This window comes from Myripristis murdjan, chromosome 3, assembly GCF_902150065.1.
Source record: "Myripristis murdjan chromosome 3, fMyrMur1.1, whole genome shotgun sequence".
Lineage (NCBI taxonomy): Eukaryota > Metazoa > Chordata > Actinopteri > Holocentriformes > Holocentridae > Myripristis > Myripristis murdjan.
Window position 1 is genome coordinate 40,179,100 of NC_043982.1, and position 72,089 is coordinate 40,251,188.

Sequence of the window (72,089 nt, forward strand, 5' to 3'; positions counted from 1 at the left end):
GCTACTACACCCCTCAGGGTGGAGCATGACTTGCCTGACTCAAGGAGCTCTTGCAGGTATCTGAGTACCTCTGGAGCTGAGCATGACATTGCGTTAAGCTGGTTGGCATTGCACCATGACACAAACAGCTCCCACCGATAGGAGTATGCCGCCCTTGTCGACGGGGCTTGAGCATTCTGCAGGGTGTGAACCACCGAACCTGATAGCCCCATGCCTAATAAGCTGGCCCTCTCAGTGGCCAGGCCCAGAGATTCAGCCCCTGTGGAAAGGGGTGGAACAGGGTCCCCTGTGCCTGGCTCAGCAAGTCCCGGCGAACTGGGAGCTTCCATGGTGTCCCGTGCAACAGCGGTGTCACCCATGAGAACCATGTCATGTGTGGCCAATCCGGTGCCACCAGAATCACCTGAACTTCCTCCTGACCGATCCTCTGCAGCAGGTTGGGCAGGAGGCTGAACGGGGGAAAAGCATAGAGCAGCCCCTGAGGCCACTGGTGTGCCATGGCATCGCAGCCCAGGGGAGGCGAATCTCTCTCGATGGAGTAATACAGTGGGCAATGAGCGTTCTCGCTCGAGGCAAACAGGTCGGCCACCGCTCTTCCAAAGCGGCGCCAGATCTCCTCCACCACTGCTGGATGGAGCCTCCAGTTCCCTGGATGTGGTCCCCTCCTGGAAAGGAGGTCCGCCGCCACATTCACCACACCGGGCACATGCATTGCCCTGAGTGACAGGAACTGCTTGTATGCCCACGTCCACAGTTTGTGTGCTATCCCACTCAGGCGCAGAGAGCCCATGCCTCCCTGCCTGTTTATGTACGCAGCTGCCGTGGTGCTGTCGGTTCTTACCAGCACGTGGCAGTCCTGCACTACTGGGAGGAAATGCACCAGGGCCAGGTGGATTGCCCTCAGCTCCAAGGCGTTGATATGGCGGCCCTGCCACGGGGCTCCCCAACGTCCACTGGTCCCTCTGCCTTCGTGGATGGCACCCCAGCCTTCGAGGGATGCATCCACAGAGATCACCTGGCGGCGCAGTACAGGGCCCAGCCTGCTGCCTCTCGCCAAGTTCTCTGGGACCTTCCACCACTTGAGAGCTGTGCACAACCTCCCGGTAACAAGCACCGACGCCCACCGATGCCTCTGAGGGCAGAGCCCCAAGCCGTACAGGTACCTCTGTACTGGCCGCATGTACAGGAGAGCTAGTGGCACTACCTGTACGGCAGCGGCCATGAGACCTAACAGGCGAAGACACAGCTTCCATGTGACCCTGGCCCCCAGGTGAAACTGCTCCAGACATTCCCTGAGGGAATCCTGTCTGGCCCGAGTCAATGTCACCAACCCAGTCCTGGTATCCAGCCACATACCGAGGAACTGGGTGGCCTGAGATGGCTGCAGACTGCACTTTTTCTCGTTGATGCACAGACCCAGATACTGGATGTGCACCAACAACATCTGGACATGGCGACGACACTGCTCCTCTGTCTGAGCGCATATCAGCCAATCGTCCAGGTAATTCATTACCCTGAGACCCTGCTGCCGCAGAGGCCCTAAGATTGCATCCATGCACCTGGTAAAGGTGCGGGGAGCCAGCGATATCCCAAAGGGGAGGACACAGAATTCGAAGATCTTGCCGTCGAAGGCAAACCGGAGGAATCTTCTGTGGCCCTCCCAAATTGGAATTTGGAAATATGCATCCTTGAGGTCGACCGTTGCGAACCAGTCTCCCACAAGGACCGCTTGCTTCACCCGTGGGATGGACAGCATCCTGCACTTCAGGGGCCGAAGAAACTTGTTCAGGCCCCTGAGGTCCAAAATGGGCCGGAGTGTCCCATCGCGTTTTGGGACCAGGAAGTAACGCGAATAGAACCCCGCCCGCCTGTCTTCGTGCCCCACTTCTCTGATGGCCCTCTTGGCCAGGAGACTGGACACCTCTGAGCGCAAAATCTCTCTGCGTAGGTGATCTGCAACGATGGTAAAAGCAGGTACCGAAGTCACAGGAGGAGCACTCGAAAACTGAAGACGATACCCCTGAGTCATTGTTGAAACGACCCAGGGGTCTGCCCCCAGGGACTCCCATACTGCATGAGGCCCCTGAGGGCTTGGCCCGACAGGGGGAAAAATGGCGTCAGGACTGGGACTTGGGGCCCTGGGGTGCTTTACCCCCGCGCCCTCTTTGTCCTCTCCTGCTGCGCTGCCCTGCATCCAGCCGGACCCTCAGATCTGGCTTCGCCTGACTGGTTTGATGCTGCTGTTGGTGCCCCTGCTGTGACCGACGCACCTCCTGCCAGCCCGTGGTCTGCCTCAGGGCATTTGACATTTCACGAGCCGCGCGACGAGCCTCCTGCGCCTGCTGGATCATTATCGTCGCATCTGGCCCAAACATAGCTGTCGGCTCCACAGGCAGCCTGAGCAGACATGCCCTGTCGTCAGGCTGTAATTGGGACTGTGACAGCCACAGATGACGCCGCGCTTGCCAGAGACCTGACAAGGCCTTGCCGGCTGCCTCCCCTTGCTCTCTCATAAGTTTGGGGAGAAGTGAGGAGACCTGCTGCAGGTCCTCTATGAGCTGCCCCCCACACTCCTCTGAAAGTTGCTGGACTAAGTGTCGCTGATACAGGGACAATATGGCCGCCGTGTTGGCCAGTTTCGTCTGGACTGCCATAGCCCCATGCATCTTCACCAGCAAGCCATCCATCATATTGCAGTTCTTGCTCCGGCTCTTCCCTTTCCCCAGAACTGACTTAGAGGGAGCCACCAGAGCTGCCAATGCTGCGTCCACCGAGGGTGGCGGCCCACAACCGATCCTCTCTGGAGTGTGAACTGCAGTCATGGCCCGACAGAGCCCGGACCAGTGACCCAATGCCCGTGGGGCTCTAAATTGCCTCCTGACCACCTCCTCAAAGTCTGAGAGGAGGGGCACCGAGAAGCGTGTTGAGGGTTGGGACCCCCTTTTTTCGTCATCAAACCGTGACGGGCCAAGCCCCTGTATAGGCGGCATGTCAACACCCAGAGCTGCTGCTGCCCTACTAATAAGACCTTGCAGGAGGGGTGACCGCTTCTCATCGAGCTCCCCCTCCTCTTGCTGATCCGCAGCAAACATATCCTCCTCTTCGGAAGGAAACAAGGAAACCTCTTCGTCATCCCCCTCCACGTCTATCAACGGGGATGCCGGGCGTTCCTCATGTGAGGGCCCTGGGGGCGAATGCACCACTTCGGCTGGGTCAGACCTGGACACAGACCGCACACCCCCCACTGTGCGCACAGTAAGCGGGCCTGGAGGAGAAGCCATGCCAGCCTGCCCAGTTTCTACAGCTGTAGGCTTGAACCGCTTGGTAGCATGTAGGCCTACAGTAGGGGTCTCCCTTATTGTGCCCTGTTTATAAAACAACCGGCAACGTGCTTCCCTTTGCCTTGCTGACATGCAAAAGCAGCTCATACATGCAGCAGGATCCTCCCGTGCTGCCCATGCATGCTCCCCTCCCAAGCAATAAATACATAAATCATGGGGATCATCTATGGGGATCTTCCCCCCACAGCCCAGGCACAATGGACTCTCCCGGCTCGTCATTGCGGTGACGTCACCGTCACGTGACCCGGAAAGTTTGTGTTTGCGTTTTGTTTTGCTAACTTTGTTAGCTTTATTTTAGTTTCCCTGTGAGTTTTATTTTCCCACAAGAATCGATCTGGAATTGGGATGGGGAGAAATGGACGCTGTTGTGCCACTGCCGACACAACACAATACACGGGGAAGCTTTTTTTTTTTTTTTTTAAATGGCAAGAAAGCTGCCCAAGAAGAGAGTGCTGGCCGTGCCCGCGACTTGTCGCTTCTCCGGCCAGCTGCACCTGTACGGCACAATCCTCCCAACAGACAACTTCCCCACACTAAAGGGAAAAGGGAGATATGAGAGAGGACGCTGGCTGCACCCGCGACTTCGTCGCTTCGTCAGACCAACTGTACGCTCGGTACCCCCAACTCAACTCCTTTCCCCAAGAAATGCAAGGGAGCAAGAAGGCGACTTTTCACCCTGAGAGGAGTCTAACACAGACCGGCTCTCTACCCGAAGGTATGTGGATCGCACAAAGCCACCGTTCGTCTCCCTCTCTCAAAACTTTTGTCTCTCACGTCTTCTGATCTGCAGTGAAAATCAGAGAATCAGCTGATCCCTGCGCAGCTGGGTCTATTTATAGGGCGCAGGGGAAGCCACGGTAGGCGTGGTGTGTCTTAAAGAGGTTTTCACGTCAGCTGCTAGAATGTCAGTAAATCCCATAACATATATTCTATATGTGATGGAGAGATATTCTCATACGATAGAGAACATGTCTTATTTTAAGTGTAATGAGATATTTTGACTAGAAATAAGACATTTTTGACTTGAAATAAGACAAATTATCTTGGTAAGATTTTACGTTTTTGCAGTGCAAGGACACAGCAGCGTTGGTGCTCTTTAATTTACAAAACTATATTGGGTAAATGTAAACCCTGCTCTCTACCAGACACCCAGAATTTCCTCAGAACTTGGTGGAATGTCTTTCTCCAATTTTTGTGCCCTGCTCATGGAATAACCTTCAAAACACACTACAGCTTCGTAATTTTGTTCAAAAAAGAGTTTGAAAAAAATGTGTCACCCAAGACTACAATTGCTATTCCTGAGCTGGATTTTATCCTTTGTTTCTGTTGTCCCGCGTCTGTTTTTAACGTGCTCTATTTTTAATTGTCCCTGGTCTGTTTTTGTCATGCTCTATTTTATTATTTTTGGAACCAGTGCTTTCTTGGCCATCGAAAAGAGATTTTTATCTCAAGGGACCATCTGGTTAGAAAAAAACAAAACAAAACAAAAAAGACCCTCGAGAACACTCAAAAAGGAGACAGAGAGAATCAATATCCACAACTTTTGATAAAACGGATCCTGCAAACTTGTGACTCAGATGGTGAGCACGTCACGTTGCACATGCATGAAAACCAGAGAACACAAGACTGATATTATTATTATTATTATTATTATTATATAATGACTGCTGCCTAATTCCCAAACACCAGGCACAAGAAAGACCAGAGTCAATCAATACTGACATGGTCATTTTGGTGAAAAACTGACCATCTATAAGAAATAAAATGTTTAACTAATATTCGTCGTGGCTGTTCTTCATGAGGTCATGGATTTAAGTCTGGTTAGTCCCTGTGTACTGAGGAGATGAGCTGATGGAGGCGGGCGCGGTGATAATACCTAAACCCATTAGCTCGTCAGCTGTGTCGATGCTCAGTGAAGGGACAGTTATATCATCTGACCGAGCGCTGCCAGCGAACAATATGTACAACGTATAGATGCAAGGCAATGAAGTAATGGAATTAGCTCAGCCGCTTCTTTACGTAACCAGTGGTACCAGACGCGGTTGCTATTGATGAAAAAAGCAAAAATGCACTTCTCATTAATGAAAGCAAGCACATCAGCATATTATTGAATTCAGGTGTACTTTTGCAAATTATGACACCAGACATTATGACCAGTCCAGCGCAGTCACATGGGTTGATCCTGAAGGTGGCTTTCCCACAGTGGCATGATGGATGTGACATTAGATCAAAGTAATAAAGACGACATGTGTTTTTTTCATCATATCCTTTCATCAACTCTACACGTGTTGGAGTTAAAGCTGTTTTAACATAAACTCACTACAGGGCCTTTCATAGCTTTTGCTGTAAACTCTGGTAAATAATCATTGAGAAGAAAAGTTCTTTTCCTTTTTTGGAGTTATGACCGTGATTCCCAAAAAAAAGATTTCCTCTGGACGCCCCGGTGGTTTGCCTGGTAGAGCGCGTCTCACTCGTTAAGGCTGAGTCCCAATCGCAGGGTCCCGGGTTCGAATCCGACCTCAGGTCCCCTCTCTTTCTCCCCTGCCTTTCCTGTCTCTCTCTACTGTGACGGTCAAATAAAGCAGAAATGCCAAAAAATGCTTTCCTGTGGAGCCAGAATCTCCTAATGAAATGAAACATAATACAATATAATTATGTAATCCATACTTCTGATTAATGAGGAAAATGCCTTATAAGTCATGCCTCAGTAGGCTGCTAGATTTGAAAAAAAAAAAAAAAAAAAATTCAATTTCAACATGCTTTCACCAGGCAGCAGGCTAAAAAGTCTGCAGAAATCAGTAATTTTTCGTTTATTAAATCAGGCGCAAGGAGCTACTGTAAAAATTAGAATAAACCTGTTCTTTATTTTTGCGCTTTCTGGCTGACACAGCTTAAAATCTGTAAGCTGTTTGTACTCTGATGTCCTCCTTCAGCTGCACTCACAAAATCACTCTGCGCACCGCTGATAAATCAGAATTGTCTCTTTTCACACACACCATGCCATTAGCGCCACTGCAAACCTTTGCCAAATCGAGGCGTAGGGCTGCAGTCAGCCATACAGCAAGCCACACGATGCCATAGATAATATAAAGTAAGCATCTTTAATTGCTTATGAGATGATAGTGAATTGCAAAAAAGACTGAGAATGGAGAGAGACAATAAGGTGATTAAAATATAATCTTTATTACAATGTCAAGCATAACAAACACCTCTTCATATAAATATATTGACTCTGTAACATGCATGAATAATATAATAGATAGGTAGATAGGTAGATAAGTACATAGATAGATAGATAGATAGATAGATAGATATAGGTAGATAGATAGATATTTACAATTGTGTATTTCCAATTTATTTGGCCAAAATGCGAGGCAATCTACCTTTCCACTCTTCTATGATATTTAAAGGTGTATTTATTGTCAGCTGATCCCTTCATCCCCTCACTTAAACCCAAGTACCGGTACAGTGTGTCACACTTTTACACAAGGTCTGGGCTACAGAGGAGACCAAGGCCACAACAGAGACAGAGCGACATCTCATTCAGATGTATGTACAGAGAATACAGACTCCAGAGACACTAAATCTTCCAGCTGATGGCGTGTGGATGTCCAGGACGGGAGAGGAGCGGTGCTTGGGGGCTGCCGTCCAAGAGCTTCTTCCTCCACCGTCGAGGAGAGGAGAACACCAATCCCTCTGGCTCCTTCTGTCCTCTTCAAATGGTACCGACCGAAGCTCATCTCAATGCCCAGAAAGAGGGTGAGAACTCAAAAGCAGAGCAAAAAAGCTGCTGGATCGCAGCCGCCAAGAATAAAGAAATGCGCCAGCGCTGGTAGAAGGTTTAGATGATGCCAAACTGGGCCAGTTCATTCAGCTCCATGTCGCCGTACGCCTCCCAGGGGCAGACCACCGCCGAGTCTGCAGGAGAGACGCCATCGTTAGGACATCAGGATCTGCAGCTTTGTGATATTTTTAAACCAATCAGAGCTGCGGCTTGAACTGACACTTACCGCCAAGGCCCTCCATCCCTGGAACATCGTTGTCGAATCTGAGAAAAAGAACAGAGAGAGATATTGAAGAACGCCGCTTCCATTACTGCACCTTACAATCTGAATGTGACGCATGAATTCACGATGCAGCATTTTCTCACCCCTTCTGTCCAGCTTTAGGAGCCTTGCTCTTGAACTGCCTGGACTCCTTCTGCTTGAACTTGGGAGGAGCGGCCTTGGCGCCATCGGTTGCTGCTGCTGCGTTCATCTCTGCAAAAATGAAAAAAAAAAACAAAAAAAAAACATGAAGCCATCAGAAATTCAGAAAGTTATGGTGACCCTGATCGACCTATTTCAGGCTATGATCTCAATCCTTAACTAATCCCCTTTGACTAATTGTCTTATGTCTCAGCCTCTGCCCCCATCCTCTAATAACAAGGTGCTAATGCCTGATTTTTTAAGATGTCATTTTCACTTATGTAACCAGCTCAAGGATCCAACAGTGGGACACTCATTAAACACTTGATTTAAAGCATTCTCTCACTTTTTCGGGGGCCATAGCAAATATTCAGCTGGACAATGATAACCCAGAGGGTAAAACATGGAAAAAATATACGAATTTAATATCTAGACTAATGCCTCAGCAGGAAGCATCACATGTCGTGTTAAAATTGCAGAGCAGGTGCTGTGAAAAAAAAACAAAAAAAAAAACAAATTGGTGAAATAAATGATGATCATCGCTGCTGTGACTTGTCTTCCACCAGACTTTCATTACCATCTTTCCTCCCTTCGCTGCTTTTGACGTGCTCACCTCCTGCACCGAGCGCTGACGTCTTGTCTGATGTTGTGTTGACGTGCAGAGGCTGAAAACCTCCAAATGTGCACCAAATACAAAATACAAAGTAGCTCACAGGGGCCACTTTTTAACAACTACACTTCTGGCTTTTTGCATTACAGGTTTTGACTTTTCTCCTAAAGAGCACTTTGGGATTGCTTTGACATGAAATCTGTTGATGCTCGATATCTCAAAAAAACAGATAGGCCCTTATAATCCCACACTCGTGATACTGATCATGTCTAATTTCACAGAAGCAAACTAGTCCAACATGTGGGATTATAGCCTTTTTTTTTTCTTCCTCAATTTCCTTGTAAAATGTCCCAACGCTTTCACAGACATTTCTCTCATAAACTGTATGAAGAATTAAGAAAAATCCCACATGAAACAGTAAAAGTGCAAGTCTCACCTGCGCTGTAGATTGGTTGGTGTTTGGCTCTGCGGAGAAGAAGCTCTCTGGGAGGGACAAGTGAAGAAGGAGGCGCAAAACAAAGAGATGGCTCTCTTTCTTTTTGCAGTCTCTCTCTCTGCTCGGCGCTCCTCCTCGACCTCTCCCTTTTATACCTGCTCGTTATAATCCCTCGTTATAATCTGCCCTGGCCATGCACAAAGCAGTTAAGGGAGTTCACATGAGATATTCTGGAGGATTATCTGACGACCCTGGGAACAGCACGTACGTACCTGACGGTGCAACATGTACAGTAAGAAAGATGTTAAGCCCTTGTTTTCCCTGAGGGTGTCAGGCCTCAGATGTACCGAACAACTTTAGCCGAGTGTGTGTCTGAGCGATTTGGCTGACCTCGTTGAAAAAAATTACACACGTTATGTGAATGTTGTCAGCAGCATCAGACATACAGCAGAAGAATAACTGGATACAGTCATTTTTGTAATATTCAGTTAAATTACATGAGATTACATGAGATTACATTGGATCTGAATTTGTGGGAAAGGAGGAAATTGACTTCCACAGCCATATCATCACATCATACACAGAGAAGGGCTGCAATTATCATTATTTTCACTGTCTTTTCCTTCATTGTCAGTTTTTTTTTTTTTTTTGCTTAATTATATAGTTTATTAAGTGTCAGATAAAGGCTATCACTATAGATACCACAGGCCGGAGTGATTTCTTCAGATTGCTTCTTTAGTCTGACTGGCAACCAAAGAAAAAGCTAAAGTATTGATGTTATGATGATTTAATTATAAATGAGAAAAGGAAACAAACAGCTCTGTGAAGATGTAAGTGCAGCTGTAATGAGAAAATAAAATGAGTTGATTATTGAAATATGAGCGGTTAATGTTCTGTTAAATGACAAATGGATTAATCGACTGATTGTTTCAGCATTTATATGGATACATACAAGACCGCTGTTAGATTAGAGTAGATTAGATTAGATTACATCAGATTAGATTAGATTATATCAAAGCTTGATTTGCGCTCAAGAGCCAGTCAGATACTGTAGTACATGTTAAAGTGTAGCTAACCCGAACCCGAACCAGCACACAACGACAGATGGACTGCAGACATCACAAAAAATATATGTTTTACCAGGCTGGAGAGAAACAAAACCAACGTAAGAAGGTAAACAAACACATGGATAAACAAACAAACAAACAAACTTTTTTAATTTTTGAGTTGTTTTTTTTTCTTTTCTATAAAATATGCTTAATGGCTCTGCTAAAGTAACTTGTCAAGCAAACAAACAAACAAGCAAGCAAAGACACAAACAAACAAACAAGCAACCAAGCAAAGAGACAAACAAACAAACAAGGAAGCAAATGAACAAACAAACAAACAAGCAAAGTGACAAACAAACAAACAAGGAAGCAAATTACAACTGAGAGTTTTTTCAAAAAATTTACAATTGGGAGTTTTTTTCTCTCCTTTTTTATGCTTTTAATGGCTCTGCTAAAGTCAAAGAAACAATCAGAGAAACAAGCAAGCAAATGGACAAATAAATAAACAATCAAGCAAACAGACAAATTGCAGTTGAGATTTTTCCCTCCTTTGTATAAAATATGTTTTTAATGGCTCTGCTAAAGTCAACTTGCTAAGCAAACAAACAAACAAACAAACAATAAATAAATACAGTTGATTTTTTTCTCCCTTTTCTACAAAATATGCTCTGCTAAAGTCCAATAAACAGCCAAATCAAACTGAAATCCAGCTGTGTGTTTGATGTGTGTTGTGGTTTTGGGACGAGTTGAGGGTGTGAGGGTGCAGGCCCGGGGTGTTTGGTGAGTGAACGTGTGAGGAGTGAACGTGTGAGGAGTGAACGTGTGACCGGTGTCCAGGTTGGATTACACCTGAGGGTGTGAATAATAAATCTGCCGTGTCGCCTTCAGGCCGCCGACGCCGCGGCGCTCACACTCAGGTCACGCTGTCCCTCAGCACCGCCGGGCTCTGATTGGCTCTGGCAGGAGCTCAGACCAGCGGAGGCCACAGCACGGGGCCGCCCCACGGCCAGAGGCGCCCCCTGCTGTCCACAGCCGGTACAGCATGGAGGGCACAGAACACACAACTGAAACACACCCAGGTCCACATCTGCACTTCACAATGTGGTTTATTAATCTGTCCAGTGTTCATATGAAACTTAACATCCACTTTAATAATAATCATAATCATACTCATAATCATAATAATAATGAACTTTATTTATGTAGCACCTTTCATACAGGAGGTGTAGCTCAAAGTGCTGTACAATAAAGTAAAAAAAAAAAACAAGAGTGTAAAACAGACAATTAAAAGTCCAAATACTGCAGAATAAAACCAAGCAATCAACTGAAAAACAAAGAGCAGAGGCAGTAAAACAAATGTCAATAAGATTAATAAAAGATGGAGATAAAACAATAGAAAGAGTAAGATATGAAGAAACAAAGGAAGACATAAAAACACTAAAATATGTAAAAGAACAGAATAAATGAATAAAACAAAGGAGGCGTGACAGTCAGTTTAGAGCAGCGTCGAATAAATAAGTTTTCAGCTGTCATTTAAAAATGTTCACAGAGTCTGCAGCTCTTACAGCCTTGGGGAGGGATTTCTATAATTTTAGTGTGTAATTAAAAATAGGCTGAGCTGCTGATTTTCTTATTTATGTGATAGCTTGTATCTAAAAAAGCAGCGGCGGGGGGTCTGAAAGGCTTTGGAGGATTATTATTTATTAAACTTTGTGTTGCTTGGGGTCAGTGTGGACGCTTTATATCAGCCTGTCCGACGTAAACACTGAGGATCAGTCGACCATCAGCTTCATATCAGTTGAGTTTTACAGTTAATGTTTAAAAAAAACATATAATATCAATAGACCTATCAACTTTGCATCAGTTGAGGTTAACGCTAAATTACTAAACAATTAAAATGATAAAAAAAAAAAAGCAGTGTTTAATTGTCTTTGGGATGTTACACTAATTTGACTGAAAATTAATGTAAGCACAGTTTGCAGTGAACACCATAATAATGTTATTGAATATGGCTTACACAGAGACTGCATCATGTTTTTATCAGGGCTGTGAATCACAGGTTTCTGCACAGTGATATTTATTTATTTACATTTATTTATATATTTATAAATATTTCCTGTTGATTTCACCATAACAAATAATAACACTCTGCTGTATCTGTGTCCATCTTCTACACCACCTGTCTCTCTCTCTCTTTCCCTCCCTCTCTCTCTCTCCCTCTCTCTCTCTGTTTTCAGCTGAAGAATAAAACAAGAATAAAAGAATAAAAGCTTTAGCAGCTTCCCATCTGAACAAATTCTTACCACTTTTACTTAGAAAATATTTCAGTTTGCACCCATCACCCAGATGTTGGCCTTTCCCTTCATTTCTACATAATTTTATTTATTTAGCAATTTATTTGTATTATTTTTTATTATAATTCATGCATTTTTTCAGTTGTTTTATGTTTAGTGTGACCTGCAGGAGAAACCCACAAGCCCCAGTGCCTTCAGTCTCATTGGACAATAACAGTGATTCTGTTATTTGTAATTTATTATGACTGTATCAACATGCAGATAGTTGACAAACAATAACAACAACAACAACAACAGAAGCAGTAACACGGTGGGAGGAGCTCAGCGAGAGGGGATTAAGTGTTGTGTAGCGCTCAGTGGGGTTACAGCTTTAAATAGCCCACATGCAGTCCTGTAGGACATCCAGGAAAATAAACAATATTGTTATTTTAAGTTTACCTTAAATTGCAATAATCACTGAAGAAATGGTGGCTAATGTCCAACAATGATTAAAACAAGACTTCATTCTACATTATAGCCTACATGAAACCACAGTTTCAGTAATACTTTGTCATAATGTTCTTTAACAAATCATTTATTTAAGTTTTAATATGTGACATTTGATCATTCTTACACTAATCAGTTTTTTAAAATCAAGTTAAATATATCTGTAAATGTATGTAGTTTATTTACAAAAAGTACTGCTACTAATATATTATCATTATTAATATCAAATCAAACTATTGATACAGCACTTCTGATGCAAAATTACAATACAAGGTGCTTAACAATAAAATGAAAACACAACAATACAATGAAGATGGAACAATACAGTGAGAATAAATGGCCATATAAAGGAAATAGTATTAAGAGACAGAGAAAGCAGTTTTGCACAGTAGAAGAGGGTACAATAAAACAGGGTACAATTAACAGAACGCTACGTTAACATGATATATGTCTTCATATTTCTTCTCTCTTTCTTATTCATATTCTGTCCGTCTGGTCTCAGTCAGCATGGATGTTGCAGTGACTAATTAGCTGCTGAGAAGGCTAATGGGGGGTTGTCTGCTTTATGGTCATTTATTGTAAACACACACACACACACACACACACACACACGCTTGCATTACATGATGCTCTTCTTAGATGCTGCGTTTGAACTGGACAAAAATAACAGCGGTCAACAGAAAATAGGAGCACCCTGTTCACCCTCTCTCTCTGCTGCAAACACAACTGCCAACGAGCAGGTGCAGATGGTAACTAATTACTACCTCTATACTTCAGTGACACATACACACACACACACACACACACACACACACACACACACACAGACCGGTGACGCACACACCTCCCCCCTACAGCTACTATTGGTGACAGTGACAGGTGTGTAACCCAAATACATTCCTTGCTCCTACAACAGTTTTCTTAGATAAACCAGAAAAGAGAGCACTGAAGGAATCAAGCCTGCTAGTAATACATTTTTCATAAATAATTAATAAACATATTGAAATAAACACTGAACACTGCTTGGTTTACAAATGCTAAAGGGCAGTGAAACTCTACTTACTCTGCTGCACCTCGGCAGCTCATCTCCACACCTGCACCCAACATCTCTACCACTAGATGGCAGCAGGAACTTGATTTTCTGAGTGAGTCTCATACCGCTTTAAGTACTTACAAATGATAAAGAAGCTTTTAAAGAAAGAAAAATAAATCACTAGTGCATGTATTAGTTACATGTAAGTGACATCATGAGATAAATCATTCACACACATAACATGTATATAGCAGCAACAGATGACCATGGACTATCTCAGATTTATTTAATCTGAGTTTATAAATCTGAACACCTCTATTACTGTGACGAAAAGAAAACCTGAGCATTATAGGCACCAGAAAAGGAAACGTTATGGCACAACAGTTGGATTAGACTGTATTAGATTGTACAGGTGGACCTAATAAAGTGGCCACTGAGTGTATATACTGCACAAATGTATGGAAATTATAAAAGTAAAGTAGAGTAGTAGGCTAGAAATTTTCAAGAAAGAGGGAAAGAGCAGTTATTTTTCATTTATATTATATATTTGCTGAATTTCATGTAATTTATGTAATTCTACATTCTGTGCTATTTTGATGAGCCAACATGCAGTTTCTCATTGATTGGTTTGCTACAAATTGATTAATTTAAGTAAATAAATTAGAAAGTAGCCTAAAATATTCATATGTCGACTTGAGTCATAATGAAGTTTGCAAAAAATAATCCTGCCCCAGCGAGGTCTCATTTGAATGAATGTGGCCCACTGACAGCCTTGGCCTAAGCCGAGCCTGAAGCTTTATTGCTACTTATATCAAGTCTATGAGGCAGATTGTTTACCTTTACCTTTTTTGCAAGTCAAATTTACAGCTTTTTATGCTGCTCATTTGAACTTTTTTGGCTCATTTTCAACCATAACAATTTTTATTTTTGGTCTCATCTCATTTACAGGAGTGCCGCTCCCTCATAACTTTATATGAGCTGGTGGATAATGTATCAGCTAACCCAGCTGTAGTGAAGATTTAGTGCAGAAGCTGCTCCTCTACACTGAAAGGAGCCAGGTGATGTGGCTGGGGCCTGTAATCAGGAGGCCTGCCGGATGCCTCCCTGTGGAGCTGTTCTGGGCTCGTCCGACTGGGAGGAGGCCCCGGGGCAGACCCAGGACATACTGGTGTGTATATGTGTGTGTGTGGGAGGGGTGTATCCCAGCTGGCCTGGCAACACCTGGGATGGTGGATGAGGATAGGAAAAAGGATGTCTGGGCTTCTGTCCTCAATCTGCTACCCAGCAGAAAGCAGCAGAAAATGGCTGGATGGGTGTTGTAGAACAGAGTTATAAGCTGGGTTTCCATCCACCTATTTTTATTCGCATTTTCAGAAATTGCAAAAAAAAAAACAAAACAAAAAAAAACAACTTGGATGGAAACGCCAGAAATTTGAAAAACGGCCGAAAACTCGCAAAAAAGTTTTTACGCTTGGAGGGGGTGGATTTCGATAAAAGAAAATGCGACTTTTTGCTGTGGAAACAGGTTTTGCGAATAAACGATGACTGGACCGGATACCACGTCACACCTCTATGCTACAGTCTTATTTTTAGTTATTATTATTATTATTATTAGTCTCTTATTCCTTATGTAGGATGGGTCGGTACGAAGTTAGCGCTGCCAAAATAGTAACCAGACTTCTCTCAAGAGCCGACAAGTTCAGCAGGAATCTGTCCATGATCAGCTGCTGAGTGTCAGCTGAGTGTTTGGCTGTGTCCGAAATCACTCACTCACTCACTACTCCCTACTCCCTATACAGGGAATTCAATGTTGTTCAGTGTTGTTGTTGTTGCTGTTGTTGTTGTTGTTGTTGTTCAGTGGACACAGACGCTATCTTCTGGCGTCATCTCACGGCGCACTCTCCTCTCAATAATCGCAAAACAAAACTAATGGAAACAGGCATAAATTCGCATTTTCTTTTGCGCATTTTGACAAAATTCGCTCAAAAATTTCGATATATTTGGATGGAAACCCAGCTATAGACGGTCTGAATGTAAGACAGAGCTCGGCTGGAAAGCTCTGCCTGCTGCTGATCTACAATCAGTCATTATTAGCACAAAACTCTCCTTTATTGCCTGTGCTTTGGTGCTAATCCACACTGTAGTGATGGGAAGTGGAGAGGATGAGGTGGCTGAATGTCATTTGGGATGCATGTGGTTTGTTTATGCGAGGGGAAACACTGTATTCTCATGTTCCCTGCCTCTCCACATAGCTTTAAGCTGCACCCGTTTAACCGATTTAGCTGCACTGGGCTGTTCTCGCTTTGGGTGTTTAAACAGTGATGCAACAGGAATGCAAATGCTTGTTTCTGCTCTCAGTGAAAGGAGGTGAGATGGGAGTGAGAGATTTGTACGGCGGCATGCAGAATCGCCTCCCTGAGCTCTGAGCTGGGCCAGACACATTTTCACTGAAGTCTTTCTTGTTTGCATGTAGAATTAGAGACATGTCTGTACAGAGCAGCACAGGACACTCATGTCATGTGGCTGGACTGATGCCTCCTTCTTCTTAAGCAACTTAACCGTTCAACTACTGTATTGTCTTACTGAGCACCGTCCTTGTTGATCAATTGGATTCCCTGTGTCCTATATCCTCACATCTCTGCAGTCAGTTTCTATTCCCAACACAACAGTAGCGGCCATGGCATTAACTCTGCTCCTAATCATCCATAACAACATGGCTAATTAACTCAATATTGTAAATGACAGAGGGAACGATCAAGATCAAGACAAACCATGACAGTGCGATGCCGTGTGATGATGTGGCACGACTCACTCACACACATTCAAACGGCACTGCAGATAATTAGAAAGGCTCTGAATAACGTGACAGTACATTTCCTAAAGACAACGTGTGGGCTGAAAGTGACAGTGCACAGTGTCATTTTCCATCACGTGCACAGCCAAATAAGGATGAAAGTGTTTGTTGTATTGTTCTTGTTTTTTTTTTTTTTTTTTTTTTTTGTGCTCTGTCTTGTCTTTGCATCGGTGACCAGTTTCCCCAGTTGGAGCTTACAGCGAGAAAGTGTAGAGTATCGAAGAGTATCGAAAATTAAATACATACAAATATGACATGAAGCAGTTAAAGAGATCTGTGTCTGAAAGTATGTAGGCATGGTAAACTCGTTTCAATAAATTGTAAAAAAAGGAAAAAAAAATAATTAAGTAAATTTTAAAAAATTAAGTTTTGAGGTTGCTAGCTCTCAGCTGCTCCAGTAAAGACGTTTTTTGTTTGTTTGTTTGTTTGTTTGTTTGTTTTAATCATCAACCACAGTCTTTTTTGACCTTTGAAGGCTATTATTTTGGTTCTTATTCTCATTCTTATTCTTATCATTATTATTACTTATGGATGATGTTATTTGAATCAGATTTTTAGAAATCTCTATTCATTAGGGGCCGGGCAGCCCAAGCTGCCACATCGAAGGTGGTGTCGAAGATTGTGAGCTCAATCCTCAGCTTCTGCAACATTCCCATGTCTTAAAACTCACCAAACTTTGCACAAAGGTCCAATCCCATGCCAGATTTCCTCAGCTGCAAACACAAGCCAATAGTCCTGATGATGGCGCTACATCAAGCCTCTAAATTTCAAAACTTTGTAAATTTATAATAAATCAACCACATGTGCTACAGCTTTGCAACTTTCATCAAAATGTAGCCCCAATACCGAAGAAACCTTTGTACCTTTTACACTTAAACATCAGTTTTTCTCTTATGGAGCAAATCAATCATTGTTAAAAACAAATTACCCACATCTCCATGCTGTCTAGATGCAATATGTGTATTTTCAGATTTTTGTCTTGATGACTGTTTTTTTTTTTTTTTTTTTTTTTTACAGTGGTTTGAAATCTGCCTTTCCGTGCATAAGCGGCTGCTGTCATGTGACTGGCTTAGTCAATTTGTGAAGCCTCACATGAACTGACACTTGCCAGTTAGCTCAGTGAGCTAGAGCATTGTCCTTCATGCCAGAAATTGTGAGATTAAGCCTTAGCTGATGCAAAATGCACATTAGAAAGCCACCTTTCTTTTCATCTTCCTATTCTTCACTTATTGCTCAGAGTTGCCTAAAATTGCCCAGCCCTGACCATTGCTGCGCAGCAGCTATAACTGAACTTAGCATCAGCCCTGTGTGTCTTTAATCTCTGAACTGTATCAAGATGTGATGTCTCCCACTGACACTGATACTGTGAGTGAATGTGATGCCAAGAATATTAGAGAGAGAGAGTATTATATATTTATATATTTATATATATATATATATATATATATATATATAATACTCTCTCTCTCTCTCTATATATATATATATATGTGTGTGTGTGTGTGTGTGTGTGTATATATATATATATATATATAATACTCTAAAAATATATATACATATATATATATAAGTTTGATGTATTACAAAACAAAAAAACATAAAAGTTGGGTTTTTCATCCTTTAGCAAATAGTAATCCACTAAAGCAAAACGCACAGACAACATTTGAGACAAATCTCTTTAATGAGAGCTGATTTGACATGAAAGATAATGATAAGGAAAGTTACAGTAAACACTGCTGGTGTAACACTCAACTGAGCCGCCGTTCAAAGATACTTTCCTCACTAAACTCCCGCTCTAAGGTCATGTAGAGCCAGCCGTGTGTGTGTGAGGAAATCTGAAAAAACTTGGTGCTCAAAGTGAAATATCATCTTTTCAAGTGCCACTGAGGCTTCATTTGATTTTCTGCAGTGAAAAGCAAAGGGATCTTCAGAGCGTTTTATTTTACGTGGCTGCAAGTTCTTGCATCAAGTGGGCTTGATGTGTAACTTTGATGTGTAACACAGTCAGACTATTAAAATGTCCAAGAGATTATCAAGCAAGCAACAGATGAATGATTAAATGAATCAGTGAATGAATAAATGAATACGTCGTAATAAGTGATAACAAAGTAATAATATCATACAGTACATAGTCCATATAGTATATATGATAGTACAATAATAGCAATAAATAGAAGTATGTGTGTATCTAAGGGACATGATATTGTTTTAGACTGGTGATAACACTGAACCGTCATTGCTTTATTTATTAATTTCTTTAGGACAAAAGGCACTGTGAAGTTTGTGATGACAGTCCAACATCATGTAGGAAAATTACAGCTGTGATCAAACTCGCTGATTTTCATCTTATTCTGTCTATGAATCAGACCTACAGCAGTGGTTCTCAAAGTGTTTTTTTCAGTAATGTTCCCCCTTTGAAATATTTTCTCAGCCAAGTTCCCCCTGAGCTGTGCAAATTTGGTAGAATAAAAATCCATAAAGTGGTCCAGTGTCTGAAACAACAACTTGATACTGAGGAGATTTTGTCGTTCCTGTTTCTGCTTCTTTTTTTCTCTTCCTCCTCCTTGTTTTCAGCTGATACAACGTTTCAACCACTAATCCAACCACTAGATTTTTTTTTTTTTTTTTTTTTTTTTGTCTTGTCTTCCCAGTCATAGCGAACAAACGTCCTCGCTCAACGACCACGGCAGCAGATTTAAACCACAAACACACACTGACACCTTCAGAAAATATACAATGTGGTTTATCAAACTTAACATTTACATTTTTTACTGAACCCATTATAGCATGGGCTAATCATTTTAGGAATTATGCAGTACTCCAACATACCACTAGGGGGAACATGTACCCGCATTTGAGAACCACTGCGCTAGAGGGTTGTAAATGGGATTAATGGCTTCAACCCTTAAGATAAATACAGATAATAATTGTTATAATGCATTAAATGATTGATGTATGATATTTCTATACAGATTATACTTCTCACTAGTGATTTATGTCCATCTGCTGCTCACAGCCTCGTGTTACTGTAACTGCTTTGGTCCATAAGGTCAGCTGTGATCATTGGTGGGAAATAAGAGATACAGTACTTAGTTTTCATTTTTTGTAAACTTCCTCTCCTGATTTTTTCTTTCTTTTTTTCTCTTTTTGATTATTGGGTCTGCAAGATGAGACCCAATAATCAAACACAGTTGGCATCATAGTTTCAGGCAAATTCTTTGGAAAGTAACCCTTCAAATTTGAAAGAAATTTTTGTCCTGGTTGTTAATCTGTGTTGTTAATTCTCAAAATTCAGTGAGCTTCATACAGTAGCAACATGAGGCCTTAACCTGAGTGATGACCCCTTTCTGTTTGACAATGTGCTTTCAACTAATTTCAGAAATTGAGGGAGTGTCCCGTCGTCACAGGCAGGACCATCCTGTTGCCTCATGGGATTTCACGGTGAAGACCTGTCAAGGCAGGAGGAGGGCGCCACCGAGCGCTGCTGGCAGGAGTTTGTTGTGTTTTCCCATCGTGTCACAGTAAAGTTCTTTCCCACTTTGGCATGCTGACAGGTGAAAATACTGCATTCATTCAGAGTGTTTGACACTCGTGAGTTTTCTGTCACACAGATACCTCTGAACCCAGCCGCTGGGATTGAAATCCAGATGCAGGAAGTTCTGCAGCCACGGGTTCTTCTGAACGCCCTGCACGAACTCATCCAGGGTGATCTGACCTGCCATCCAAAAGGTGTGAACATCATCATCATCATCATCATTTACTGCCAAATACCAAGGAAACTTGAAGGCAACTCAACACGATGGGGAATGTCATGAACCCTCACATCAACTTACCATCACTGTTTACATCGACCGCTTTAAAGATGCGCTCACACACCTCATCAGGCGTGAGGCCCTCTGTGCACATGTCACCTGACCCCGAGCCCTTCTTTATCTTGTAGATTATCTGAAAGAATAAAATCTAGTGATTAGACAATTCATGATGCTGCCAGGTTAGTCATGTTTAGAAATCTTGTCATTTCCAGTGTGTGAATCTGATTTTGAGCTCAATTACCAAAAGTGTTTAAAAAAAAAAAGCTGTTTTAGTTACAGGGTATAGTTGCATGAAAAAGCAAGCATCAATGTTGTGCATGAACACACCTACAGGGCAGTGTTCATTGAATGCACTCATGTTTTTAGTGACCATTTGCATCTAATGAACATGAACGTGAGCACCAAGGATTTACGGCGGCAGTGCGGCTGGTGCAAGTTCAGAGGACGACGCGGCTCCTGGCACTGCTGAAGCCGTGAATATTTTTATGAGATTAATGAGTAAATCAGTACAGATTCCTGCAGGAAAAAATCAAAAAAATTTCGTGCGAATTTGCCCACTGTGCTTGAAGAAACAAGTCAGAGCGTCAGCCACATTGATGTCGAATTTGAAAAGACACATCGAGTTGAAGCATCCAACCAGTTTTGGGAAATATTTATGAGTGTGTGATAACCACAAGAAACCACTGGCCAAGGGTAAGACCATTTGTAAACTATTTGCACATTTTTAAACTTATCTGTATTGACTTGTCCTGCTATATGACAAATTCTTTAAGTGGTAAAACACACTCACTTTGATTTCTCTTGGCTTTTAAAAGTCATCTCTGTCTGCTGTTTTCTAGTCAACACATTCTCATTCCCAGATTATTAAATGTTGCAGCTTGGTCTCGCCCCTTTCACGTCTGATACCGATGCCAAGGCACCTTTCAGCATCAGGATGAGAAGCATCAGGCTTTCTTGCTTTTATCCCGTGTCAGTGTCGCGTGGTTAAGTTTAGGGAACAACACCACTTGGTCAAGGTTAGGGCAAGGTGAGGTTTAGGCAACAGAATGGAAACTGGACACAGTCACACACGAAACCGAACTCGGGTCTCATGTGTGAAGATCCTGTGGCTTACATGTTCCCAATCCTCCCTGACTGCCTCCCCTGGTGGACTTCCTCTCTTGTTATACTACATCACTGTCCCTGCGACTCACACTGGTGCCAAAAGGTGACCATGGCATCGGTGTCAGACGCAGGAGGGTGTGACTGAGCCGCGGTGTTTGACGCCCTGGGGGTGAGCATGAACTGTTGTAATGTCACACAGGAGTTCATTCAGCTTGTTTGAAGTGGGCAGCGGCCATGAGCTGGGAGCCACGACTGAAAGAGGAAAGCTCAGATCAGCTCATTAAAAAAAAAAAAAAAAAGAAGACATGAACGTGAACTAGTACGTTTTTGGGACTCTGAACTAGTTCAGAATTCAAAATTGTGAACTATGAACAAGAACTAGTTCATTTTATTCTGTTTATTCTGAACTTTGCATGAGTTCTCCTGAAACGTGAACTTGCACAGCTCTGCCACTCACAGCGATGAAGCCACCAAGGAATAATGCAAAACACTGACCAGTCCAGTATTTCTTAAATATCAGAGCCAAACTTACACTGATCATTTTTCATCGCAGTGTTATATTAGGACATTTTAATATAAATATTTTGGGACATGATCCACCCGTCGAAATGCATTAGCTGAACTTATGTTTTTGTCAAAACTATGCACAAAAAAGGTTGCTGAAAACGCTTTATGTTTATATCAAAGGAAAACTGTGTAATATCAGGTTGATTGACTAAGGCAGTGATAAAAATGTTTCCGTTGTGTAATCCCACTAAATATGGCTTCTTCATCACTAATTGCATAATGGGAGATCCCTGACTGTTATTCAGTGCCCCAGTTAAATATTTACACTAAGCCTGGCTCTCATGGCGTAAGGTCATTAAATATGCCCGTGCATCGTTACACAACAGGAGCCATGTGGCCGCCTCCAGGCCGCTGGTGCCAAATATCATGGTCTGTATATTTCTATGACAGCAACATCCTCAACATATCCAGAGGGGGCAACACTTTATAATAACCATCATTAATAAATAGTGAATTGATAGTTAATTACTCTTTAGTTATTAGTTATAAGTATTTGTTCATGATTAGGATTTGTGAACTGTGTTTGTGGATCTATAAACATTATTTGGATGGCAATTATAAAGTCTCCACAGATGTTAATAATCCTTGGCAAATAGTTAATAAATACTATGTACTGCATCTTTAAATATTATTTCAATGGGTTTTATAAAGTTGAATATTTTTCATTAAACTGTTGAAGCTTCAGTCAGTGTCGACTTGAACCCTGGAATCGCTGCTTGCAGTTAAATTCATTAACTAATTATTATATTATTATAGTGGAAGTTGCAACTTTATAATAACCATCCATATACTGTTTACAGATGGTTTACAAGCAAGTTATTACCCAGTTTTATAAAATATCTGGTCCTTCTATCTATGTAATTTTTGTAGATTTTTACAATTAATTCCTTAAAGGTTTGCAAATCTGTTGGTAATCATCAACAAATACTTGATATAGTAAATAAAATCTTACAGTGTGTACAGCAATAAATGTAGTAAGTAAACATTAATAGCTATCATTCCATAGTTTGTTAACTGTAAAATAACTACTAAATACAGTTTAATTAACTATCAGTTTAGCCTGTATTAATGATGGTTATTATAAAGTGTTACCCCAGAGGCTTTCATGAGCCAGAAAACAGTTAACTCACACTCAAAGCACAAAATTAACCATGAACTCAGCTGCTTTAAATCATGAGTTTTAGCGACCCATGTTTGTAAAAACCTTTAACATCATTTTATTATCCAAGTCACAGCCAGATGTGCAGGGCTGAGCTGTAACACAAAGACAAATTACCATCAGTTTTTTTTTTTTTTTTTTTGCTTGTGTTGACATTCCATAGGAAAACCATCCACTGGAAAAGGGTAACTGAGGAAAACTGGGTTTGCATCTTTATTTGCATCTTACATTGACAATCTTCCTGAGCTCGTCTCTATCCAGCTGGCCATTGTCGTCTCCGTCAAACACCTTGAAGGACCAGCGGAGTTTGTCCTCCAGTTTCCCTCGCAGCACGAGGTGCAGGGCGGCCACGTACTCGATGAAGTCCATCGTGTTGTCCTGAAGCCACGATTAAATGAAAAGAATCAGCAGTGAAGATCCTCCCATTTGATCTGTGACAGCTGGAAATCCTGACGCATTTAACACGTCATGCAGGATCTATCACTTTTGTAACACAATTAGCTTTTCTTAATGCTTCAGAGTGGATCCTCAACAAGCAGGCCTACCTCAAAATTTAGTCAAACTGCCAAAAAAAAAATGTAGTTTTTAAAATTTTGTTAAAGATTGAACCGTGAATAAAGATGATTCTGAATGTGATCATGATGGGCAGAATATTAAGTAATTAGTGATTTACTCTTCATTTTTTCAAACTTGATCAGACTCATTGCCACATACAGAGCTAAATAAACACCTGTTTGTTTTTTTTAATTATTTGTCTTTTTTACCCGTTGAAACACAAGAGCTGTTCTTCCTGGGATTCCTGGTCAAGACGGCAGCACGGTAATCAACAATTTCACATGATAGAACACAAAACAAGACAAAAAAGTGACCCATGGCAGGCATGGAGGCCGTACCAGCACCATCCAAACACTTCAAGTCAGGGAAATGATCTAAAACAACAACGTGTTTCATTTACAGCATTTTGTAAAGGACTGCTGCTAAGGTAATGGTATATTCCAGCTTGTACATTTTGAAAGTGTGAGGAAAGATACCTGTGAAAATGACTCTAAAGAGAGATTGTAAACTGTCAAAGACATGAGAAAAGCCCATATTTGCGAATACCTGCAGCCACGGTGGACTTGAGACTTACATGATTCATGTCGAACGCTCGAAAGATGCAGTCCATGTACTGCGACTCGGGCGTACCGTTTTGCACTCCAAACATCCTCTTGAACTCGTGCAAGTAGAGCGAACCGCTGGGACACTCCATGATAAATGATTTATAGAGGTCCTGGATGTTGTTCAACTCCAATTCCTCATCCGGCGCCTGAATTTGCTGATTTTGACCCATCTTAACTCCAAATGTGTTGGTGCAAAAAAAAGGTCAAACCCGGGGAGGACGGGCGGGAGAGACGCCCAGATTTCCTTTTGTGCAAGCGGTATAAAAAAATAAAGTCCAGTATCCTGAAGCCAAATTGCTCTCAGAAGCTGGTTTTTAAACAAATCGTGTTTTGGTCCATCTCACTGCTGCTGCTGAAGGTCCCATCAGCTCGGGGGTCAGCGGCTCGGAGTGAATGCTCGACTCGTGATGCCAGAAGGGACGTATTTTTAGCTGAGGACTTTGGCAATCTGAGTTTAAGGCTGTAATCCACATACCTGATCCTATCTTGACCTCTTAGTGACCCAGGGTCAAAGGTGCCTTCCATATCAAAGCGGCCAATCACATCATTTCATTTTCACATTTTTCCACCAAACTGCTACTGACTGAAATAACAGCATTAACTCGGCATTAAATCCTATTCTGGGATTGGCGTACATGTGCAATGCAGATTACAAGTTAAATTAATCAGCGGCTGTTTACAGAGTCAGCAGCTATGGATTTAATTGACTTACACAGTCGCTGGGAAAATCACTCGCTGGCCGCTTTAATTTTGGCAGAGGCTCATCAAGCCCTGATTAAGTCAGCTCTTATAGGTCTGGGATGTGTGTGATGTGTGTTTTATCTGCCATTAGATTACAGATTAAAACAAATCCATCATCAGTACTTTGAGCATGGCTGTGACTTCCTTAAAAATACACCTGTTGTCCTGATTTCACTCAGTGCCTAACTGTGTTCCTCACTGTATTTCTTTTCTTCCATTTGCTTTCATTATGGAGGAGAAATTATATTACAAAATCAAGTAACTGAACTGTGATATATGACACAGCATAATACAGCTACATCTAATCACTAAGGTAATCATATATGCATTATAAATTTGCATACACATACACGAGATGGAGTGAAATAACAAAATAAATGATGTGGATAACAGAAAAAAAGGAGGGTGTACCCAGAAGCCATAAGCACATTAATGTGTTATGAAGTAGCCAAAAAAAAAGAAAAAGAAAAAATTTATACTGCAATCAACTCTAAATAATTTTAAAGCCTCCATTTAAACCTCCTGTGATCCAGAATATAACTTTAGCCACACCCTCACATCTATCTTTTGACTCTTCACACTATAACAATATAATTAAATCTTATATAGATATTATTTCCCCTATTTTTTGTATTCCCTTTTTTTCTCTTTCTTCTTCGCTCTCCTTTCCTTCCTTCTCTTCCCCATTGCAGATCAACACAGGAATGACATATTGAGACTTTTTCACCAAAATTTTAGGTTTTTATTTAAATCTGTTGAGTTGATTTGTGTGGACAAGTTACATAAAACTGTGCATCATATTATGCTGTATGAATATAACCAACATCCGTAACCTCTACACAGTGTAGTTATAGAGTCTTTCTCATTGTAAAACTTTATGATTAGCTCTCTTTGGCCTGAAGCCTGCAGTTTTATAACACAGTCTGCAGGGTTAGAGGCCTGATACAAACTCTCTTATCAGCCTCTTGTACTGTGGAAATGTGGCAATTTATTTCATAACTCTTGCATTTTGAGACTATGAACTATCTAGTGATGAGTTTTGGCTGGTTTTAATGCTAAATACTCGACCCGTCTGCTCCGAGTTGCTGGCCTTAAAAATGGCTCATTGTTGCTCTTGAGGAAACTGGCAGCAAAAGTGGAGCCGCAAGCAGAATCCCAGCATGGGAGATCACACTCCGTCAAACTATCAAACTATAATGATGAGTTGAAAAGACACGGCCAGACACAGGCCAAGTGTTTTGCAATCATTCTGTCATATAAACTTTCTTTTTTTTTTTTTCAGAGAGGAATTTAATCATCACCTGATGTAGCCTGGTTCATGAAATGAAATGTGTCTTCTTCAATTCATTCTTGGCAAGAAAGAATACATTTAATTGAATCCTGCAATGAGATAACTACATGTATATTGGCTCATATTTGCTCAGTGTGAGTATTTTCTTTTTGAGTGTCTCTAATTCAGGAATTACTTGATCAATTTTAATTATATCAATTTGTATAATAACAGCAGGAGGCACTGATGAGGATTCAGCAGCCTGAGGAACAATATGCATAATCATTTCATATACAATAATAACCTACAATTATAACATAATAATACGATTTTAAAAAACCTGATGAGTTTTGTGACTTGTTTTATTTTATTTATTTATTTATTTTTTCTGCCTTTGTGAAACACTTCATAACATGGATTTTGAAAAGTGCTCTATAAATAAAGACTATTACATGTTATACTATATTATTATTTTTGTTATTATTATTATTATTTTTATTATATACATCTATACAAGCTACTGTAAGATAACTTACATATTCAAGTAATTCTGATAAATGTGCCAAAAGCTTCAGGGTGCACATCTGCTGAGCAAATGTTCATTTTGGAGAAGATTTTTTTCTTTATTTTTATTTTTTTAATAATCTGGATCCAAAGTTGTCACCACAGCAAAGTACAACAATCATCTTAAAGTGGTTTTTAAAGATTACCATAGAACAAATTATGAACTTTTTTTTTTCTCGATAGTGTGTTTCTTAATTTTAATTTTGTTGAAAGATGGTTGATCAGACCTGCTTAAATTCATGGTGGAGGTGCAAGGAGTCGCCTCTAGGTGGAGCCAAAGCCCAGGAGCTTCAGACGAACTGCAGAACCAGCAGAAAGCCTGTAAAGTCCCTGGGGTACAAAGGGTGTTGGGTGTGTGTGTGTGTGTGTGTGTGTGTGTGTGTGTGTGTGTGTATGTGTGTGTGTGAGAGAGAGAAAGACAGGGGTGGGGTGGGGTGGGAGGCATCACAAAATGAGCTCCTTTATGTTCAGATGTGTGTTACTGATGTGATGTGTGAAGTGTGAGCTCTGCCATTCTGTGTTTCCTGGTCAGACTCACCTATCGCTGTGGATGAGCTGCTCCCAGATGTTTACAAGACGAGGCTCTCGACCGGAGCTGCTGCATCAACTCGGCTCCTGATCTGCCGCCTGCAGCTCTGCAGCTTGTCCTGAGAAACTTTGGCTGTTATAATCATGGCACAATGTGTTTGTGCATTGAAGTGCATGTGCAGCACCGTCCCAATTACCATTTTCACAAGTTAGTAGCGCATAAACACCGCATCAAAGACACAACTACAGGTGGGAATTCTTCATCAATAAGGAGAAGAAGCCTATTTTGCATTACTGTGTAAAATGACATCACAACTCTGAAGCAACAGTTTCTGGGTAGAAATAGTGACTCGGCATATAAGATTCAGCATGCAAAGGTGCTCTAGCGTTGATTTCAGTAAATCTCTTCCTATTCAGAGGATGATATCCTATTTGCTGCTAAAAGCGTGTTTATTTTTATTTTTTCAATTAATTCTATTACACTAAATGGCATTTATATGATTCTTATATAACCCTGATGAAGAGATGAAGGCCACCTGCCCAAACACGCTGATTGTCCTCCTCAGCAGTGCAAATTGTGACTCGATTCCTTTGATTCATGGTATATTTTTCCATTATGATTTTTATTATTTCCTTATACATATCCAAACAGGCAGTCCAAGTTGGGTATTCACAAAACATACACACAGAAAGTAATGATAATGATAAAAAAAAAAAAACCTAATTAAGCATAGTACATTTTTAAACACAGCTTCAAAACCAATCAATCGATCCAACTCAGTTAAGCCAGAGATGAATAAGAAAGCAATCATCAAAAGCGACAAGAGTCAATATTAGGAGCAAAAATGGTTTAAAGGTGAATATTTTAAACTCCATTTGTTGTCACACTGGACTGCAAACAGCATGGAGTCAGAATATTTGGACATATCAGCTCTGATGGAGGTGAAAAGCACCGCTGGATTAATGTGTGTCACCACACTGCACACTGTGCTGTACTTTCAGAGGTGCTTATGTTAAAATGATGCTTACAACATTCAATTTTTCTATTTACAAAACAAACAAAAAAAGGTAATAGTGTAAAATTGGTACTCATTATTCAGAAAATTGAAATGCATTCAGAGGGCAGGAGTGGAGCCTCTCTGTCCCACATGGGTTTCATATATTGGAATCAGTAGAAATCGATGAAAATCTATAATTGCACCATGTCCATATTTGAGAAATAAGATGTGAGCACCTCTAATAATCATTTACAGCTGCTGTGAATGACACCTAAGCTACATGGACATTTCTGTAGCAATCAGGTACAAAAACAATATTATTTTAAGGCATTTGCTTTAACTCCAGATGGTCCACTTCAATATGGATTATGACTCTGTGTTGTATATCATAAATGTCAAGATTTAGCTGTATTTATTTATGTTTTATTATACTTAAACATAATGCAGAGCAAAAAAAAAAAAAAATTAATAAGTGAAAGCAGAAAAAAAAACTATTATTTGATACATTCTTCATTTACATATTGACACTTTATGAAGAGAAGGCAGTGAATTGAGCAAACCAGCGCTGCAAAATACATGTATCGGATTAAAATTCAAGCAAATGGCCTATGCATTTCCAGCAAAAACATCATTTTAGTTGTTTTTTTTTTTTTTTTTTTGACTTAACCTTTTGCCCTTTTTTTGCAGTAAGTGCTGAGCTCCAAAGTGCAAAGCTGCCTTTGCTGAAAGCCAAAAGGATTCACTCCACCCTGACTGAAGTGCCTCTATTCAGTCTTGCTGCTCACTTATTCAGGCTCTATTGTGCTGACCGTTTCTCCACAATGAAGCCCGGCTTCAGGATGAAGTGCACATAAACGTCTTGCAGGTACAGTGTCACGTCTGGTTCGTGCCCTTGAGTGTTTTCCCTTTGTCGGCGAGGAAAGGCCAAAGTGATTTTTGCGGGTGGTCGTGTCAGAAGTGTGCGCTCTTCCTCCGCTGCTCCAGCACCCACCCATACGGGTTCATGTCCAGTTTTAACATGTTCAGCACCCAGGGGTCCTCCTGAGCCCCTCTAATGAACTCATCCATGGTGATATGACCTAAGCAAGGAAACAAAAAACAGTAAAAAAAAAAAAAAAAAAGGACTAAAAATCTCTGTAGGGATGTACAGTAATGTGAGATTCTCAAACTGAGTATGTACGGAAACAAAAACATGGTAGAAAGATAGTTTTTAAGTCTCTGCAGTTTTGTTTGCGTGTTTGTTTGTTTATTTTTTCTTTTTTAGTGTGTTTGTGTTGATATGACTGCTTTATCGTATCTTAAAAGAATTTTGGGCCGACTTCCCCAGACTGAGACGAGATGTTTGATCCCATTTCCACCTCTGTACGTCCACTGTTTCAATTCCTTTGGGTAGCATTTCATGTTAGCTTAGCATAAAGACTTGAAGTCTATGGGAGTCATTAGCCTGGCTACGTCAAAGTGAATAAATAAACCTGACAGCACCTCCAAAGCTGTCTTATTTACACAGTGTACCCTGTGTATATGACATATACATGACATAGTTAGGCTAACGACTTCCATAGACTTCAAATCTTTATGCTAAGTTAACAAGATAGGAACCAAACCAGTGGACGTACTGAGGTGAAAATAATATCAAACATCTCTTCTCAGTCTGGGTAAGTTGTAAAAAAAAAGGGTATTTTGCCATGGTTTTATGTAATTTTATGGTCCTATCTGTGAATGTGCATGTCTGAGGATGAATGTATCGGTGCATGTTTGTAATTATCTGTCTAGTTTTATATTTTTATGATGTACAATCATGTATACATATATATATATATATTTTCTATTTTTATGAACGTAAATTCTTCTTCTATCCAGTTCTTAAATGTGAGCATGAATGTAGATAAACTCAACCTCAAACTCAAATTTGTAGACTGTCATAATCTGTACCGCCAGACATAATGTATATAAATATATACATAAATATATATATAAAGCACAAATAATGCCACATAACATCAGTAATAAATATATCTTTAAATCCAGATAATTAGATTTTCCCCGGCTGATGCTACATCACCATTTAGAGCACCAACTATGTTCTCTCTGCTGAAAAAGGTAATCTGACCAAATGGATTACAAATCCATGGGTATATATTCATAATCTGAGGGTGCAGAATACAAATCCAGCATATATGGATTTGTAATTAGAAGGCACAGTTTACAAATCTGAGGATACGAATTTGTAGTTCACACGCAGGGTTTATGAGTCAGTGTGTGCAGATTTGTAAACTGAGATTGCAGATTAGCACGTGGATTTAGTTTCTCGTCTGTGTGATCAACTGTAAGAGTCTGAGGTGAATCGATTAAATTCTTACCGTCTCCATCGGCGTCTACGGCCTGTAATATTCGATCAACGACCTCATCTACCGTAAGCTGTGTTTCGCCCATTTCGCCCTTTGTGCCTTTCTTTATTCGGTAGATGCTCTAGAAAAAAAAAACAAAAACAAAAAAACAGGAAAAGCAAAAGTACTCAGAAAAAAATATACAGAATAAAAAAATCATGTTAATGCCCCAGAAAATGTCCCAGAAAAGGATGTGTACAGAAAATGTGATGGGAAATTGTCAGAATAAACGGAATAATGGAACTGGATTAAAGTTGTGTGAGTTCATCAGCAGCCAAATTCAGGTCAGTCTGTCTCATCTTTTATAAATGATGGCATTTTAATTAGAACAATTAAATCTTGGGAAGCTTTTTTTTTTGGCATTACAGGACTGGAATTTGCCTGGAATTCATTTATACGTTTGGTTATTATAAAGCTTTTGTCTCTCTGTGTTTCACAACCCGTTTCCACCTGCACTGGCTAATTTACCTGTATTGTCCATGTATTTATTCTGTACAGAACAATCATACAGGGCAAATCAAAGGGATAGGCTCAGTCTTTTTGCCACACATATTTTGAGGACAAATAGGAGAACACATAGAGAACAACACAGAAAAATAACCGATTTTCACGCAAGTGGTCTCATTTTTCCCACTAGTGAAATTAATTATACAAGGACAAATGTTTAGAATCACAATCAAAATCAGAAAGGCTTTATTGATCCCCGAGGGGAAACTGGGTCAGTTGCAGTGGCTCCAATTCTCAAGAGAAGAATTAAATTATAAGCATAAATGAAATGATAAGAAATAGAAAAGGACATAAGAAATATAAAAATAGGTGCATTAGAAATTTGTAAAAATGCACTGTATATAAAAATGCACATAAGTCTGACAAAAATATTACATCATTAAACAGAGGAAGAAGAAATAGCACTTGCAGGTGGGAGAGTGTCAGTGGAGTTTGGTTTTTTATTTTGGAAGTCTGCGGGGAAATTGGACAGCAGGAAGAGCAATGAGAGTGCAGCCGACTGTTTTGACTTCTGACTTCTTTGAAACCTTTTCCCACAGCTCGCTGAAAAAATGCAATAAATCACAGCCGGCCGAAACACCTCGACAGATAGAGACACTCTGAAGAGAAACTCAGAGCTGCCTCCGTGATAAACAGGATATATGAGCGCGCATCATATCAGACTTTTATTTTATCAGCTTAAAGAGACGATCGTGGCTGTCCTGAGGAAGCGCATGTGCTTTACAGACCGGAACCACGAGTAAAAAAAATGCTTTAGGGTTGTTATCCTGTTAAATTTGTCAAATGTATTTTTTTTTTTTTTTTTTTTTTTTTTTTTTTTAGTGAGGTATTATGGCGTGAGTGCTTTTTCATCCTAATGGGTTTTCACAGCTCAAGATCAAGTCATATTTCATTTGAGGGAGTCAAGTACAAGATTTGTGCACCTCACTGGGCTGATGATAAATACAGATCTGCTGCCCTTGGCTTTTCTGCGCAGCTTGTTGTGCTAGAAAAAGATTTTCCAAGGGATTTTCTTCGGCCTGAGAGCTCCAGATATTTATGTGAGAGAATTACATTTAACAATAGAGGAATAACCTCCTTATTGCAACATGGCTCCATTGTCTATCTTCCTTAATTGTTATGATCAATTATATTCCGTCAAAACTGATAGCGAGGACATGATTATGAAGTTTTAGACTACTTTTTTTTTTTTTTTAAGCTGTGTTACTTGTACAGAAGATGCGGCTGCTCTTTCATTCCCTTTGCAAAATGTTTCCCCCACAGTTTTCCCTCTTGACAAGATAAGAACTCATTTGAAGTTGACCTCTGCGTGGACTTACATCAATTATTGACCGCAGCTCGTCCCTGTCCACGTAGCCGTTGCCGTCTTTGTCGTACACCTTAAACGACCAGCGCAGTTTGTGCTCCAAGTCTCCCCGGAAAACCAGATTCAGCGCTGCCACAAACTCCAGGAAATCGATGGTGTTGTCCTGCAGGGGGAGGAGGAATGAGAAAAGTGAGATCACATTTTCGGACACCTCGGCACATAGAAATGCAACGGCTGCGGTTACTTTCGCATTACCCCGTTTTTGTCGAAAGCTCGAAACATGGACTCCGCGTATTCCGATACCTCCCCTGTCGGATCGACGCCGAAAAAACGCTTGAACTCGTGAAGGAAAAGCACTCCACTTGGGCACTCCTGGACAAACTTTTTGTACATGTCCTGAAGTGCTTTGACGTCAATCTCCTCTTCGCTCTTCTCTGTTTGCTGCGACTGTCCCATGGTCGGCTCTGTGTCTTTATACAATGCAGTGCATAGTTGTGCAGCCCCAGTGTGTTTCCTGAGGGATCAAGGCGCTGGAGCTCAACTGGGTATCTCATACTCTTAGTTGCTGTTTATAACTCTGAAGTGTCACTAGACTCCACTAAACATATGAGGCAGGTGATTAGTGAGGCCTCAGGATTACCGAGGACTTAAGCTGGTGGGGTTTCCTCCGTTGAGTGTAATTAGGGTCATGGCTTTGTGAGGGTCTAACTTAACTGAGTTAGCACTGGCACGCTGTACGGCTACTGCTGTGCAGAGAAATGGGAGCACTCTGGCTGGCCAGTTATGCAATCTTCTCGATCAGAAGAGGTGCAGCCCAATATGAGCAGCGGACGGGACAAAATCCTGAGGCTGAAAACTTTAAGAGGGCGGGATCCAACCCACATAGCGTTTATTTGGTCGAAACAATGTGGAAAAGTTGTTGTGTTTTTGTGTTTCGCTGCCGTCCAGCCAAAACCTCTTATCTCCATAATATCACCCTTTCAGAAACTAGGGGAAATTGGTCTAAGGTCCAGAGCTGTGCATTTTTCAGCTTATAAACTTATTTTTGTAAAGGTTCCATAATCCCAAGGGTTGGAGAACTTTCTGAACCCATTGAGGAGCATGTAAATACTCAAATACGGCTACAATATGAAAATAACCAAAATTGAAGATACAAGGTTTTCACTGTTTTTTTTTGTGCATGTAGGACTTTGAAACAAACAAAATAAACATGTAGCTTGTTTATGGTGATGGAAGCAGTTGAAACAAAGTCAGTGCCAGTCGCTGTAATGTTATTTCTGCTCTCTTTGTTGTGATTTTTACCCTCTCTGGAGGTGAAGTGTCTGTAATTATAATAAGTGCCATCAAAACTTCCATTTAAAAAGCTGGGACTTGTCATGCTGCATAACCTAGGTCGCCGGTATCCGGTCGTGTGCTCAGTAGTTCCCAAACACATGTATTTTGGCTCAAATCGTGATGCAAACATTGCCACAAAATCCACTCCTGCACAGCCATGAAGTGTGTGTGTCTTCCAGTCAAACACTTCACCACCAAGGCTTATGAGGAAAATCTGTATTTTTTGGAGGTTGAAAGCAGCAAACGGTGAGAATTTGATATCAAAATGATGCACTGTGGGTGAAATATCCCTTTAAGAACAAGAGCACATGAAAAAATAGCCGACCACCGTACCACCGTTGATGTACAGCAGCTTATTTTGACCTGTTTTTATGTTTTTAAGTTAATCCTGACCTTTTCCTAACCCTTAACCATCACAACAAACCTGTCCCTAACCGTAACTGAGTTTTTTTTTTTAGAGGCTGGTGATATGGCACGCTCAGAAACCGGTACTTTGTGTTGTGTCAGACGGTGGGAAAAAACAATGTGGTCGTACGGGTTGGAGGCATCAAATGTCAATAAATAAATAAATAAATAAATAAAAGACAGTGTGGGGAATTATTATGATGTTGCTCTGGGGCAAAATGTGCATACAAAACAAGAACCGGCAACAGCAAAGTAAAATACCAATTCATTTGTGACACTGTGTCACTGACTAGCCGCTTCACATGCAGAAGGCGCTCAGGGGAAAGGTGTTTGTCACTTCTTTTGCATATCCACTTAATATTCCTGAGCACTTTCTCTGTGGTTTTGATATTTTTTGGGACACTAAGTCTGTTGATTACCCAAAAAATTATTTCTTTTACTTGAATGTAGAAGAACAGAGGAATTGTCCCTTCCCCGTTCAGATATGTTCGACTAGAAGAGCCGCTGCGTTCCTTTGGAAGTCGGGAAGTCAGACGGCTGTCTCTCTCCTGTATGTGAAGATCTTTGAAACACTCAAGCAACTTCACTTTAAATTTATAAGTGTGTGTGTTTTAGTGACACAGAAATAGTGCGTTGCATGTTCATGAAGTGAGAAAGTGGGCATTTACTGGGCAAGTGGCAGCGGTCTAAATCTATGCCTGTCCTTAATCAGTATCAGTGTTGCTTCTCTGTCTTGGAAAAACAAGCTAAGAAGCTAAGGAGCTCTGTGCCAGGCTAATTTGGAATCTGTATATCAGTCTCTTTTAATTAGATTGCATTTGCTCCCTTGACAGTGAATTAGAGACGAGGAAGAGAAACCGTACAACAAGCAGAGACTGTCAGCACTCCTCGACGAGTCCAAAATCGACCTTGGCAGAGGCCGAAAACCTCCTTCTGGGATTACCTGATTTAGTTTTTTGGTAGCTACATGATTTAGCTGCTGGAATGCTATTTTTATCAAGTTGTCAGCATCTCAAATGCGCTCCTTACGCCTCCTTGAGCCAATTTGCTGTTGATCAATTTCCGAGGAAACGCTGCATTCAGAACAATAACATTGCCTGGGTGATGCCGAGAGGAGAAACTGATGATAAATACCTGCACGCTGCTCTTTACATGATTTGTTTTTTCCATAGTCAGCGCGCTGTTTCATAGTGAGCACCATTATTTTGAAGGATTATACCAAAACAAGTTATCTGTTCAGCTTTACACTTAGAATCTGTAGAAACATTTCTTAATGATCTTGAATATTTTGAGTATTTTTTTTATATATATATGTTTATTTTATTGTATTTTAAAGCATTTATCCAATACATACCAGTAGGTAACAGCGAGGCAACAGATAACAGTATATCTATTATTGGATTTATTTATTTATTTATTGAGTAAAATAAGCTATAAATCGACCATTTTTTTCTTCATTTTTTTCCTTCAGTAAAGTATAGCAACTCCCCTACCTTTACCTCCATAAAGCATGCAGAATGGGACCATTTATTTACAGAGGGGAAGATTCCCCATAGAGGTGGAGGATGTACTGAAAATTTGCTCAATTTAAGTAATTCCATTTAAGTAATTCAAATACACATGACACACTGAAAACTAAAACTGCTTGGAGCTGCTGTAAGGTTTATTTATTCACTTTGACTGAGCCAGGCTAACGACTCCCATAGACTTTAAGTCTTTATGCTAAGCTAAATTCTGCGAACTGAACCATTGGACAAACAGAGGTGAAAATGGTATCGGACATCTTGTCTCAGCCTGGGGAAGTCTGAAAAAAGAGTATTTTACCCAAAATGCTGGAGTATTCTGTTAAAAATTGCAGCTTTCATGATATAAAATAAAATAAAGGCAGGTGAACGGCTGCTGCAGTCGAGCTGCTGCAGTGCAACACAGCCAGTGGAGGCTATCAACCACATCTTGAATGTGGCGTCTCGTTCTGCCCTGCCACAGAGTATGGTCTCCTCAGTAATCCCAGATGTAACTTCCACAGCTCCCTGCATGCTGATACCTGATTGGTCAGTGGGCATGAGATTATTCTGCACCTTGGTGGGCAGTCGGACCCACGGCGAAATCCCCTGAGAGGTGATTAGAGGTTTTTAGGATTATCGGACGACAGGAGGATTGACTGTACAGCCTGAGCAATTTGTCATTTTTTTGAACAAGGACAAGACAAGAGGTTTTTAATGCCATGTAACAGTTAATATATTCACAGGCCCCATGTGCTGATACATTCCACATTCACTCCAAAAATCTGGCACCGGCACAGAGGGGATAAACACTTTGGCTGTGCTACTTCATTCTGTTCTGGCCGGAAGCCCGCCGAAACTCGGGCTGACGTCGGGAGCAGCAGCAGCAGCCGTCCACCGATCCACCGGCATTTGGCAAACAAGGAACAATGGCTCCTGCTGCGGCGCCTCCCTGCAGCTCCTCCTGCCAGCCTCCTGTCTCCTCCCTGCTGCCTTCCACTTCACAGCCACAGCGATCTGACACAAATAATCAACTGGGATCCATAATAATGACCCCATTAAACTAATTTCTTATAGTATTTTGCTGGACTCTTGTAATAAACTTGCCTTTCCTGGACACTTGAAACACATTGGTTATGATGTTTGTCCCTTATATTTTTTATATATTTATTTGTATTAGCTTTTATTTTGTATGTCTCATTGTAGAAGTCCCACCTGACAAGCCCTTATGTTTTTTTTTTTTTTTTTTTTTTGGCTCCTCCTGCACACGTCTTTTCTTTTAAGTTATTGTTTTCTCCTCCCAATCTCTATGAATGAATTATGTACACATTATGTGCACTATGACTACAAAACTTCCACATACAAATAAACATTTGTTTCCTTCAATCTGTGGCCATGATTGTTTTCTTTTTTCCTCTACTGCGCTTTTATCTTCACATTAATATTCATTGTTACCATTTTTTTAAAATGTTGTTTTTAATCTTTTATTTATTTTCTTCTTTCATTGTCAAGCTCTGAGTGTTTTTATTGTTTTGTGTGAAGCACTTGGAGCTGCATTTTATATGTGAAGCTGCTATATAAACATGAATTATTATTGTCATTATTATTATTATTAACGACAAACGAGTTCACACAATGTTGAGTGAGCCGAATACCCGCTGATGAAACTGCATTTTGCATTATTGTTGACAAGCTGGAGGCTGTGGAGACACCAGTGTTGGTGACCTTTAGTGACCCCACAGTCAGTCATGATAATGATAATGTTTGACAGTGATAATGATCATGTGAGTGTCATTTGATCATTTATCAAATATCTGTCAGTAAAACAGGAGGAGAGGTGATGCTAACAGCCACAGACTCGAGTTGCAAGCATCATCACAGTGTCATTATGATAGTATCTACTTTTTGACATGTTGAAAATGCCCGTGTTAACAGGATAAAACACGAGTGGAAACGTGTGTTAGTCTTGAAATGAACTGTGGTCAGCTGCATTGTTGCTGCATTGCTATCTTGTGACTGAGCATCAAAAAGGAAGTCTGAAGTCAGTGCTGCAGTTTTCTCTGTGATTTTTAAGGCGCATTATCAAGATCGTAATGCACACCTGCAAAAGCGGGCGCCAGTGTGTGTGTGTGTGTGTGTGTACACTCTGCTTGTTGCACACACAGGGACGCCTGCTTCACCCCAGGGGGCGTCGATGGAGTCCTGCCGGTGCTGTGGATGATCTGCCTCAGCTTCCTCTGCAGAGACACGTGCATGTGTGCATGGCTTTCAAAGGAAATGGGAGCAGGCACTTCTCTGTTATAATAGCAAAAGTGGACTTGGACACACCCTAAATGCATTTGCGCCGTGCTCTTGAGGCTGTTTGCTTAGATCATTAACTCATTGGCTGCCACTGATGTCGATCAACGTCAATTCAAATCCAAACGTTGACTGCCAATGACGGCGCATGACGTCAATTAGACTTTTCAATGGGAGAGTCTATTCTTTCTTTTGGTGTTTACATAGTCATAGAACAAACTATTCTGTGGGTCTTGAAATATCACTTAAAATGCTCTAAAACGCTGGCAGTATTGGGCTTCCTGTTCTGAAAACTTGCTGGCAGCCAATGAGTTAACATAGAGCCATTGAAGATTAGAGGTGAAGTCATTATGACCATGAGTATAATTGTATTTTCATCAATGTTTTTTTTTTTAGTTTGCTCCTCTCATGCTTGATCAGGATTTGAACAAATATTGTCACCCATTAATCAGCCATTAAAGTGATACTCTTTAATTCAGTGTTTTATCATTCATCCCTCTCTGAACAGTTCGAAACCCTGTTTACTAAAAGCTGTTGTGTCTGAAGGAGGAATCAGTGCCAGCAGCTGCCATCAAATCCTGACACGCTCAGGCTCAAGCCGAGGTTCACCGGCTGCCCTCCAAAGTGCCAGGGCCTTGTTAAACTTATTAAGTGAGGCATGGATACCGCTCTCTCGGCCAGTAAACACTAATGCCCCGCTAATTAGCTGGATGGATCAGCCTGTATAAAAGCAGAGATCCCTGCCATAATCCCAGATTTTAATTTGGGGGTTAATTTTTTCGGTCCCGTCTGTGGTGATGAGTCTTTGCTCATAGGGCAGCATCACGTCTGCACACGCTATTTGTTTTTCAAACCAGGCTTTTGACACAACAACAGCATATCATTATTATTATGTTATTTATTATGTATTTATTTGCCTCATTTACTGATGTTGTCCATCTTATCATTTACTATAAAAAGCTTGTAATTCATACTTAGGCGTAAACTCTTTGCATGTGCTGCTTGGTTCATCCTAGACATACAAGCCACCCCCCACACCCCCTACCCCGTCCCATGGCGTCCATCATATTAAAATCAAATTGAAATTTGTTTTTTGGCACTCCGCCACAATCCCGATTTGATTTAGCCACAGTGTACTGCAGGTTACAACAACACAGGAGAAAATAGCGCAAAGAGCAGGCCTGCTTACCGGCAGTCTTAAATTGGATATAAGGCCGTCTCGTTTGGGCTTGCTCTAAAATTAGCAGCTCCACTGCGGGCAGGTTTACGAAGCGTTTTATTCTGATTGTCCCTAAGAAGATTTGATGGATGGATGGCTGGTCTCTTCAGTGCACGTCTTTAATGGGATGAATGATATCTACATGGTGCCAAGAGCAAAATAATAATAATACTAAATGAATAAATCAAGACTGGAACTGTATGACATCTAAAAAGGGATGCCTTTTTCTAAATCACTCTGTTGAGCTAATCAAATGACATAGCTCAAAATTAAAAACAAACAAACAAAATCAATTAAAAAGAAACTGTAATCAGGTATCTGCCATGACGCTGCACTAGAAATTTTACCATGACTTGAAAACTCAATCACAAAATGAAAAGTCAGCCACATGTGACAGCCAGCTAAAATTAATTTTGGTGACCTATGATGATGGATGATTTGCCCTCAGTGCAGTGGTGATAAATAATTAAAGGAAACAAGCCATAAACTGTAAATGCTCAAATCAGGTTGTGTAAATAGAGATGAATTTGTACAACTGGGGAAAGAAAGAATACAGATTAAACGTTATGTATGCTGCAGAGTCTGCTTATGGCCGTCATGTAACAAGGTATGGGTGGTTTATGAAATACAGGACGTGTGGTTTGGGCCACGGTTGCAGTGTGGCTTACTCAACTGTTTGCGTAAACATTTAAAAGCTAACCAGATTAGCCTCTTAACTGAGGAATTCCCGCACATAGAGGTTACCCGTGTCCTTCTCCTGAGCCTCTCTGGAGCGCCCGTCCGCCTCTCACCACTTTTCCTCTCGGCGTGTCTGAAAATGTGACAGCTGACACCTTGACTGACTGGAGAAGTCCTGCTTCTCTGTGCTGAAATCACATTTTGAAGAGGCAATTTGACCTGTGAAGACAAAAGCAGAAATAGAAAGGCTGCCTGCAGTCAGTGTGGGTGATGAATGGAGCAGTGTTGCTGATGGATGCCTGCAGTTTATTGATTAATTTATTTAATGTCAGGATATTCTTACTGTGTCAGTGTTACAGGTCAGATGCACATTTAACTAATACAGAGTGGAGCAAAGAGTGGTGCAAATTGCTCCAGTAGAAGTAGAAGTACTGTTCCTCTGCTGGTATGTGACTGCAGTAGAAGTAGAAGTAGCGCAGTAAAAATCTCCTGCAGTAAAAGTCCAAAGTGTCTCATGTCAAATGTCCTGGCAGTAAAAGTGACTGAGCTCCTTTTTCCAAACAGTAACTGTGTTAGCTGGGATCTTTTCCATGCAGTTAGAAAAGGAGGAGAGAACACGCTGCACACTGCATGCTTTTAAAGGGGCATTACACTCAACTGAAGTGAGGACCCTGTAGACTCAACTGACACATGTGGAACAAATACACAATATGACGGTTGAGTATACATGGTTCTCAATTTCCCCTTTTTTCCACACTTGATACACATTTTTTGCCAGTTGAGTCTTAATGGTCCTCACTGCAGTTTTTCATCGTGCAGCTTTTATTGTCAAATTTTGGAAATTACAAAAAGTAGGACCAACATCATAAAGGCAGGTTCCTCTTCTCATCTTTGCTGACCGAGCTTTTATTGTGAAAGATTCCGCAATCTGTCATTGATCATTTGTTCTCTGTAATGGTTCTGATTTAAAATGTAGGGAAGCATAAAACTTAAGTACACATGTACTTAACCCCCTTATCTTTGGGGTCAATTTGACCCCAATTCAGTATTTAACATCTCTAAATACATTAGCATCCCTTTTTTGCTTCATTTATTGATTTATTGGGGAGTGGGGATTCAAGTGGGTAAACATGAAATTGACATGATGATATGTTATATAAAACATAGAAGAAATAATCTACATTTTACATAAAATTGTTTTGGGTCATTTTGGATGATATTGAGTAAGTGCAACATGGCATTTATATTTGTCAAAAAACTTCCCTCTGCTTTAGGGCCCTCCCTTAACATAACCACACACGTAGTAAAATAACACAACTGCAGTTGTGTGAGAACCACAAAAACTTTGAGTGGGGATGTTATGTTTTATTTAAAGGGCTATTTAGGCAATCAGCAAGACACTTAAAGTGCCTGACACATAAACCTTGGTAACAGTTTTTATTATAATTATTTTCTCTAATTTTAAATTACTGGGGTCAAACCTACTGACCCCCAATTGCTAAAAAAATGTTGTAAAGTAAATTTGAAAGTAACAGTAAAATACTCAAAAAAGTACAAAAGGCTACTCAATTACAGTCACTTAGTAAATTACATCTCTGCTTATACACTACTGCATTTCGACACATACTCACACACCCTTCATGAGACAACACACACTTGCACAACTTCATAATGTAATACACACCAACACAATGACTCTCTTGAGTGATTTAATCCTGACTTGTTTCTGCATAATGCTGGTGTTTAAATGCTTAATGGATCCAAATCAGTGTATGTGTGTGTGTGTGTGTGTGTGTGTGTGTTTGATGCATGCTCTCTTCAGCGCTGATGTCCACGCATATATGTGCTATGTGTGATATATGAGATGCTGTTTGCTCGATTTGCATGCTGCGCTTTGCTCTTGTTTCTTCATACTTTTGAGTTTCTCCCCGGCCGTTCTCTTAATCCATCAGTCTGCACCGAGACCACAGATAAAAATGATCCTTACAGCTAAATCTGGCACATTTACAGTCATGTTTATTAATGTGCATTGTCCCCCTTTTCTTTAAAAAAAAAAAAAAAAAAAAAAAATTAAACAAACACATATTTCCAGTCTTTCTCATATCGCCTGCCTTATCTTTAAACGTCCACTGGGTGGCAACAAAACATCACCCAGACAGCAACGCCTGAGCTGTGATATTTGTCATGACTTCTTTATGTAACAGCTCTCTGTTCTTGCTGGGGAAATCTGACACACACACACACACACACACACATATGGCCTCCTGTCAGCACAGGCCTACACACTCTTTTTCTTCCCGGCGCTCAGCTGTCCGATAATGAGCCACGATTTCTTTAAAAATAAAACGGTGCTGTCTGTAATTTGTTCTGGCCTGCAGTTCATTGCCATTGTTCCCATTGTTTGGACACAGAATCATGTTTAACTGTTTAGCCACGCTCACACACCATCGTCCAAACACACGCACACACACACGCACTGATTCTTTAAGCAATTACATCTCATTCTCTCCACAGTTTATGCAACTTTATATTGTCCACCACATTAACCAGCACAATCCCTGCTCTTGAGCATCATATTTAATCAATCAAAATCCCCTTTACAAACAGCTTTGCCAAAAAAAAAAAAAAAAAAAAAAAAAAGGGGGATACATGAATAAAAATGAGTCATTTCTCAATGACGTGGACGTTATGTGCACGCAGGAATCATGTCTGGTGGATAAAATACGTTGTTGCTGTTGTTTGTTTTAATCTAACAGACAAATATTTGAAGTCCCCAGCTAATCTTTCGTTGCCGCTTCTTCAGTCGACGTCGGCCACACGTCTCCGCTGTATGTTTTGTGGCTGCCTCGCTAAGCTCTTGTACTACATCCCCGAATCATGTATTATACAACAGGACCTGCAAAGCCAGACAGAGCACACAGTCTGTTAAAGTTAAGGTCTTCCTGGGTAACTGCTGACTGGAGAGAAGCTCGCCAGACACAAAGTAGAGATTATGTACAAACCTTCACATCAACACTTTCTGGTTGTGATAATGTGACCGTGCGGTTTCAGAGGAGAGGCCAGACCACTTTGTTTCCTGATGTGAAGGACGAGGAAGATAAAACCCCTCAGGTTCATGCCGAGACTAATAACCCCGAGAATTAATGTTAACGCCCCATAACGAAACAAATCACATGTGAAATCATAAGGGAAATAAACCGCATGTGGTTTTGGAACACGTGATCTACAACCACATGTGATTTTTAATGTTTTTCCACATGTCATCTACAACCTCACGTGATTTAATTACTTCATATGTGAAAAAGCAACATGAAAAACACATGATTTATTTTACATGTGATCTACAATCACGTGATTTAATCATTTCACATGTGAAGAGTGAAAAACACATGTTCCAAAATCATGTTTGATTTCACATACCATTTTCATGTTTTTCCATGTGATCTACAACCATTTGTCATTATTTCACATGTGAAAAAGCAACATGAAAAACACGCGTTCCAAAATCACATTTTATTTCACGTCATTTTTATGTTTTTCCACATGTGACGTACAACACATGTGTACAACCACTTATGATTATTTCGCATGTCATAAATAACATGTAGTATATTTCACATTTGATTTCATGTTTTTTTTTTTTTCACATGTGGAAATTCTAGTTCAGAAGCCAGTCACATGTGAAAATGCTAATTCCACATGACTTTGTGCGACCAATTTTCTTTTCACATGTGGAAATTTGAATCATGTGAAAATAGCAAAATCACATGTGAAAATATCAAGTTCACTTGTGACGTTGAGCACGTTTACATGCACACCTTATTCCTGTATTAACCGGAATATTCGCAATATTCCGGTTGCGCACGTGTCATGTAAACACGCACCGAACCCGATTAAGGTCATATTCCAGTTGGAGAGAATTCTGAATAAGACCCCTGGCATACGCCTGTTCCAACCGGAATATTGAGGCATGTCACCACCTTAGTTGGAAAATGCCCCGAAGCGGAATATTCAGTCATGACTGCGCATGCTCGACTAGCAAGGAATTCTGTGGCGTCTTTGTTGCTATGGTTACTGCAAGCGGGGAAAACGGCATAGCAAACAGCAGCAAGAGCCAGGAGACTGCAGTCCACCTTCAGCTAATGAAAGACTTAAATATCATGGAGTATATTGATGGGAGAAAACATAGAACTAGTGACAGAAGAAGAAGAAAAAGAAGAAGAAGACAAAGAAGAAGACTTCTTCTTCTGTTTTTCCGGCAGACCAGACGCCTATACGCGTACTGCTGCCCCCCGCGGTTTAGATTAGATTAGATTCAACTTTATTGTCATTGCACATGTCACAAGTACAGAGCAACGAAATGCAGTTAGCATCCAACCAGAAGTGCTTAGCAGTGTATTAAATACAAATGTACAGTATATACACATTATATGATAAACATATTATATATATATATATATATATACATAGTGCAAATTAATAAATAACTGTTGCTGTAAAGTGCAGGTATGAAATGAATAATATATAATGCTACAGGTATGTACAGAATAAACAGGTTGAAAAATATACAGTTGAGATTTATATTATTATCATATTAGATTATGATTTACACAGATCTTGATGATTGCAGTATGTACATGAGTGCAGAGAGGTATTGACAGTAGTGCAAGGAAGTAGTGGATAATAAGTCCGGTATAGTTACAGTATGTACAGTAGTGCCAGTGCCAGTAGACCAGTTCAGCTCACCTCCTGGAGGGGTGGAGGGATGGGGGAGTTGGTTTGTGGGAGCGAGAGGGGGCGGGAGCCTGGGGGGACAGAGTTCAGCAAGGAGACAGCTGTGGGGAAGAAGCTGTTCCTGAACCTGGTGGTTCTTGTCCGGAGACTCCTGTAGCGCCTCCCAGAGGGCAGGAGGGCAAACAGACTGTGTGCTGGGTGGTAGGAGTCCTTAGTGATGTTAGCTGCTCTCCTGAGACAACGCTTCCTGTAGATGCTGTCAATGGCAGGAAGTGAAGCTCCGGCGATGCGCTGGGCGGTTTTCACCACCCTCTGCAACGCCTTCCGGTCAGAGACAGAGCAGTTCCCGTACCAGACTGTGATACAGTTGGTAAGGATGCTCTCGATGGTACAACGGTAGAAGTTCACCAGGATGTCTGAAGAGAGGTGGTTTTTCTTCAGAGTCCTCAAGAAGAAGAGGCGCTGGTGAGCCTTCTTGACCAGGCTGGAGCAGTTAGTCGTCCAGTTAGTCGGTTGAGTGTCGCATTACGTCAGAGAGTGGAATACGCCGAAACACGGGGGCATGCCAAGTAACATGTAAACGGAATATTCCAGTTGCCGCGGCGCAGTTACCTTAACCGGAATATTGACCCGAACCAGAATATGGTGTGCATGTAAACGTAGTCATTGTTTTCTTTTCACGTGAAAATGTTAGTTCACAGGTGAATAATGCCAGTCACATGTGAAGATGGTAAATTCACATGTGACATTTTCGTAAGGGACTTTTAAACGCCTGTTTTGAATCTAATATTTTGAATCTAATATTCAAATGTACACAAACACATGAACAATGGAGAGAAATGCTGATATATTTTGGGTTATGACGGGGAAAAAGATTTGTGCTGAACTCCTGAACATTTCTATGTTCTTTTCTTTTGAGAGTTAAAAGGTATTCATCATTTTTTTTTTACCACACCATAACAGGGTGGAGTGCTCTCCAAGGTTATTATAGTTTTGCATCTTTCATTATGTTTTATTTTTATTTCAGTTTGACTTTTTGTTTTCATTTCAGTTTTGCTAGTTTAATTTAGTTTCTATTTTTTTGAAAATGCTTTGTTTTGGTTTATTTTTTATTAGTTTCAGTGTTATTTATTTATTTATTTATTTTAGTCTATTTTGAAATATGGGGTATTTGTCTGGGATGAGAGCCAAAAAGGTCATTCAACTGGAAACAACAACAACAGCAACAGCAGCAGCAACAACAACAACTGCAACAACAATAACAACAACAACAACCAAAACTGCAACAACATCAACAGCAACAACAACAGCAACAACTGCAGCAACAGCAATAACAACAACAACAACAATGACGACAGTAAATGCAGACGTGTGCACAGACATATAAGCCATTAGATGAAAGCCTTAAGTGCAAAAATGTGTGTAATTCAGCTTCTGAGGTGAGGTGCAGGTCGTGTGCAGATAAAAATGAACAAATCATTTTGAACGAATAAAATTTAAGTTTGATGCATGCTAGGAAATAAACCGGACCCTTTCCCACTCATGACTTCCAATCTTTTAGATTCAAGGGATTGATCACCGTCCACTGCGGGGCTCAGGCAGATTCAAGGTAATTCCCAAACGGGACGCTGGTGCTTTCTCTTGACTTTCGCCGCCTCGACGCCGGGCGTGGACGGACTGGCAACATGGACGTGTGAGCTGCTTGGTTGTGTGACTGCCATCTGCTGGTGGTGAACTGCAACTGCTCAAAAAACAGACAATAGATATCGGGCCCTATCTTGTGCCACCCGCTATCCGAAATTGCGGATTTAGGAGCTTCCGTTATCCCTAAACGGTATCTTGCGCCCACGCTACCCGCTATCCGTTATGCCGACTCCGTCATTTGCGCCTGGAGGTGTGTCCGTGGGCATGTTTCATGCGCTATCCCTAAAGTTGCTATCTTGCGCACACACTTTAGGGATAGTTTGGGCTGTTAGGAGAGCGCGCCCAGGCGGCTTCAATGCGCACCCCGACGGAGCCTCGCCACGCACACGGTCGGACTGATACCGGGACGCCGCCGGAATGGACTGAGTATATTACTCATAGAGACTGTTTAGAGTAAAGACTGTTTCAATTGGACACTTACCCCAGCACGTTTTATTGTTTTGTCATAAGCCAGCAGCTGTGCTATATTTTTATTATTATTTTAATATTTTATTTGCCCAATCTACCTTGTCAATAAATTAGTTTACACATAGTTCCACCTCTGCCTCTTGTGTGTGTGTGGTGTGACCCGGGATTTTACTCAATCAGTACAACCTTGTGACACGTCCACTTGGACACATGTGGCTCCACCTCCCGAATTAACTCGCCTATAATATAATATATAATATGTATATAAAGCCAACTTGCTTTAGCCTCAGTAGAACCCCTGAGAAAATCTACCTCCCTCTCTCCATCGCGGGTTTAGGATTTAGGATTTAGGATAGCGCAGCCTGCCCTTAAAGGCAATGGCACCTGGCACACTGATTGGTTTAACTGGCGTAATGCCCAAAACACGCCTATGCATAATATAGCGGGTAGCGCAGGTGTTTTGCGGATAACGGGAGGTGCACAAGATAGCAACTTTTACGGGGGAACGCCTCTTCCTAAATCCTAAATCCGCAAATAGCGGGTTTAGGGAGTCTGGCGCAAGATAGGGCCCATCATGTCCACCCGAAATACCAGGCTTATGTATGAAATGAAATGATAGAGACGAAAACAAAAGGGATTTTAGTTTATTCTAGTTAATTCTGTGAACACACAATACAGTTTTTTTTTATTTCGTTCGTTTTCGTTAATGATAATAACCTTGCTCCAGAGGCATTTGTTATTCTTTGGCAAATTGAGGGGCATTCATCATCCCTCACCACATCATAACAAGGTGGGCCGCCCTTCCCTGTCCAACCTGCACAGTCTGCCTTTAAAGGATGGGAGGAGACCGGGCAGCCCCTCTGGATAATGATACCTGGTAAAACTCTATACCCATTATCTGCAAAAATATCTAACTCAGCGAGCATCCTGCACTGTACTGGCTGCTTTTCTGCCAGAGATTGTGCTCACCTCCAAACTGGAGCATACGATTCCTATCTTCCTTTGGTCCGGAAGGATCCTGCCCTCCCTGGAGTCTGGAGGCTATTTTTGTCTTTTCAGGGAGCATCGAAGGGAGGCTGGGAAAAAAAAAAAAAAAAATTCCAGGTCCCTTTTCTTTTGGGAGCTTTATTTGTACATTTCCCATGGCTTTTATGTTTCCCCCACACCTGAATGTTTCAAGCACAGACTCGTACCTCTGGCACAATGTGAGAAAAGGTGCGTAATGCATAATGCAGGTGCGTGATGTAAAGTGCATAATGTAAGCCATCTCCTCAAATATCAGCCAGTCTGCCCAAATATATTTTGGCATTCTTCTCTCTCAAATCTAAAAGAGCCATTAAGGCATAAAACATGCAAACACACGAGTGCACTCATATTCAAATGCGTACAGTACGCTCACATTTCTCTCCGATGCACGCAAACACACACACACACACGCGCGCGCGCGCACGTGCACGCACAAACACTCCAGTTTTTGTCACTCATTCACTACTTTTCGCACAGAGAAAATTGTGTATGTGTGTGTGTGTGTGTATGCGTGTCAGTGCCTGTCAGAGAAAGCGAGAGAGGTGAACAAATGAGAGTGCCTCAGAGTGAGCATATGGGTGGGCGACCACAGAATCCAGGCAAACAAGTTTCATGGTTTATTTATTTACGGAGAGGAAAGAACGATGGAAAAAACGGCGCTCCATAAGGTGTACAAAAATAAAAACTAGCAAGCAATTCAAATTAGGCAGCTTTTGAAAACTGATCAGTCCAAATAATGACACATTTTACAGCACTATATACCTGTTTACCGAGTTGTAGACGGACAGATTCATCCTCTTAACGTTAGAATACGCACACATCACCAAACAGCTGTCTGCATTTTGGTTAAGGGACTTTGACCGCAGCTCCTCTTTGCTGCCTGTTCTTAATGTCTTTACAACCCAAACCGATGGGAGGCACGTGAATGGTAAAGGACCGAGGAGGCCAGGTCTTAACCTATAGGGAAACTTAATAAATTTAATTTTTTATTTTTCTTTCTAGCCCCTACATCCTCCCCTCAGGTGGCTTTGCCTTTTGCCAAACCGCAACTGTAAATAAGAGCTTGGTCCTGACGACGTACCTGGATAAATAAAGGTTGAATATGTGAATAAACTGATAATAATAAAAGATAGTGCCTTCTTCCTCTGTTGTCAGGTGAGATAAACGCAGAGCGGAAAGTTCAGTACATGTTTTGTTGCTGGTGTTTTCTGGCATTAGTAGAAAAATACGATGAACTTGCCACACTAATGAACATAGCCCATTCTCTGTTGGCAACACCTGAGGCCAATGTGAGCCAGGTTTTCCAAAAGCTCAAAGTGTTATCGATACACTGAGCCAAAATCATGCGATGGGTAGTCAGGGGTGGTGTTTGTGAAAATGTGTGAATAAGACACAAATGTGTACTAAAGTTCTTGTTTGAACGCAGTGCAATAAATGTGCTAAGATTTCCCAGGGCCAGCCATGTACCACAGGTTGCCATGGTAACCGCTGTGATAGTGTTACACTTTGATAGTGTTACACGATGCGACAGGAAGGGTGTTGATTCATTCGGAAATATCAGCAAACATGGTGGACACATTTATTAAAGTCTGGAAGTGACAGCCACAGGATGTCCGAAATGACCTCCGAAATGTTCTTCATGCCGCACCAAACAATCACTGCTTGATATTTCACGATTAATTTATGCCTTTCCTAACATATCATGTAACGCTATCCAACGGTAATGTTAGCTAGAAAGTGGTTAATGCTGACGTTAACTGTTATCTAATGGCAGCTAATGGATCATCAAATATGTTGTTTTACCTTGGAATATGGCCCGATGTCCCTCCAGATTTACACAGATTGTCTTTCCAGTTGCTGATTAATCAGGAAGCGGTGAAACGTTTGAATCTGGTCCGTGGCTGCGCGCTGTTATCAGACAACAGCGAAACAACAGAGAACAAGGTCAACCAGGTTTTTAACAAAAAGTTGCTGGGAGCAGAACTCAGTCAGAGAAAAGGCGTCTAACATCGATGTGATGCTCCCGGCCACACGTGGAAAAACTGCCCCAATTCACACTCTGACATTACTTTACTTTCATTACTTTGCTGTTTACACAGATTTATTCCATTTGCAGTCAACCTACGGTGGCCGAGACGTGCAAAACAACATTACAAATTTTACACTTTTACAAAGGTTGAGACAAATTTACATTTCTGAAAACACACCTGAACAGTTAATGTCACAGTTTGTCGATTTGATTTGGAATCTGCTCATTTGTGTTTTAACACTGTAGGGCTACTTAAAGCAGTTTTCTGGTATATTAATAATTTGTTTCTTTGTTTTGAGACCATGACCGTGATAGTTGGAGGTCCCTCCGCGGTGCAGCAGAAGGTGTGACTGAAGACCAGTGTTGGGACCAATTACTCACAAAACTAATAAGTTACAATTACTAATTACTTCTGTAAAAAAGTCATTTTGATTACTACTCAATTACTGCTGCAGAAGAGTAATTCAGTTACTGGGGAAAGTAATTTTTATGATTACTTTTTTCTTTTCTTAAATCCTCTTATTAATGCACATATTTTTGCGTTGCTGTTGCAGTGTGGACATTGCTGTCAAATTTCATCTATCATTGTCAGTGTTGGGCACGTTACTTTGAAAAAGTAATTCATTATAGTTTAAAGTAGTGATGCCAGCTTGTCCAGGCGGGGAATTGAACCCCCGGTCTTCTGTATGGCAGGTGGAGATACTATCTGCTCTGCCGTCGGGGAACACATATGCTATCCCCATGCATGTTGATAAGTTACGAAAAACTGCAAAGTCCGACCGGTTTGAAAATTGACACACCGCTTTTTCTCCACAAGACGCACATTTTTTGAAAAGGATAATAAAATAATAAGAATTATTAGTAGTAAGTAACGGCTAGTAACGGCGCATTTTATTGTGAGTAACGGTAATGGCGTTGAAACAGAGACAGAGGACTGCTAAATGTTAAGGCACTGTACACGTTCCCTCAGTTTGTTCAGTTAACCTCTGCTGTAGTTGCTGTTTAGTTGTAATTCACCGACTTTTTCATGGGCCTGGTGATTAAATTTTTAAGTTTGTATTAAGTTTGCATTTTTGGGGTAAATAAAACCCCTGTTTTTCATTTACAGCTCCTGCTTGTCGTTGCCTTACCACTTGGCCTCTGACGCTCCATGTGTCTTCCGCGTTGTGTTTACGGCTGTAGTGCACAGGTGAGTTTTCCTGTGGAGACGTTTCAACAGAACTTGTCTCTTTTCTCAAGCTAAAGGTTGTGTATAGCCTTGAACATATGTTTTTAGGTGCTCCTGTGCTTGGATTATTTGTTTCTGCGAGTCTACATATAATTTTATGGCGCCGTAACATTAATAATTAGGTGCAGTACAACATTCAGATGCAAGGTATGCACTGTAGTTGTGTTTTGTCTTCAATACGCCGGGCATTGGTGAAACATTGCCACTGTGGATAGTTAACGAAAAAAAAAAAGACTTTAATGAAAAAAGAATGGTGTCTGTGAGGATCATTTGAGAGTGGCTTCATTACCAAAATGGCACTTTAGTTGATTCCCTGTGTTTCCCTTTAAACATGCATCATCATTAAGATGTTTATGTTCATATTCATGTACAAACGCAGTACGAAGCCAATGTATTTATTCATTACTGTATATATGACTGGGTAAAGCAGTTGAGAACCAATAACAATGTCTAATTTTACCAAACTACTATCACCCGGAGGTGCCAACATTGGCTTGCAGCTGTTTGCAGGTTTGCTGCAGAAAAAGCATAAATGGGGCAGAGGGACTGAAGCGTGACGTCAGGTTGATGTTGCCAGGCTCTCACAATTATGTCACTGTCCTTCCCTGTATCCACCCTCTTTGCTGTTTTATTATTACCTTGCAATGAAAACAAAAAAAAGGACAAGTTTTTTCCCAAAATAAAATGAGACAAGATGGAGCGTCTCGCATGAGCGGCGAGCATGGAGATGTAAATAAAGGCAATGAACCAGAAGAAGAAAGGAGAAGCTTTTCCACGAGGCAGCACAAGCAAACACATGACATTTTAGACCAATTTCAGATGATCACGCAGTGTGGGCTGGTGTGTGAAAAATAGAAGACGACTGGTTTGGCCAGCGAGCCTGTGCACACTGCAGAATCTGAAGCCAATGCAGGGCTTGATTTTTTTTTTTTTTCTTTTCCCCAGCAAACATGTCTTTTTGTCCACTGGAACCTGCCAAAATTCATCTCTGCGGCAGGCACACTGCGAAGCTGTTGACTGGCCGCCAACACTCTGACAGAGCATGCTTAATGATGAAGGATAAAACACAGAAAATCCATTTATTGTGCAGGTAAGGTCCGAGGGGCCTCCAGAACATCTCATCTCAGAGGAAATAAACTGAAAAAGTAATATGACAAATAATGCAAAAGACACTGATAAAAGAAACTATATGACAACAACAACAACAAAAAAACAACAACACAGAGAGAAAACATTTTCAGAGGAAAACAACACAAATAATGAAAAAGCGTCTAAATGGAAAGTAAGCAAAATGGAAAACAGACCGACTCTTGAAGATGAAATGAAAGGAAAGGAAATAATGAGAGTGTGGCAATGTAAAAGTGTGTTTGTATGTGTGTGTGTGTGTGTGTGTGTGTGTGTGTGTGGGTTCAAGGCAGGACAAAGAGAGAGGCACTCACACAGACAGTGTGTGCATTGTGATGCTGAGCGACCTCCAGCACTTTGGTCCATCACAGATGCTACCTTTGTACCCAAGAGGTGTTTTTTTTTTTTTTTAGAGAGGAAAATTTGTTGGCACTCCACATCCATGTGCTCTGCACCTCATGGGGAAGTGCTTGTGATGGAGGTGGCTGTTTAAACCGGGGACGCCATGTTCCTGTAAATAAAAACATTTATCCCAAGTTGGACTGAACAGATAAACAGAAGCTGGTGGCAGTCGGGCTAAACCAACACAAGACGGTGAGGCGGTTACGGCGTTACCATGGCAAAACACAAACTCATCTCACGTCAAGACGCAAAGTATTGACTGTACACCTGATGCATCTCACATCAGTTTGACCTGTGATTGAATCAGCATTTTTCAGCCAAGACACAAAGGGGCTCAGGGCGCTTGGAGATTTCAGATGTTTGTTTCCAACAGGTACAATTCAAAAAGAAAAAAAGTATCAAAAAGCCTTTAAAATTCACATGGCAAACAGGTTAAAAGCACATGGCTCTACACATTGTGGCCATCATGTTGGCCTTCATAAGGGCATTCAATACCCTAATGGCTGCAACATAGTGTTTTTAACCTGTTTGCCATGTGAATTTTAAAGCCTTTCTGACACTTTTGTGCCTTTGCAACATTTTTCAGTGTTAATGAGAGATGAGAAGTTGTGTGATGAGATCTGTGGCGAGGGATAAAAAAACGAGGTCAGATAAACGAAAACTTGTCTGAGAGGAGAGAAGACAAAGGCTGAGGGCGCCTTCACATCTGCCTGCTTCAGTCCGGCTGAAAAGAGACATGCAATGTAAATTTGTCAAGAGAAAACTGGAAGAGGCACCTTGTTATTGTTAGCAGCCAGCAGATCATTAGATCTTTGAAAAACTGTTTTTTTTTTAATTGAAAGAATAAAACTAGACCTTCTGTTGTTCACTACAAAGTGCTACATTGCTCATGTGTAAGTGCAGATGCTGAGAACCCTTCATGACTTTTCTGTTATGAGCATAAACAATAAAAATCGATGCTTCATCACTTTGGATTTACAATACAACAACACACAAGCACTTTATCCCCATAATGGCATTGTTTGCAGGTGGCAGGTGTTTTGTCTGCTTATCCTTTTACTGTCTGAGATCCAAAATATTTCCATAGTGCTGATTTATTTCTGAGAGGCGAATAAAAATGAGGAAATCCTCATTTTTTCTCTCTTGGCTGCTGCGTGACCCGCCTGGCGCTCGCACCGTTTGGAGGAAGGAGGCGCGCGCTTGGATGGAAATGATCACACAGACGTGGCACGGGAATTTCAAAGTAAAGGCGTACTGTTTTCTTATAAAAGAGCAGAACCCTTGCACACTTTTGCACTGCCCACTTCACGTGCACTCAGAGATATTTAACTCCACGTTTCAGTACGGAGAGCTTCATCGGGTCATTTGGATTCAGACCCCGATGAAGGTCTCTGCATCGAAATATTGTTATTAAAAATCTCTGACTGCAAGAGAAATGGACAGTGAGATGGATGATATGGATCGATGCTTTCACTGTGCTTCAAGAGACATTGGTTGATCATTTAATCGCTCCATCCAACTGGAGCCAAAACTGATAATTACCCGGGTCTTTCGAAGGATTCAGGACACAGGAGTCAGCTCAAATCCTGGGTAGTTGGATTTTAGGTACAGGAGCAGAGAGGCCCTGCTTTCCTGTTCAGTGTGGCAGTGTATCGGCAGCTATAATCAAATCCTGACTGGAAATCTGTCTCACAACAGGGAACAGAGGCAAGCGTCCGTAACAATGACTGTCACCGTTGGGTTCAGCCGTGAAGGTTTGATTTCCCCCATGGCCGCTAGTTTTAAAAATGCATGCGCTCTGGAGGAGAGTTTAATAACGGGATCCACCATAAGCGACATGCTATGCATCTTATAAGTACTGTAATGCTGGGATTATTCCCCGGAATATTCTGAGGAAGGTTAGACCCCCATTCACGCAGGATTACCGGGGAATGTGAAGTGAGCTGTAATAACTGTGGAGATTGCTGGTGATTTCAGCCCAAGCAAATCTGTCATGTCTATTATTTGTAAAGTAAAGACTTCAGCGCAAATTACCTTCCATACTTCAGTGAAGACAGAGGTCCCCTGATAATACTAATCCGGTGTGAACTGAACTCTGTAATTTCAGATGTGATTTGTTTTTGGCATGCAATTTCCTTTCCTTTTTTTTTTTTTTTTTTCTTTTTTTCTCTCCCTCTTGCATCTTCAACCCTCCCTCTGTCATGAAAAATAGAGCCGACAGTGGAGTTTATAACACTTCCAGTGCAGCGTTCAGGCTTTGCTCTAACAAATCAGGAAGTCACAAAATGTTAAAATCTTTACCTTAACCACCATGTTACTGTAACCTCTGTGTTTTATAATACTGTGAGTTTCAAAAAAACAGAAGAAATTCATTAATTAGACAAGCTCCCAGTACAGTGAGTCTCATGGCAGCAGGGTTTAAGTGTGTGTGTGTGTTTGCACCCAGTATGTTTGGACTTGTTCAGTCAAACTGTGGATTGTTTACTGCTTCAGTTCAGTTTGTTTGGCAAGGTGAGAACAATGCCATTCAAACTCAGGAGGCACCAAATAACTATGTCGAGACACCTGCAGAAATAAGACTATCCTCCTGCGAGGGAGCGGTGCTGCAGTTTGTTGGGAGCGAGAGAGAGCAGCCCAGCGGCAGCCGCACAAAACAACTGATACATCGATGCAACAAATGAATCATTACATCCCTCAGGCCGACATCAGAGAGCCAGGAGTTTACGAGCCACTGCTTCTCTTGTAATTAGGCAGCGTCATGCCACACAAACCAAACACACACACAAAAAAAATTGCACTCCCTCCAGGACTGTTTTTGGGATTGTTGTGGTATAATGCTTGATTTCACGGCAGCTTTTCTCAAAACAAACAAACAAAAAAATTGCAATGAATTTTGCAATGTTTTTCGATGTTTCTGCAATTTTTTTAAAAATGATTTTGAAATGGAGGACCAAGTGAAAATTGCAAAAATATATATAGGTGTTGTAGCTGAAAATAAGCAGCGATAATCTGAGTGTTCTACATAACCTGACCAAGAACTGGAATAGAATAGATATAACAGAAAGATTTTATCGTAATTGTACAAATACAACAAAATTACTCCTGATCAGTGCAATAAGAGAGTTTAAGATGACAACAAGAGCACATCCAATAAATATGAAACTTAAATATATATTTTAAAAAACAGAATGGATATTGCACTTAAAAACATTGTATATTGCACTCAAAGGGAAAGAAACTGCTCTTGAGGCTGTTTGTCCAGCCTGTAGCGCCTCCCAGTGGCAGCAGGTTGAACAGGTGGTCCATAATAAAGTCCATAATAGTTCTCCCGGCTCTGCAGAGGCACCGCGAGCTGGAGACGTCTTCCAGGGAGGGCAGAGGGCAGCCAATCACTTTTTTTGAGCTGTTATTATGAACCTCTTCTGTTTTATGATCTCTTCTGGTACAAAAAAAAAAAAATCAAACAAAAAATATGGTTTATTTGTTTATTCTGCAAAGTGGGACGAGCGAATTAGCCAGATAATTAAATAAAAGTGTTACAACATATCTCAAATGTTATTTACAATCAACATGGATGACTGAATTATTCCTACATCTCACATTCATGATCAACAGGATACAACATAACTTTCCACAGTTGTCAGGCTAACTTTCTAATCTCGCTTTATTGGAAGAAAAAAAAAACCCTTTTGGAGCTGAAACCCGTGGTTAAAACAGCGAGCGACATTACATTTTTTGGCACCCGCTCTCTGGGTGCACTTTGTTGTTAATCGATGACTTTCGTTTGTATTCCACCGCAACATTCCCCCCCAGCTTCACAGCCTTGCATGGTGTTTAGAGGTAAATTATGTTTTGTTGGTGAATGTGAAATGTTTGGGGCGGACATGCCTGCATTTTCACAACCAGAAACAAGGAAAGTGAGTTTGGTATCATGAGGCTATTATGACTGGTGAAACTCGTGGGAAACTACAATGATTGGTCAAAACCGCTAAGGTGTTGCAGTGATTGGACAAAAACGCAAGGTTGCATAGATTTATTTAGGGATCGATTGCATTTGCAGTAATTATTGATATTGTGAAATCCTGGAAGTTGACTGTAAATAAATACCCGGTTTTATCCTGTGTGGTCGACGGATTCCTTTTCAAAATAGAAAAAGTTTCAGCTTTAATGCCGACATGAAAACATCTCTCCCATCAGTCTCGGGGGCCATTTAGCCTCCCATCCTTGGACTCATGAACAAGGCAACCGGGCTGCATCTCTGCGGGATTGTGAATGGACCGTTATCCTGGCACTTCTCTTTATTAACTGGTAAAGTGTGCATTAATGGACACACCATCTTAATCTTGATTAAATGATTCCAGTTCATTCCCGGGTCAGAGGAGAAGGGGAGGGAGCCTTCCGGATCAGGCAAATGTTGTGCATTTTGGTTTTATTAATCCTCTCTCGGGACAAAGGACACTCACTAATACAATAAGATATGTTGGCGCTGGATATTTATATTTCAGTTTTTATGACCCTAGGGCATTTTGCCATCTGGCTGCTGACAGATGTTCACAGCGGTTTGAGATTGTAGCATTACTCCGTTTGACTCTGGTACATGGACACCCACATCTCTTTTCTGCAAGCTGCCATAGAAAAGTGTTTGAGTCACCTGTATATGACTTGACCTTAAAATAAAAAGCGAGAATTTAGAGACAGTAAAATGTTAAACGTCCTTGGGTCAGACCTGAGAGGACGGGAGCATTGCTTTATTTGTCTTCCTAAGGGGCAGTTTCATCAATTGTTGACAGACGTTTCAAGGTTGCTGCACTTATTCTGAACACTTCTTTTTTCTTTTTCTCCTTTTTTTCTTTTTTTTTTTCCAGTAACGGCACCTCATAATGAACAGTGTGTGGAGGCCAACGGTCACTACTACTTATGATGAAAGAGGAGAGTATCATGGATGGTAGGATGGCATTGATTTTTAATTCCTCTCTGCACAGCATCCTGTCAAAATGTGGTTTTAATGCTCGTTTATTCTTGTCTCGGTGCCTCTCTCTCGCTCTCTCACCAAGCTGAAGTAACCCAAGGACGGGTCAGATCAGACGTGTTCTCTAGCTGTTTAAAAAAAAAAAAAAAAAAAAAAACAGGCCCCTCTCTTCCGCAGTTTCACACCATCATTTCTCTTACGAACGCTGAACACAAGTCGGAGTCGGAGTGGGTGACATTGAACACTGAAAGACCTCGAGACATTCTAGAGACCTTTGTTCTCCTGAGAAAGCTCCAGCGGTACTTTAGCGTCTGACTGTGAAAACACCTACCTGGATGATGCGTGGCGACACAAACCATACGGACAAAAGTGTGTTTCCCGGTTTCCAAGTGGCATAGTTGTCATTTTCTCATCCAGCGCCCACGTTGTGTAAACAGCAAAGTGTCCTCGTGTCCATCGGAGCGCCCACGGGTGTGTTTGGTGTTAAAATGACTTATATTAAAATGACAGTTTTCTCTGTTGTTTTTTAAGGGCGCATTATCAAGATTGTAACGTGCTCCTACATACAGTGGTGGAAAAAAAGTTTTCGGACACCCTTAAAATTGTACACAATCTGAAATATTATCATGAAATATTTGTGGAAAAATCTTTTTTGTGTTTCAAAAGGTGTGGCTGCATTAGACAGATACAAACAAATACAAATTATATTTTTTTGTTTATTGTTTACAAGAAAAACTAACAAAACTAAATTCTTGACAAATTCTTCTGACCACTGAATCTTCTTCCACTTCCTGGCTGTCCAGTTCTTGTGTGCCTGGGCCTGACGACGTCGGGCTAGCCTCTGTCTCTCATCGATCAGGGGCTTCTTGATAGCCTTGTAGGACCTTAAGCCATGATCTTAAAGTCGGCCACGTACAGTGCGGGTGGAACACTGGACACCAGTTTGGTTTGACCACTGCTGCTGAAGCTCCTATGATGTCATTCGGCGGTTTTGCCTGCACATGCGGATCAGGATGCGGTCATTTCTTGCTGAAGAAACCCTTGGACGCCCAGATCTTGGTTTGTCTTCCAAGCTGTTGGTTCGTCTGTATTTCTGCAGAGTGGATCCAACTGCTGAAGGACTGCATCTGCACTTCCTGGCTATCTGGCGGCAGCTGTACCCTTCCTGGCTGAGAATCTTTATCTTCAGGCGTGTTTCCTGCGTTAGGTTCCTTGTTTTAGCCATTTTTGTGTCTGAAGAACTTTCAGATGTGCTGGCTTTATATAGACACGAAGCTTGGCAACAAAAAATGTGTCTTTTAATAAAAAGAACGACCTTCATCACTGGTACCAAAATGACCCAATACTCAAAATTTCTAATGTATTTTTATGGAACCAATCAATTTTAAGTTTTTAATGGCTTTTTTAGGATTTGTTTAGTATTTTGGCTGTGACTGTACTAAAAGAAATTGCACCTGAAGACCTAAGAGTGATTCTTAATGCAATATTTCACAAAAGCATGGGGTGTCCGAAAACTTTTTTCCACCACTGTAGGTGAGCGCTAGATGATGATCTTCCTTGACCTTCCTTCTTACCTGGTAAATGCGTCATCACAATAGCAATCCGCAAAGGTGCAGGCACACGTGGCTTTTAAAGGGAATGCGAGATGGCGCTGTGATTGGTTTACTGCATGTAAAGCACATCCACGATTAATTAAAAGAGCCTTGGAAGCATTCGTCTGGCACAGCCACCCGTCAAAACAGCAAAAGTGGACTTGGACTTGAACACACCCTAAATACACTTGCACTATGCTCCTCAGACCGTGTGCACAGAGCCCATACCAATAAAAACTACATTTTGCTCAAACATCTCTGCAAATCACCCATCGTTTCCTTGACTTCATACATTGTTAGTCCTTGTATTGACACACACATGGATAGATTTCTGACATTTTGCCCAGGTTGCTCCATGTTGATCTGTGTGTGTAAAGTTTTCAAAGCAAAAGATGCTCAAGGAAAAAGACGCTGCCGACTTAAAAGTTTACAACACTTACCAAGCCGTTCACCCCTTACAGCCTCTTGCATTGTAAGACAGAGCATTTTCAGTTTTTAGCACAGCTTGAGAACACCTTTGATGCCTCCTAAATAGTTAATGTGGTCTTTGCGGACTGGTTCTCTCTCTCTCTCTCTCTGTGTGTGTGTGTGTGTGTGTGTGTGTGTGTGTGATTGTGGAATTCGTCTCTGTGCAGGGTGTGCTGTGGGGATGTGAGGCATAGTTTGGGTTGAGAGCGATAGGAAATTCTGAATCATTTATACAGTTTGATCCCAGCACCGCTGCTGAGCTGACGCAGGAGGAGAGCCTATAGGTATGTGGGATTTCTTAGGGGGAGAAAATCAGACTCCTCAAGACAAATCAAACCGGACGGCTCTCGGCGTGCATGAACCTCTGCCAGCACCCAACAGTTCTCCTCTTCGCCGTTACGCCCAAAAACATCAGTCTCATCGCTCAAAGTTGAGTTAAATTGATTTCTTGACCTTGCAAATATACCTTTAGGATTTGAAATTCAGTCTGCATCTCACTTAGTTTCGTAGTTATGGCTCAAAAACCGTAATTATCCATGTGGTAGACAGCTCAGATCGGCCAAACTATAATCAATTTTTTCCTTGGACGAAGGTCAGTCTGCCCATCAAATTTCACAGATTTTCTTTAAGATAGCTCTCTGACAAATCAACTAACACATAAACTAACTTGGGCAAGAAAAACTTGAAAGAAAAACTTACTTTTTGCAAGTGTGCACACATATGGATATGAATATTGAGTGTTTTTCTCCTACAAGGCTAGTAATTATGAATTTGGTAATTTGGTACAAACTCAGAATAGGTACAGAAATATCGCTTGTTGTAGTTTTATCAGAAGAAAATTAGATATTGTATTTGTTGAGGAAAAAGACCTACACTCTTTGTAGAAGCAGCACAGATTTTTCAAAAGCTTTACAAGGTTTGTCCTGTGGGCTACTAAGAAAGGCTAGGGAATTCAATTTACAGCCAATGCCAAGGAAAAGGCAATTATAGGCCCAACGCCCAGAAAAAAAAAGGCTGTGGCCCATATATCATCACATATAGGATATGCTTTTTCAGTTCAGTCCATGCTGTTTCTATTACTTTTTTTTTTTTTTGCATTGCTGTCCTCTCCTTGAAGTGTTCATGGCCATTACAAGACCCTGAGCAGCATGGAGACCTTAATCTGCCGGTGCATCTGTAGCTCCGGGTCATGTTCTTATTCAAACTCAAATCACTGCCTGCATTGAGTTTCTGCCAAACTTCTGAATCACAGGCCTTCACGGCACCAAGCTACAATCATCTATTTGGGAAAGGCACAGGTTTTTATTTATCGTGTTAAAGATTGTAATTGATTTTGCAGCATTTCAGAGGGTAGGTAAGGATATGTTATGCGATTGGACTTCAGCGGCTGAGTGGGTTTTGCAAAGAAACGCCACTGAGCTGTGACAAAAGCCGTTTGTCTTGGGTGGTAAATGTCGACGGAGACTTCGCCTCTTTCTGTTCCGGTCAGGTTTAATTGTGCAAAAACCCAATCACAGTTACAGCTGAAGTTCAAAGGCCTTCACTATGTCCACTTTATAAAACAATAAATGAAAAAAAAAAAAAAGAAAAGAAAGAAAAGACGCCATCCCCGAACGTTAGACCCTCAGTGATAACAAGGAAAAACTCCCACAGAAACCTCATTAGGGCTGCATTGCCATCATTGCATCACCATCCTATACACAGCATGCATATTTGAATTAATTAGTGCTACGAGAGAAGGAGAAAGGATTCCTCACCGTGCATGAGAATGACTTCACCATCAACTGCAAGTACATTACTCAATTTGAGAACTCAGCTTGGAACAACTGCATTTTATTTCTCAAGGCGCTCGGTGGGACGCCACGCAATGTGAGTAATGGAGCCGCCGCCGTTGATTGCATTACAATCATCCCCTCTGTGTCTGATGGTCGATGGCAATGAGCTTGAATGAAGCCTGTTATTATTTTCTTGAACCTGACTCAAACGTGGCCGAGCAAAATTTTGTCCGAAACCAGCCTGAGCCCAGCGACCTGATCAAAATATTAATTAAACAGATATAAAATACCTATATATGAGTGCTGAGACAGGCTCCAGCACCTGTGTTTCCCTAATTAGGCTAAGCGGTTTGGAAATAGATGAATGAATGCATAATATACTTAATAAACCTCTATGTAGAAAATACACCCAATATATACAATAATATACAGTCAAAACCGAAATTATTCATACCCTTGGCAAATTTTGACTTAGAGTTACTTTTATTCCACCGGCAAGTTATGTTTTTTTTTTTTTTTTTTTTTTGACCGGAAATTACACAGGTTTCCCCAAAAAGATAATAAGGCGATTATTTCTCAGCTTTTATTTACATTTGAACAAAATGTGGCATGTCCAACATTATAAATTGCTGGTTGAATAAGAGTAACTTTAAGTCAAAATTTGCCAAGGGTATGAATAATTTCGGTTCTGACTGTATATGTCCAGTATAACAGAGGGAAACGCTCACAACAAGACCATCATCATGTAGAGAAAGTAACACGAGGTGCCGAAATTAATCGTCAAAAGTGCAACTGAAACATAAATTGTTGGAGAAATGACACAAGAAAAGGCTGCTGACGACTTTGGGTGACATCGTTTCTGAAGCGTATTATCCAAAAGTTTTCACGTTTCAGAAGGCAGCTGGCCGAAGCTAGACGCGTTCAGGGCCTGGATCACGAAGCGAAGCGACGCGGCTGCGAGGTTCATTCGGTCGAGGCGATCGGTCATGAGGCTTTTATTTTGTCACAGTTTCTGAGCTCAGAGTTTCTGCTCTTGAGGTCTGGAGGTTTTCCGCAAGGACATTTGAGCACATCGGCTGTATGATGTTTTCAGTTTTGCATAAAATTATGCCTTCGATCGTGAATAATTTTGTAGTGTGTGGGTGATAAAAAGTCTGCATGGTTAAAGTTATTACATTTCTAGCTGCCTGGTTTGCCTGAAAACTGGAGGGAGTCGGCTGGACAGTCAGCCGGTGATCCTCCAGTCTGAGGCTCTGTCCTGGTGTTATCCAACAGTCTGAGTGTGTTGGAGAGGAGAAATGACAGGAAGCTTGTTTCTCTCTTTGTCTTTTGTACCTTCTTGACAGAAATCTGCTCTCTATGTGTCATTTGTATTTTGAAATCTGTGTTGCAGCCATAAACGTGATGTGTGCGACTGCAGCTGGGAGAGAGGCGACTTGGCAGCACTTTATAATAACCATCAGCAATAAACGATAAATCGATAATGAATTCAGCTTAAGTTAATACTTATTGTACAGTTAACAAACAATGAAATGACAATTAGGAATGTTAACTTATGACACAGTAAACTATTAAAGGTTTATTCTTACACGCATTATGCATTATATTTTATTTACTATATAAAGTATTTGTGAATGGTTACCAATTGATTTGTAAAACATGTAAACATTTGTAAAACATCTACAAGCATGACACAGATAGATGGACTTCATAAAATTTTGTTAACTGATATTAACTGGTTCATAGGCTGTCTATAAATACTATTTGGATGGCAGTCATTAAGTTGCAACTGATGATTAAAATACCTCGTTAAATGGTTAATAAATATCTGGTAAATCATCTAGAAACATTATTTTGATGGCTATTATAAATTTGCAGCTACTGCCTGTAATATTTAGTTAATTATTTTCTAGCAGTGATTCTGTGGCTCAAGTTGGCCATTAGAAGCTGGAAGCTTCAGTAAATCAATCAATAAATTAACATCTTTCATTATCATTTCATTGTTTGTTAACTGTAAAATAACAATTAACCAAAGTTGAATTAACTATCAATTTACCGTTTATTAATCGTGGTTGTTACTGCGGACTTTTTCTCAGTAGGATGGGCTGAATCGAGTGTCCATGTAAATCCGTGGGTTTGTGTAGAAGCGTGAGTTGGCTGTGCCCTTCCACCTTTCTCAGAGATTACGCTGCTTTATTTGTCGCTCGTCTACAAAAACACGGTGACATTAAGTGAGGCCGAGCCACGACCCTGCTTATAGTGACCAGCTGTCAATGTGTTTTTCCATCTCTTTCTCTCTGTCTGTCTCTCTATCTCTCTAATATACACTTTCCATGTGTAAATTGTGCAAGGCCGTAAGCCAAATGTAAGCCTTTGTTGATAGGCTGTGGAGTAGAAAAATGATTTTCTGCTGCTGGTGCCTCTTTGGTGCGAGGAACAGGGCGCAGTTAAAGAGGATTAAAGGCATCAGGGGTTCCAAGAGGAGTCTGCTTTCACTGAAGCCCCGGAGTCATTAACGTAGGAAGGAGCCGTCTGCAGAAAACCACATAGATATTTCCTTTGTACCAACACACACATATATATATAGTCCTATAACCGTGCTCACCCTGCAAACGTCGTCATCAACAAGTCACCCAAAAGTCGTGTCCCATACAGCATTACAGCAGCATGACCCACACACACTGTCATCAAACTTGTCAGCGGAGACAATTTTTGCCACATGTCAAATCTTTTCTCCTGTCATCAGCCTTCAGCGGCCAGATTTCTGCAAATCCTGGTTTCTGTAATGGTGTGATTGTAGTTTTAATGGATAATAGCAAGTGGAAAATGGATTAGAAGTTGATTACAACCGCTGAAAGCTTCCCCGGTTCTCGACAACTTTTATTTGAAAGCCGACAGGAACTGATCCGTTGTTCTGTCAGTGAACGTCTGTTTGTGACGGTTTTGGTGTCCGTCTGATGAAGACGCTGCCGTCTCCAATGGATTTGTGTTGGCTGGACAGACAGAAAAGCAGAGGTGGAAGTAACTAATTAAATTTATTCAGGTTACTGTAATTGAGGAGCTTTTGTGTGTATTTTTTTTAAAGTACATTTTTGCTTGAGTTTTTAAAATCAGGTCCATTACAGAGTGCAAATGATCAATGACAGATTGTGAAACCTTTCACAATAAAAGCTCAGTCAGCAAAGGATCCTGCTTCTACTTTGTTGGTTCTACTACTCTACTACTGTCATTTCCAAAATTTCACAATAAAAGCTGCATGATGAAAAACTGCAGTGAGGACCATTGAGACTCAACTGGCAAAAAATGTGGAATAATTGTGGGGAAAAAAAGGGGAAATCGAGAACCATGTAGACTCAACCATCATATGATGTGCTTATTCCACACGAGTCAGTTGAGTCTACAGGGTCCTCACTTCAGTTGAGCGTAATGCCCCTTTAAAAGCATGTAGTGTGCAGCGTGTTCTCTCCCCCTTTTCTAACTGCATGGAAAAGATCACAGCACTTTGTACTTTTACTGCAGTAGATTTTTACTGCACTACTTCTACTTCTACTGCAGTCAAATACCAGCAGAGGAACAGTACTTCTACTTCTACTGCAGTCAAATACCAGTAGAGGAACAGTACTTCTACTTCTACTGCAGTCTGATACCAGTAGAGGAACAGTACTTCTACTTCTACTGCAGTCAGATACCAGCAGAGGAACAGTACTTCTACTTCAGTCAGATACCAGCAGAGGAACAGTACTTCTACTTCTACTGCAGTCTGATACCAGTAGAGGAACAGTACTTCTACTTCTACTGCAGTCTGATACCAGTAGAGGAACAGTACTTCTACTTCTACTGCAGTCAGATACCAGCAGGGGAACAGTACTTCTACTTCTACTTCAGTCAGATACCAGCAGAGGAACAGTACTTCTACTTCTACTGCAGTCTGATACCAGTAGAGGAACAGTACTTCTACTTCTACTGCAGTCTCATACCAGCAAAGGAACAGTACTTCTACTTCAGTCAGATACCAGCAGAGGAACACTACTTCTACTTCTACTGCAGTCAGATATGCAGAAAAGGAGCTTTCATTGATGTCATGTTCTGTTTAGCTAAAAAGTTTTCTTTTTTTCCTGTTGTCATCGTTGTTGGTGCGGTCTGATTCTGACTTGACAAAGGAATTACAAAACAAACTGACAGATGGACAGCGTCGAATTTCTGCCCACACACTGATGGATCAGTGTGGCTGCAGCCTCAACTGGCTCACAAACGATGACTGGAGAAATCGCTGCAGGCATCACTGGGGGTGTCAGTAAACTCTTAAATCACTTCACTGAATTTTCCTGTGTATTTGTGAATAATAACAAACAGTAAAAAAAAAAAAAAAGAAAGACATGGTTTGACTGTTCATTACTTTGTGGCTGCAGACTGCTGCACAGATGCAACCGTGCTGCACACAATCTGTCAGAGGAGAGCAACAAATCAGCCAAGTGGCTCTTGTAGCGTGATTTCTGTTCCTCGAACTTTTCTGCAACCCGTCATCTTCAATAATTCCTCTGCTGTGCCTCTTTCTCTCTGTACCATATCTCCTGTTGCTCCTTAGCAAACTGTTGGCTCTCCACAATAAGAATTAAGCATTTAAGCTCATTTAAGCTCAACATTTCGTGCAAGTCAGTCCAAATATGTGAAATAAAACGCAAAAAATAGAGGTCAAGACCAGGTAACAAGAATAAAACAGGCAAACGTAATAATTAAAATACCAGGAATAAAATAATAATAGTAACAAAAAAATCAATAGCTGATTAAAACAGTGAACTTGAACAATAAGGACAACCAGAGAGGTGCAGGTCATTGCTTTGAAAGAATAGAAAAATCAATGGGAAAACAACACACACACTTCTCTGTTTTCATTTTAAACTATTTACTGGACTGTTTTCACACCACCAGCAAAGAGTTTAAAATTTAACAGGACAAGTGTGCAGTTTTTCTGTTGCTTTTTCTAGGATAAAAAAAAAACAACAGTAGAACAGACCAATAAAAGATTTTAAGTCATAACAAGAACCAGTACAACTCAAGACAACACAACGGCTAAAATTAAAATAAATATTTAAAAAAGGCCTTTTGATAAAAAATAATTTTCTAAAGTGATTTAAAAGAAGAAACCGATATACAAGTGAGAAATTACGGTGTCTGATGAAAAAACTGTCTGTCTAAAGGTATTTGGGAATCCCAGCTTGTGGATGCATGTATGCATTTGTGACACACACACACACACACACACACACACACACACACACACACACACACATGCAAACACACACATTTTTCACATCACTCTCTGTTTCTGCTCACCTCCCCTGTGATGTGATGCCTGTGTTTTTTCTCATGAGTGAAAACGGGAAGAAACTGTATGCAGGATGGGGACGTGTTGCCCTTTCCCCCCTCATTAACCTTTGCCTCCTTTCCCCAGACACAATGACATGCACCAGTGGGTATCGACCACAGCGCTAAGCAGACATGGAAGGCAGTGCATCTGTGTGTGTGTGTGTGTGTGTGTGTGTGTGCATGTGTGTACGTGTGCTCAAGGTAGTTATCTATAAATCATGTACTTTGTCTCCAGAAACAGCGTCTGGGTCAATCGTTAAGGTCATCAGACACAGATGTGCTTCTGTTTCCTGGAGATGCTGAGCAGTCGGCGGTACAGTGAAATCCACTTTCAAACGACCCTCGGAGGGAAACACAGACACCTGTTATTGTATTATTAATAGTGTATGTGCATTAAGTATGGACGCTGTTTGGACACTGTGCTCACGCTGCACTGGAGGGATGATCAGTCCGACCTGACCGCTCGTCCTGTCGACTTGAGGGTGTTCATGCGTCCGTTCAAGTCGATGTGAAATTATTACAGTTACTGATAAATAAAAGTGTATAAAAGAGTGCAGCAGCTTATATTAACTGTCTATGCGACTATAACAAGTATTATTATCAGTGACATTTCCATGATGAACTCCATGCTTGTCGAAATCTTCTGTGTTGATAACGAAGTGGGAGAAATTGTGTTGAAGTAGCAAATCCTGAGTTTAGTAAGTATTTATTATTTATTATGGTTATAGTAATATGGCATGAATGCAGTATACATATCTGGTAACACTTTATAATAACCATCAGTGATAAATTGTGAATTGGTGTTTCATTAAACTTAAATTAATAGTTATTTACAGTTAACAAATAATGAAATGATAATTAATAATGTTTACCTATTACATAGCAAACTACTTATTAACAGTATAACATTTTATATGAGTTTAAGTATTTTTAATGATTACCAAATAATTTGTAAACCTTTAAGAAATCATATGTTAAACATCTACAAACATTACATAGATAGATGGACCAGCTATTTTATAACAACTTTTTAATGGGTAATAACTGGTTTATAGACTGTCTATAAACAGTATTTGGATGGCTATTATACACACTTGTAGTGGGTCATAAGTGATGATTCAGAGGGATTGTTTTTGTATGAGTCTATATGTTGTTTTTTTTTTTTTTTTTTTAAGAAAATCCTCCTCGTTGTGCCTCTCCACAGAGAGGGTCAGCCTTCCTCTGGAAGACGATGAGCAGCAGCTTGTCCTCCTGACATTCGGCTACACCTCTGAGCCACTCACGTTGTTGGTGTATAGTGAGAACAGGGCTGGTGAAATCACTGTCCTCTGAGTGTTTTTTTTTTTTCCTAGGATGGTGAAGGTATGAACTAGCTGACTTACATTCATTCTCTACAGCCTTTCCCAAATCTTAGCCATAGCTAATTAACGTCTAACCTTAACTCAAACCGACAAAATAACCACTCAAAAGGTAAAAAAAAAAGAAAAAAAAAGACTTTGCCATTCATGGTAAAAAAAAAAAAAAAAGGTTGGTGTCCCCCCTGTGAGCATGACCAGAGAGATCGAACTGTTGATCCTGAAAAACTGCTCCCTCCTTTTGATTGGTCGACTCACTGGACCACACTTCACCTTCACCTTCACCTCGCCTCCTCTTTCTGTCTGTATATGGGCAGCAGCTGCACAGTAACATGGTCCAAGGTGCCTACAGGTGGCTTCTGCAGGGATGTGTGGGCCTCTTTGATGTTGCCACAACACAAGTCGAGCTGCTTTCTCCCCTCTCCTGTTACGTGACGCGCTCTCCTCATACGTGGGCGACACAGAGTCCAGTCCAGTCCGGTCTGCTGGTGTCAGCACAATGATAAACTGTCTGAATAGCTCTAGCTGTGTTGGCTGACGGTGTTATTTAAACAGCTGTCACAATCACTTCTCCGAATTCAATGGGTAGGTAAAACCGCTGCAGGGAAATTATTCACAGTTCCAACTCGTCCTGTGCATATTTTGTCCTTAAGGGAATACCTCCAACGTTTTGAGCAAAACAGCCTTTTTTTCTGACTCACCCAGCCTGAGACAAGATGTTTGATTCCATTTTCATCTCTGGATGTCGACTCGTTTGGTTCCTGCGTGTCGCATTTTGTGTTAGCTTAGCATAAAGACTTGAAGTCTATGGGAGTCGTTAGCCTGGCTCCTTCAAAGTAAAAAAAAAAAAACTGCCTTAGAGCATCTCTGAAGCTGTCTTGTTTAGCCTACACAGTGTATCATGTGGGTTTGAAATACACATTGTTTTAGGGGAAGTTAGATGGTGGACGTGTAACCGCTTATCATCCTTCCGTCTACCGCAGTTAAGGCATAGGATGGTCCGGCACAAATTAATATGCTAAAATGACTCCCCTTTCTTCTTTATTAATTCCAAGATGTTTATTTCAAATACACAATACAATAAGATTCAATAGATACAGATTCAGAGTTGATGTAAGGTTTATTTTCTTCACTTTGACAGAGCCAGGCTAATGACTTCCATAGACTTCAAGTCTTTGTGCTAAGCTAACACAAAATGCTACACACAGGAACCAAACCAGTTGACAACCAGAGATGAAAATGGTATCGAACATCTTGTCTCAGTCCGGGTGAGTCGTTGGAGTATTCCTTCAACATGCACAGAAGAGCACCAGAGTTTGCACTTGCATAGAAACAACCTTAGGATGAGGATGTTTTTCCTGCATAGATAACAAAAATACTTTTTGATCCCAGGCCACGTTCACTTATTCTGCACCCTCGGCTCAGAAACCACTGCAAGATTATTTAAAACTAAAAGAGCCAGTTCCTGTTGGCAAATGGAAAATGCCTGTGAAGGATATTTAGGCTGAGTCAGTGAGCAACTTGGTGTAGTCGTCGTTAAGCCAAGGTCTATTTAGGCTCGGCCTCATTTATGCGTTCATACCGTGAATTTGTCAGATTCACTTTATTTGCCAAGCACGGTGAATGTACAGGAATCTCTCTTGTTGTCATTTGTGTTTCGGAGATAGAGCGTCAGTGAGCGAGTGTTTGTGTGAATAATGCACGCTGACATCTTTATGTGATCTGTGGCAGTCTGGGCTGTCTGTCACAGATTCTATTCCTGTCAACCTCCTCGCTTTATTAGAGAGAAAGTCAGAGAGTTAAGGAGGTTAATCCCAGGCATTATCCAGTCCAGAGCCCTCTCTTATCTGCCTCTGTCCAGAAGCTTGAAGCCTCCAAAAGCATTCTGTTTTTGTAATTACTGCCATGTGAAATTGGTCCAGAAGGAGCTAAAGGAAGGGAGGATAAAAAGGTAGAGAGGCTATAGGCCCACTGTTATCATGGCACTCGTACAAAGAGGAAAATGACTCTTTCGGTGCACCTTCTCTCCCCTTTGCAAAACACAAACCTAGAAAATAGCTGGTAGAGATAGTATCTGTTTGTGAATGGTGTGTGCATGTGTATGTGTGTGTCTCTTGGCACTGGTTTACAGGGTGTAAGGCAGATAAGTAATGACAAAGACAAAAACTAAAAAAAAAAAAAAAAAAAAAAAAAAAAAACTCTGCTTTTGACTCTCTGCTGTCAAAACAAGCAAAATCCGAAAGCCTTTGAATTGCCTGCGCACATGAATTAAAATCTCAAGATATTCCCTCAGCTATCGTCACTGAATTGCTTTACAACACGGCTACAGTTTGTCCTCTGCTCATACTGTATGATTTTACATGAAACTAACTATAGGGTATGAAAAGGTGAGTGCGTATGTCAAGATTCAAATATCATCCCACCTCTGAATGGACGTTAACAGTCCTAATCCCTCCACAGGTTTGGGTGGGGGTCCCTGAATTCATCTATTTCTACTTTAGCTTTCTTTAACTACATGGTTAAGGTTCGGAAAGGGTTTGTTGTGATGGTTAAGCTTAGGAAAAGGTAATGACCAAGGTTAGGTTAATGTAATGGTTGAGGTTAGGAAAGGTGAGTGCTAAGGTTAGGAAACTTAACGTAGTCAATCAAATGGGACCCTGGAGCCAGACGAACCGTGACGTAGAATAAAGACCAACGAGGTCGGTCACAGAGGAAGGTGGCCGAGGTGCAGGATGGGTCAATCACGTGAACGTTGACTCCAGCGACCGGCGATCGAGTCCTGACTGAGGCAAGAACTGTTTTTATTTTTTACCTTGGCAACATTGCCTAGCCAATGTTAGCAAATGTTCCATTAAGTTTCCTAACCTTAGCCATGACCCTCTCCTAACCTTAAAAGCAGAATGAGTGGGATTTGTTGTTTTAGTTTGTAAACACAACAGTCAAAGTTGGCCTCTCTTCTTTGGCTAAGCTAACTGCTGTCAGTGGGGATGGAATGAATGCTGTCGCCATCCTAGGAAAAAAATGGCCCACTGGCAACTGCTTCTCCAAGAGAACCATCCTCCTCCTCTTCCTCAGAGCTCGCCAGCGAGTGAAAGCCAACCCCAGATTCACTCTTATTTTGGAACGAGCTTTGTCCGCTTGGCGTTTCGCCTCACTAGACTTTCTTTTTTCCGCAATCTGCTTTTTGTGATTGTTTTAGCTTCCTATTGGATGTGGTGTATCGATCGGGCACTGTGCTGCACTGTGATTGGGAGCTGCACACCCGCTGCCCAAAGGCCGACGCCCAGAAAAGTCCCGAGCTCAGCAGAACGAGAAAATCCAGGCAGAGGGCAGGATCTGTGCAGACACACACACACACCAACACACACTGCTAGTGGCTTAAAGTGACCACTGAGAGGGATTATTTTTGTATGAGTCTACGCATTGTTTTTAAGAAACTCCTCCACATTCTGCCTTTAACCATCACCTTTTCCTGACCTTAACCAAGTCGCAAACAAAAGCTAAACTAATGAAAGTGGCTAATGCTAACGTTTGACTGGTTAAGACAGACTGATGATAGGAACAGATGCTAACAGTTTCACTAGAGGGTGTAGTTGTAGTTAGGACCTACTAACCCAAACCTGTGGATGGATGATGACTGATAACGTCCAATCAGAGGTGAGATAACAGTCGAATCAGGTGACAAGAGAGCGGCATGGAATTCTAAATTACTCTCGAATACAATCCAAGCGGCACGTGTTTGTTAAGCACACGAAATTAAAAATTTATCAGGCATTAGACAGAATTATGGCGCCTACCATTTTAAACGCTGTTCATCAACAGGTCTGCACCAACATGGAGGTGACAGAACGTAAAGTCTTTAAGAAATGTGACAGCCACCGCATCAACTATTTATGACGTTAGACCCCCGCACTCTCCTCAAAGAGTTGCACATACTTGAGCGATGAGACCGGTGTGTGCAAACAGCAGCCAGGCTTCCTCAAGGTCAATGCAAAATCATTAAGCTCCACATTCATAATTCACACATTCAGTTACCAGAATGTGAAATTATTCAAGAGAGTCATGAATCGCCTTGTA

The 72,089-nt window shown here is 41.1% G+C and overlaps 3 protein-coding genes across 3 annotated transcripts; all 3 read right to left on the reverse strand.

Annotated features, from left to right (window-relative positions):
- Positions 1 to 6,538: 6,538 nt before the first annotated feature.
- LOC115355120 (retinal cone rhodopsin-sensitive cGMP 3',5'-cyclic phosphodiesterase subunit gamma-like) lies at positions 6,539 to 8,701 on the reverse strand. The gene is made up of 4 exons (XM_030045791.1): positions 8,575 to 8,701; positions 7,492 to 7,600; positions 7,352 to 7,389; positions 6,539 to 7,259 (listed from the first exon to the last, which is right to left on the reverse strand). Exons 2-4 carry the CDS (start codon positions 7,596 to 7,598, stop codon positions 7,183 to 7,185), a joined length of 222 nt encoding a protein of 73 aa, XP_029901651.1. The 5' UTR covers positions 7,599 to 7,600; positions 8,575 to 8,701; the 3' UTR covers positions 6,539 to 7,182.
- A 1,806-nt stretch (positions 8,702 to 10,507) lies between these two features.
- Positions 10,508 to 24,262, reverse strand: LOC115357236 (guanylyl cyclase-activating protein 2-like). Its single transcript, XM_030048654.1, has 5 exons — positions 24,062 to 24,262; positions 23,161 to 23,310; positions 20,124 to 20,235; positions 19,878 to 20,005; positions 10,508 to 10,645 (listed from the first exon to the last, which is right to left on the reverse strand). Exons 1-5 carry the CDS (start codon positions 24,260 to 24,262, stop codon positions 10,508 to 10,510), a joined length of 729 nt encoding a protein of 242 aa, XP_029904514.1.
- A 4,058-nt stretch (positions 24,263 to 28,320) lies between these two features.
- Positions 28,321 to 32,969, reverse strand: LOC115355001 (guanylyl cyclase-activating protein 2-like). The gene is made up of 4 exons (XM_030045616.1): positions 32,649 to 32,969; positions 32,407 to 32,556; positions 30,554 to 30,662; positions 28,321 to 29,272 (listed from the first exon to the last, which is right to left on the reverse strand). Exons 1-4 carry the CDS (start codon positions 32,847 to 32,849, stop codon positions 29,145 to 29,147), a joined length of 588 nt encoding a protein of 195 aa, XP_029901476.1. The 5' UTR covers positions 32,850 to 32,969; the 3' UTR covers positions 28,321 to 29,144.
- Between the last annotated feature and the right edge of the window lie 39,120 nt (positions 32,970 to 72,089).

Coding starts and splice junctions, on each gene's coding strand:
- LOC115355120 (XM_030045791.1), bottom strand. CDS start 7,598: ATGAACGCAGCAGCAGCAACCGATGGCGCCAAGGCCGCTCCTCCCAAG. Junction 7,390..7,491: donor CCTAAAGCTGGACAGAAGGG/GTGAGAAAATGC, acceptor TCTTTTTCTCAG/ATTCGACAACGATGTTCCAG. Junction 7,260..7,351: donor AGGGATGGAGGGCCTTGGCG/GTAAGTGTCAGT, acceptor TCTCTCCTGCAG/ACTCGGCGGTGGTCTGCCCC.
- LOC115357236 (XM_030048654.1), bottom strand. CDS start 24,262: ATGGGTCAAAATCAGCAAATTCAGGCGCCGGATGAGGAATTGGAGTTG. Junction 20,236..23,160: donor AGCTCAGGAAGATTGTCAAT/GTAAGATGCAAA, acceptor TTATTCTTTCAG/ATAATCTACAAGATAAAGAA. Junction 20,006..20,123: donor GGTCGATGTAAACAGTGATG/GTAAGTTGATGT, acceptor TTTGGATGGCAG/GTCAGATCACCCTGGATGAG.
- LOC115355001 (XM_030045616.1), bottom strand. CDS start 32,849: ATGGGACAGTCGCAGCAAACAGAGAAGAGCGAAGAGGAGATTGACGTC. Junction 32,557..32,648: donor GAGCTTTCGACAAAAACGGG/GTAATGCGAAAG, acceptor CTCCCCCTGCAG/GACAACACCATCGATTTCCT. Junction 30,663..32,406: donor AGCTGCGGTCAATAATTGAT/GTAAGTCCACGC, acceptor TTTTTTTTCTAG/AGCATCTACCGAATAAAGAA.